General features: G+C 39.4%; 5 protein-coding genes, 1 long non-coding RNA gene and 1 pseudogene across 6 annotated transcripts; 3 read left to right on the forward strand and 4 right to left on the reverse strand.

Moving 5' to 3' along the window:
- The first annotated feature begins 8,970 nt into the window (after window positions 1-8,970).
- LOC141643059 (DNA-directed RNA polymerases IV and V subunit 2-like) lies at window positions 8,971-17,747 on the forward strand. The gene is made up of 8 exons (XM_074452080.1): window positions 8,971-9,345; window positions 10,489-10,998; window positions 11,539-11,751; window positions 12,341-13,224; window positions 13,648-13,951; window positions 14,635-15,585; window positions 16,154-16,425; window positions 17,050-17,747. The coding sequence occupies exons 2-8, from the start codon at window positions 10,489-10,491 to the stop codon at window positions 17,549-17,551; spliced, it is 3,636 nt and encodes a 1,211-aa protein (XP_074308181.1). The 5' UTR covers window positions 8,971-9,345; the 3' UTR covers window positions 17,552-17,747.
- A 610-nt stretch (window positions 17,748-18,357) lies between these two features.
- LOC141643060 (uncharacterized) lies at window positions 18,358-19,168 on the forward strand. The gene has a single exon (XM_074452081.1). The coding sequence runs from the start codon at window positions 18,470-18,472 to the stop codon at window positions 19,052-19,054; it is 585 nt and encodes a 194-aa protein (XP_074308182.1). The 5' UTR covers window positions 18,358-18,469; the 3' UTR covers window positions 19,055-19,168.
- A 4,184-nt stretch (window positions 19,169-23,352) lies between these two features.
- LOC141643061 (26S proteasome non-ATPase regulatory subunit 7 homolog A-like) lies at window positions 23,353-29,629 on the reverse strand. The gene is made up of 10 exons (XM_074452082.1): window positions 29,263-29,629; window positions 27,871-27,963; window positions 27,677-27,758; window positions 26,108-26,204; window positions 25,771-25,846; window positions 25,553-25,611; window positions 25,310-25,432; window positions 24,446-24,503; window positions 24,253-24,338; window positions 23,353-23,696 (listed from the first exon to the last, which is right to left on the reverse strand). The coding sequence occupies exons 1-10, from the start codon at window positions 29,447-29,449 to the stop codon at window positions 23,628-23,630; spliced, it is 930 nt and encodes a 309-aa protein (XP_074308183.1). The 5' UTR covers window positions 29,450-29,629; the 3' UTR covers window positions 23,353-23,627.
- A 2,951-nt stretch (window positions 29,630-32,580) lies between these two features.
- Window positions 32,581-35,856, reverse strand: LOC141641414 (uncharacterized; annotated as a pseudogene).
- A 1,237-nt stretch (window positions 35,857-37,093) lies between these two features.
- Window positions 37,094-40,508, reverse strand: LOC141630517 (uncharacterized). The gene is made up of 3 exons (XR_012537507.1): window positions 39,715-40,508; window positions 39,421-39,556; window positions 37,094-37,321 (listed from the first exon to the last, which is right to left on the reverse strand). It is a non-coding gene; the product is annotated as an uncharacterized LOC141630517 (long non-coding RNA).
- A 4,915-nt stretch (window positions 40,509-45,423) lies between these two features.
- LOC141643062 (UDP-glycosyltransferase 76B1-like) lies at window positions 45,424-48,447 on the forward strand. Its single transcript, XM_074452083.1, has 2 exons — window positions 45,424-46,103; window positions 47,435-48,447. The coding sequence occupies exons 1-2, from the start codon at window positions 45,617-45,619 to the stop codon at window positions 48,217-48,219; spliced, it is 1,272 nt and encodes a 423-aa protein (XP_074308184.1). The 5' UTR covers window positions 45,424-45,616; the 3' UTR covers window positions 48,220-48,447.
- Window positions 48,448-50,032: 1,585 nt separating this feature from the next.
- LOC141643063 (17.4 kDa class I heat shock protein-like) lies at window positions 50,033-50,847 on the reverse strand. The gene has a single exon (XM_074452084.1). It carries the CDS (start codon window positions 50,703-50,705, stop codon window positions 50,208-50,210), a length of 498 nt encoding a protein of 165 aa, XP_074308185.1. The 5' UTR covers window positions 50,706-50,847; the 3' UTR covers window positions 50,033-50,207.
- Window positions 50,848-71,642: the final 20,795 nt, after the last annotated feature.

Below are 71,642 nucleotides of genomic sequence, written 5' to 3' on the forward strand. Positions count from 1 at the left end.
TTTGTGGTCGGTATTACATGTTTTGAGAACTATTGCATCCTCCCCTTTCTCATTTTGCCCCATTAACTCCACTATAAGCCATATCTGCCAGTTGCCCTTAACTACATCACATACTTAGCCTACCATTGTGCCAAGCTAGGTAGTAGTAGAGGATTTTGTCGAATTATAGCAGTCTTGGTTCGTTTTTTAGTGTTGGAGTGAGCATTTATGAGAAGTGCAGGAGTTGCTATTTTGTCAGCCTGAAACAAAGAAACTCAGAAAAATGAAAAAAAGAGAAAGCTGATCTGGGCAGTGAGTTTAGTCCAGCAGAGGTGGTCGATCGACTGCTGTTTCTGGTCGATCGACTGCCCATTCCAGAAAAAGAAAATGAAAAAAAAAAAAAAGAGAAGAAAAAAACAGAAAAAAAAAGAAAAAAAAAAGTTTTTGAAAAAAAATAAGAAAAATTTCGGCTGAGTTGAGAACACACCTCATGTGCTTATTTTATGTTTTGGAGGTGTCGGTTTTGGGATAGTTGTTGCCTAGACATTTAGAGGCAATGGTTACACTTCGAGTTGGAGGATTGGGATGCGGTTTCTGATGGTTTGTTAGGTACTAGCTTGGCTCTTACCCTCACATTTCCATACTTGTTTTTGCCCTTTCTTTCCCATTTAGCCTTACATATCCAAAACTTGCAATAAGTTGGCATGTAATAGTCCTTGATGGTGGTTGTGCGTATGTACGGTAGCTAGAATCATTATTCATGCTAGTCAAGCATACATGTTTTGTCGGTCGCAGTCTAGGTGAGAGTCTGTATTTTCTTCCCTCTCTTCTACATATATTCTTACCATTTGCTTTGCTGAGAGAAGAGTGACCCGGGAGAGTCCAAATTTATGAGTCTTGCAAGGTCGAACACCCGATTTAATTCCATGATATGCATAAATTTGTTCACTTGCTTTGAGCTTTGCAATAGTTGGTTATGTGCATTAAACGGTTTGGCATTGACTTGTAGCTAGCTCTGAGGTATACTCCTTTCCATTAGAATTTTATTTGGGTCATAATGCTTGCTTGGGGACAAGCAAGGTTTGGTTTGGGGAGATTTGATACGTGCATATTCTATACACTTTATTTGCAGTTTGGCACGTATTTCCATGCATATTCGTTAGCTTAAAGCTACTATTTCTCCCGAAACGGTTTACTTTGCATTTTCTATGATTTATTGTAGGAATGAGTGGAAGTTAGCTAAATCAAGCCTAAATCGTCCTCCGGAGGCAACTTCAGGGAAGCTTGGAAGAAGGGAGTTCGGACTCACTCACCTTGGGATGCGTGCATTGGAGTGAAGAGGCTATTTTGAAGAGAAGAAGGTGTTTCTGCACAGTGTAGTTGGTCGATCGACCAACCTACTCAGTCGATCGACCGTGGGGTTTCAGCAGAGGCTACTGCAGTGCATTGGCTGGTCGATCGACCATGCTACTTAGTCGATCGACCAGGTTCCGCAGCTGTTTTGATTTTTCGTGTTAGACTTTTTAAAAGCCCAAATTGTAATTTACTTTTGGCATGGTTTATCAGTAGAACGCAGAATACTTTTAGGTTATGCTTTTCATTATTGAAGAACTGAGTTTTAGATCTAGTTGGGAGGAAGAAAGAGGGACGACGAATCCCGAATTCAATTGCTTTGTTCATCATTTAATTAGTAAGCTTTTATGCAATTTCCTTCTTCTTTAATTTCTTGTTAATTCAATCCTTTGGTTACCATTTTAATTTCAGCAATTCAGTTCCTGTATTTTGTCTTTAATTCAATTCAATCATGTCAAACTTATTCTATGTTGTCAATTTTGCAATTGTTATAGTTTTAATTATGCATAGCTAATTTTATTGATTGGGAACGAGGTGAGCCATGGCATAAATTAGGGTTGTTTTGTTAGTATGAATTCTTCCGTATCGATCTTATTACCTTTTGATAAACCCGTCTTGCTAGATTGAAAGATTAGTAGGTTAGGTTTTCATTGGGTTTGGAATTTCCTTTGAGCGAAGGCTTTGAGAAATTCTTGGGAATTAGAAGACCGTAAGGTTATTGAGCATTGATCGAAGGACTTGCTCATGTTCCCCGAAACCGTTTACAAGACCTCTATTACCTTTTTGACCCGACCTTAGCCATGATAAACCGAAGTTCCTAATCTCTCTTTTATCTTATTTGCGAGTTCTCTTATTTTGTCAATTACTTTTTAGAATCAAACAATTTCAAACGCCCCACTTAATTGTTACTTTTTATAGACTGGAAATAGCAAATAGAATTGACCTTGTCTCTCTGTGGTTCGACCCTTACTATCACTAGCTATAGTTTTAGTTTGGAATTATAAATTTGATACCGTCGTTTTGTATCAAAATTGACAACATAGAATAAGTTTGACATGATTGAATTGAATTAAAGACAAAATACAGGAACTGAATTGCTGAAATTAAATTGGTAACCAAAGGATTGAATTAACAAGAAATTAAAGAAGAAGGAAATTGTATAAAAGCTTACTAATTAAATGATGAACAAAGCAATTGAATTCGGGATTCGTCGTCCCTCTTTCTTCCTCCCAACTAGATCTAAAACTCAGTTTTTCAATAATGAAAAGCATAACCTAAAAGTATTCTGCGTTGTACTGATAAACCATGCCAAAAGTAAATTACAATTTGGGCTTTTAAAAAGTCTAACACGAAAAATCAAAACAGCTGCGGAACCTGGTCGATCGACTAAGTAGCATGGTCGATCGACCAGCCAATGCACTGCAGTAGCCTCTGCTGAAACCCCACGGTCGATCGACTGAGTAGGTTGGTCGATCGACCAACTACACTGTGCAGAAACACCTTCTTCTCTTCAAAACAGCCTCTTCACTCCAATGCACGCATCCCAAGGTGAGTGAGTCTGAACTCCCTTCTTCCAAGCTTCCCTGAAGTTGCCTTCGGAGGACGATTTAGGCTTGATTTAGCTCACTTCCACTCATTCCTACAATAAATCATAGAAAATGCAAAGTAAACCGTTTCGGGAGAAATAGTAGCTTTAAGCTAACGAATATGCATGGAAATACGTGCCAAAACTGCAAATAAAGTGTATAGAATATGCACGTATCAAATCTCCCCAAACCAAACCTTGTTTGTCCCCAAGCAAGCACTATGACCCAAATAAAAACGTAATGGAAAGGAGTATACCTCAGAGCTAGCTACAAGTCAATGCCAAACCGTTTAATGCACATAACCAACTATTGCAAAGCTCAAAGCAAGTGAACAAATTTATGCATATCATGGAATTAAATCGGGTGTTCGACCTTGCAAGACTCATAAATTTGGACTCTCCCAGGTCACTCTTCTCTCAGCAAAGCAAATGGTAAGAATATATGTAGAAGAGAGGGAAGAAAATACAGACTCTCACCTAGACTTCGACCGACAAAACATGTATGCTTGACTAGCATGAATAATGATTCTAGCTACCGTACATACGCACAACCACCATCAAGGACTATTACATGCCGAACTTATTGCAAGTTTTGGATATATAAGGCTAAATGGGAAAGAAAGGGCAAAAACAAGTATGGAAATGTGAGGGTAAGAGCCAAGCTAGTACCTAACAAACCATCAGAAACCGCATCCCAATCCTCCAACTCGAAGTGTAACCATTGCCTCTAAATGTCTAGGCAACAACTATCCCAAAACCGACACCTCCAAAACATAAAATAAGCACATGAGGTGTGTTCTCAACTCAGCCGAAATTTTTCTTATTTTTTTTCAAAAACTTTTTTTTTTCTTCTTTCTTTCTGTTTTTTTTCTTCTCTTTTTTTTTCATTTTCTTTTTCTGGAATGGGCAGTCGATCGACCAGAAACAGCAGTCGATCGACCACCTCTGCTGGACTAAACTCACTACCCAGATCAGCTTTCTCTTTTTTTTTTTTCATTTTTCTGAGTTTCTTTGTTTCAGGCTGACAAAATAGCAACTCCTTCACTTCTCATAAATGCTCACTCCAACACTAAAAAACGAACCAAAACTGCTATAATTCGACAAAATCCTCTACTACCTAGCTTGGCACAATGGTAGGCTAAGTATGGGATGTAGTTAAGGGCAACTGGCAGATATGGCTAATAGTGGAGTTAATGGGGCAAAATGAGAAAGGGGAGGATGCAATAGTTCTCAAAACATGTAATACCGACCACAAACCGATGCGTATAGGCAATAAGCAATCAAAACTCATACACGTGCAAAACATGAAATGACGGGAGTACTACTCTCAATTCTCAATTAACCGGTCATGAATGTCACCAGTTATAGGCTCTATATCTCAGAAAGTATAAGTAGTTTGCCAAAAGTAATGAGTCAAGTCTAATAACCCGAAGTAAATTCCACAACAAAATTTGAGAAATCACTTTTAATTCTCGCTAAGCAGTTGTGAAAAGGCAAGGAATGGCATATATTTGACTGCTCGAACACCCGTCGTGAGGTGTCAAAAACTGAAAAAATTTCAAAAAAATCAAAAATATCACGTTTACTTTTGCTGCGCTTAAAGTCTTGTGAATTTCTAAGCCTTACTTCATGTCCTTTATAGTTTTTCTCGCAATTCCCGTTTTCCTTTTCTTCATTACATGATTTTGCACAATGGGGACATTGTGCTATTTGGTTTGGGGAAGGGTTTTGCGTTGCACTTTATTTGCTTGCATTCACGTCTACATGTTGTCTTGCATTGTCGTTTACCTTCTCATATATACAGAAAATTCAAAAAAAATTGAAAATTTCAAAAAAAATTCAAAAAATTGCACGTTTATTTTAGCATATAGTTTGAGTCGGAACGGTAGTATTTCAATGATGACATTGCATTTGTATCCGTTTTTGCCTAAGCCTTGCTAATTGACATGTTATTAGTAGAATCATAAATGCATATCTACGAGTTTTCGTTAACTTATTTGCTGGACCTTAGACTTGACTTTGATTTTTGGCAAGCTACATCATATTTCTAAGATTTAGAGCCTATAACTGGTGACATCTATGACCGGTTTATCTAGGATTGTGAGTAGTACTCCTTATGAGACATGTTTCATTAATATGCATTCGGTTTGTGGTTAGTTGACACATGTGGAAGAGGTTTCCCTTTTCTCATTTTACCCATAAGCCCCACACTGCCAAAAACAGCCTTTTTGTCCCATTACTACATCCTACATTTAGCCTGCCCTTGTCAAGCTAGTAGTTTACGTTTTGGGATTGTTACTTCGTTTTGGTGGCCTATGTTCATTTTGAGATGAAGTTGGAAAGATGGAAAAAGGGAAGAAAGAAGGAAAAATAATAAAGAAAAAAAAGAAAGAAAAAAAAATGATTCGAAAAAGAAAAGAAGAGTGTTGTACTGTATAGACAGTCGATCGACTGGCATCATCGGTCGATCGACTGGGACCCGAGAAGAGAAAGAGAAAAATCAATTCGCATGATTCAAGTCTTTATTCAAATGGCGATTTTTGCTCTCATGTTTCATTTGTACCTTATGGGGAGTTTATTATTTCGGAAATTGTGAGTTTTGTGCTTGCTATAGCACCGGTCAATTGAAGTTTGAGCAAGAAGTGGATATTGTCATATGGTTTTGTTACGGTACTAGCTTGATCACCTGTACCCCCACATTCCCATAAATGTTTTGCCTTTCCTGCCCATTACCTCACATATCCTATATATACCTCGGCATGTGTCATGGTCATTTGTTCGGTTGGAATGCATATGTACGGTTGTAGAGATTGCTTTCATATTATATTGCAGGCATGTTCTTATAGGTCGTAGTTAGGTGAGTGTCACCAACAAAATAAATTCTTTCTATCTTATACTTATATTCACCTGTATTTATTGAGTGATTTGAGCGACCCGTGAGAGTCCAATTTGATAAGTCTCTATAGTCAACGCTTCAGCAGTTTTTAACGACTCTATAACTCGTTTGCATGATTCACATCTCTAATTGATTGTTGGTTGTGCATTAAATCGGTTTAGGCTATTCAATTGCTTTTCTCGAGATCGAACTCGTTCCTTTAGATCGAGTCTAGTTCTTGCTTGGGGACAAGCAAGGGTTTGGTTTGGGGAAGTTTGATGCGTGTCTTTTATATGATGTTTTACACCTCATTTTACACGCATTTCGATCAGAGCTCATTTATGTAGTTTAAGGCTACTTTTTGCCCCATTTCGTCTACTTTCGTATTTTTATGTAATATTGCAGATTTATGCGGAAATGGGTAGAAATCAAGCTAAATCCGTCCCGAGTATCTTGATCGCATTTGACATGAAGTATTTACTTAAGGAACGAGCTTGGTGCGCGTTTCGAGGCCCGAAAGACAAATCCACGAGAAGTTAGAAGTCAAGTACCAGCTAAAGCAGTCGATCGACTGGCCCCCTTAGTCGATCGACCAATGCACGACTTACGAAGCTATCAGACATCGCAGAGCGGTCGATCGACGTCACAATGGTCGATCGACCACACCGCTAATTCAGACGTGAATTAAAAGATCGAGAAACTCAAAGCCCATTGTATTTTAGGTTTTGGAAATAAGTGTTACGTATACTTCTATATAACGTAACTGACATTAAGCATTAATCATCAAGTCTTTTATCAGAAACTTTAGGGAAATAATTAGGGTTCTAAGTTTGTTCGGTATTTTACACAATTTATCTTCGTTCGGTTTTTGATCCTTCCTCTGCGATTTCTTTCACACGGTATTCTGCTGTTCTTATTTCAGTTTCGTTGTTTATTTCTTTCGTAGTATAGGATTTGTTAGATTAGTTTCCCATAGCCAATTTATCGCCTTATGTTCATTGTTTATTTCGTCGCTTCAATCATGAATTCCTATGTTTCATTAGCAAATTTTATTGTTGTTATCCCTAGCATGAGTAGCTAAATTCATTGTGCTAGGATGTAGGGGAATTATAGTGTAGGCGGCATTATAATTAGGGAGCCCTGAATCGCGTGTTGGTCGATCGGCCGTCTTACCTGGTCGATCGACTGACCCCGTGAGTTTTATTACGTTTTAATTGCTTTAATGTTATATTTGACGAATCGAATGCATGCGACTAGTTGAATGCTTAGTATATGATTGATCCATTAGATCGAAAGATAAGGAAAGTTGTTAGACTACCAATTAAAATGACTAAACTATGCTAAGATCGAAAGATAGGTAAAGTTTAGACCTTTTAGTCACTTTTCAGGACGAAAGTTAGTATTAGTGATATTAGGGACCTGTAGCGAGATCGAAAGATGCTACCTGTGAGAGTGGACCGAGAGGACCTCTTATTTTCCCGTCTCACGTGTTTGATTTAGACCTTTCTAGTTTGCTGCCGCCGAAACTATAGTGAACCGACCATCCTAGTACCCTTCTTTATATTTGATTTAATACAATTCTTTAGTTTAATTTATATTTCTTTGCCTTTAGCTATAGATTAAATCGATTCAAACCCCCACATCATTGTTACCTTAGACCAGAATTGGACAACTAGAAATTACATCTGCCTCTCTGTGGTTCGACCCTGTTACCACTAGCTTTTGTTAGTTTTAATAGGTTTTATAAATATTATTTTTGACACCTCACGACGGGTATCATTGTTGTTTGGTTATATCTGTCTGTGATCTTCGGGGCGCGTCCCTGGCTGAGTGGAGTCACTTGCGGGAGTGGCTTTACGCCCTTGGTTCGCCCTATGTGGAACCTGCCACAGGAGGGGATATGCACATTAAGGAAAGTTGGGTTTATCGCTCGGTGTTGATAAGCGGGGATTTGGTGGGTATGGCTGCGGTCCCCCACTGGCGGTGTGGATTACCTATTGCGATGCGTACTCTGGCAGGACTACACACTTTAGTGTGTAGTCAGTTGTGTGGAGATTGATTATGGAGACTGGGGTTTGTTCTGTGTTGAGCTGTTTTGGCATTTGATTTGTTATGGCTTATTTTTATGTAAATAGTACTGACCCCGTTTAAATGTTTTAAAACTGTGGTGATCCATTCGGGGGTGGTGAGCAGTTATTGAGCAAGTATGAGACGATGCGTATGGGATAGCTGGGATGAGTCACCACGTTGCAATTTAGAAGTCTTCCGCTGTGTCTGACGCTTGATAGTATTTTGATAGTAGACAGTTTTGAGAACTTGTATTTCTTTTTAACAGTTTTGGTATTGGCATGTAATCACGTTAAACACTATTTACTTTTAAATATATTTCATTATTGTCTTATGATTATCATTGCCTCGGGAAACCGAGATGGTAGCACTTTCATGCCTTAAGTGGTCCTGGTAAGGCACTTGGAGTATGGGGGTGTTACATACTTGATGCAGTTGGGGAGACGTCCTCAAGGGCATCACGTCTTCTTGGCCTCAATTCGGTCACCATGTGGCGAGATTGAGAGTGAGTAGCTAGAGTGGATGTTATGTGATGAATTATAGTGGAATAGTTGTGTAGTGAGCTTACTTGCATGTGCCAATGCCAATGAAGGGGCATATGATGAAAGTTATTACTTGATGTGTAGAGGACATAAAAATGAGAACATGAGTCGTGCTATGACTAGAATAAATATGCGTCCCATGATTGTGAACATCGGACCGTTATACTATCAATTGTGGGTAGGAACCCATGAAATAGGAGTATTTGATGTTCAAATCGTGTTTGGATGAGTGTTGGGGGCTGGATCCCGCTTACCCGGTCGAGTAAGGGTGGGCACTCGACTGAATGGAGCCCACTCAACCGAATAGCTCATGGACTCGACCGAGTGGGCATTCTGGGGAAATCCTTGTATGGTGGTTGCTCGACTGAGTAAGGAAGGGACTCGACTGAGTGGACCTACCTCATTCGATCGAGTGAGTATTACTGGGCCGAGTACTGTTCCCAAACTCATACTACTCGGAAATTATTCATAATTCCAACACACGAAACAAACACCCACCTAAGTTGGATTAATCACACTCTTATCCACCCAAAAAAAAATATAATAGGGAGTAACTTTTTCATTTTTAAGTATATTATTGAAAACAGAATCGAAAAGGAGTCAAATATGCTCTCCATTTTTTGTCCATTATTTCTATTTGTGATAATTAGATCGTGTTAAGAAATAATTCAAACCGTTTAAAAGAACCCAAATTGATCGGGAAGAACCAATTGATCGGAAAGACCCAAGTGTGATAAAATGGGTGTTTAATGCATGTATTTGACCCCTCCAACAACTTTGTCCTTCACCCTAGACTCTACTCTCCAACTCTCTACCCACGCAGAATCAGCATCTTTTCACTCTCTCACTGTAAAATTTGGAGAGGGTTTCGAAATTGAGGAACATATCCTTGTTTACACATCAAAGTTTCAATCTTTTCCGCTTGTCATTTCTGGGATTTCTAGGTATCTCACTAACATTTGTATTTCCTTCACATTTCTTCCCCTTTGAAATATGATCTTAGTACTTATGTCAGTCTAGGGTTTTTGGTTTGAGTTCATGAGATTATGCCTATATGGGCATGCTTTGTATTTTTGTTGCAATGTTTGCTAGTTTCTGTTGTTGAATCGTTCTTTGCATTTTATTGTTTGCTGGAATTAAAAAAAAAAAGACATGAACTTTAATCTGTGTTTAATTTTGTTATAATTTGTGTTTTGGAAAACAAGTCATCATTTTTATCTGCGTTTAGTGTTGTTACAATGTAGTAATTTGTGTTCTTGTGTTGCTCATTTAAGTTTTTGCAAATTTCAACAAATTTTCTAGGGATTTTTTTTTTTTTTTTTGTTATTCCACTATGCATGTCAGTAACTCCAAACAAATTTGATAGCAAGTCAGTTCTCAGTAGTGCGTGGAATTTCCTGGAGTGAATAACCAAATATATATCTCTCGTTTCTCATGTTAGGGTTTGGTGGAAGGTGAAATCAAATCAATCGATCTTTTTGCTTATCTCTGAAGTTTATAATTCTTCGCCGGTTATCTCATCTCTTTGCTACACAAATTAGATAATATAGATTTTTGCGGTGTATTGAAATGAGTATTATATTGTTTATAGTGCGTGATTTCTACAAGGGTTTAATTGGAAATGAGAGTCTGGTTCATTTGGTACGAAATTTTATTTGCTGATTGACATTGTGACGCGGTTACTAATTTCTGGATTTGAGTGATAATTTTATGTCACATGTGCTCATTTCCGAGTTTGAATTCTTTTCTTGTGCTGAAATTTCCCCTTTGAATTTCGATAAGTAGTTGCAATCCTTTCACAGGGCAGATAGAAAATATAGAACAAAACCACCTTCCTCAACTTAAGAAATAATATAACAGAACAAAGGTGTTACATTCCAAAATTTCCAATTTCCCATTCCTCTTTTATATAGCTCAGTTGTGTTAGCTTTATGCTCGTAAGGACACTAGATTATAAAAAGATTTCATAGACGGTCTTGTGTTGTATTTTTTGCAAATAAGTCTGTTTAGTTTTGCTATTTTAGATAGTTCACTGTGTTATATATATGCCGGTCTAATTGCTATGTATTGCATGTTTATTGTTCTAGATGGGACTTGAAGGAAAAGATGGTTTGGGGACTAGTAGCAATGGCAAAGCAGCATTTGACGACATAGATATTGATATGTTGTTTGACGATGATGAAATCGAATCTGAAGATGATGCTGATGTCATGGATATAGACCTCCATGACGTCGGGGAGCTTTCTTTGATGAACTTCTGTAAAAAAGCATCATCGGCTTTCTTCAAACAATATGGACTTATAAGCCACCAGATTAACTCCTATAACAACTTTGTGATGTATGGGATCCAAAAAGTCTTTGATGCCATTGGGGAGATAAAAATCGAGCCAGGGTATGATCCCTCAAAGAAAGGGGATGGAGAGTGGAGATATGCCTGGGTAAGATTTGGGAAAGTTGAGCTCGAGCAACCTATGTTCTGGACGGGTGAGAAGTTTCTTGCTGATGGCGGCAAAGACTTCATTAAATTGCTCCCTCGACATGCTCGGCTTCAAAATATGACTTACTCTGCTCGACTGAAAGTTGAAACTCACCTTCAGGTTGGTCTCATAACATTTAACTTTATTATTTATTGATTAGTATGTAATTTGCTTATCAGTTTATTATTTAGTTTGAGCTTTGATTAGCTCTTTTGGGTACTGCGATGCTATATAAAGCATCAACTGACATGACTTAAGAAGTTAATGTTCTTTTGAGCTAAGACCTTATGTATTTCATCTTATTTATTTTATTTTCTGATTTTGTCTTAACATATATCATCTTATATAAATCCATATTTCCAATGGAGCCAAAGATTCATTACTCTTTGGTTCTGGATTATTATGGAATAAAGCAAAATGGCTCACTAAAGTGGCTACACTTCTTTCTCTTGTGAAGTAGTGGTCCTTCGATGCAGTTCTCGACGCAATTTTCATCTTGGGTCATTCGGAAACAGCCTCTTTGTGTTGCTAACACAAGGGTAAGGCTGCGTACATCCGACCCCCCTTACCCCGCAATTTGCGGGAGCCATTGAGGCACTGGGGTAATGTTGTTGTTGTTGTATATATCGTCTTATATGTTCATTGCCTTGTGTATCTCAGGTATATACTCAGGAAAAGGTCAGAAGTGACAAGTTCAAAACTGGCAAGTCTGAGTATGTTGAGAAAAAGATATTGAAAGACGACAAGACTGATGTAATTATTGGAAGAATACCTGTGATGGTGAAGTCTGATATATGTTGGATGAGTGAAGCTGAGAAAGGCGACTGTGAATTCGATAATGGTGGTTATTTTATTGTCAAAGGTGCTGAGAAGGTAGGTTTATCATATTCCCTATTATTGATGGTGGGGTGGTGTATGTAGCTTTTCTTTGTTAAGGCTGGCAGGGCGTTTAAGTGGATCTTAGTAACCATTTTTCAGTGGAACTGACCCTCTTGTAATACTTAATCTAAGAGGACTGCTTGTCCTCTTATGTTTTCTGTGTACAATATCGATTTTGCTATTGCAGACACAGCTCTTCCCTTGTTATCTTCTCAATGGTCCCCATTTTGTATTATGTTTTTGGCTTGCACATAGAGTCTGTTTTTCTCTTTTGTGCAAGCATGCCAACACCTTATAGACTTGATATTTTTTATCGATTGTTGGAAGAGTCCTTGCCCACTGCTTCTTATCTAGGTCTTGAGGGTGAGTGTTACCGTGTTGGTGTTGGTGAGTCAACATTCAATGGTATTCATTCTTGTAAGGAAACAACTACGCTGTGTGTCTTTCTGTGTTGAAGCGCCGACTTTTATTCGTATACATATGGAGGACAATCATTCACTATCTTGTGTTGTCTTTCACTTGGGTAATTTTTTATATTACTTTTTAAGAAAATCCCTTTGATATTAGATGATGTCAACTGCAGGCTTTCATTGCACAAGAGCAGATTTGCTTAAGGAGGCTTTGGGTAACTAGTGATCCTTTTTGGAAAGTTGCATACCGATCTGACAATAAGAGGAGAAGGGTGCATGTTAAGCTTGTGGAAAATCCAAAAGCTGATAATATACAAGGAGGGGAGAAAGTTCTCAGTGTTTACTGCTTATCCACTGTGGAGGTTCCAGTATGGATATTGTTCTTTGCCCTCGGTGTGGAGAATGATAAGGAGGTAGTTGACTTAATTGACTACAACATTGACGATGGTCGCATCACAAATATTTTATTTGCATCCATTCATGATGCTGATGAGAAGTGTGACTTTCGCAAGGGTAGTAGTGCTTTTGATTATATTGATAGCGCTATAAAAGAAAGCAAATTTCCTCCATCTGAATCAACCAAAGAGTTCATTGACAAGAACCTTTTCCCCAGTCTGTCAACCGCCAAGCAAAAGGCCCGCTTCCTTGGGTACATGGTCAAATGTCTATTGCAAGGATTTTCAGGTAGGAGAAAGCCTGATAATAGAGACGATTTTAGAAATAAACGTCTAGAGTTGGCTTCAGAGCTTTTAGAGCGGGAGCTTAGGGTCCATATGAGACATGCTGAGAAGAGGATGGTGAAAGCAATGCAACGGGACCTTTATGGTGATCGTGAATTGTACCCTATCGACCATTATTTCGATGCGTCGATTGTCACCAATGGTCTAACCAGAGCATTCTCCACCGGGAACTGGGCGCACCCTTATATAAGGTCTGACAGGGTTTCTGGGGTGGTTGCGAACCTTAGGCGAACTAATCCTTTGCAAACAGTTTGTGATATGAGGAAAAGCCGTCAGCAGGTTTCATACACTGGGAAGGTTGGAGATGCTAGATACCCGTAAGTCATTCATTACCGTGTCTTGATTTCTGTAGTGTTTGAAAATACTCAAGAGCAGGTTTTTTTTTTTTTTTTTAACTTTCCATAGTATGTGTTTTCTTCCATAGTTCTCTGTGAAAACACACATCTCTTACTCTAGAATGTCCTTATCAAGGGAAGAAAAAGGTGTGTAAAAGAGACAATTGCTATACGTACTCTTAGACTTTTATTTGTGCTTCATAGGACACAATTAACAGATATTTTTGAGGAACCATTTTATTGCTTCTGTAACCTTGTGAGCATTATCCTTTTCTGATTGTGAATTTGATTTAAATAGAAAGGGTTGCGCTCCTAGTACTTAGAAGTAACTTGCTAACTATGACATACTCATTATCTTGTTATTCTTTTTTTCTAATTGTAGTGGTTTTCTTTGTTCGGTTTCAGACACCCTTCACACTGGGGTAAACTTTGCTTTCTATCTACACCGGATGGTGAGAATTGTGGGCTTGTGAAGAATCTGGCTGCTACTGGGCTTGTCAGCAGTAACCTTGTAGAGGAAGATCGTATAAGACTGCATAAGAAGATGGTTAACTGTGGAATGGAGACACTAATAGATGATACTTGTAGCTCATTGACTGGGAAAGCTAAAGTGCTCATGGATGGTGAGTGGGTTGGAATATGTGGCAATTCCTCGACATTCGTTGAGGAGCTAAGAAGACAGCGGCGCAGGAACCAGTTCTTAAACCAGGTACTCTCCCGACACATTCAGTCTTTTTTTCAGTAGAAGTTAAATATCTTAGTTCGAATACCTCATATGCTCTTTCTCCTGATACTTCTAATGTTGCTGTCTCATCTTCTCACTTACATGTTGATGTAGTTTGTTTCAGTTTGCTATCGCATATGCTTATAATTGTTCCTCTGTGTGTCTCAATTTCTCTCACCCATTTGTTATCTGCTCCTTGGTTGTCTCGGTAATTTGACTCTTTTAGCCTCATTTTCCGGGTTGTACTCATGTGACTGGTGCACCCATCTGTTATTTTACAGTAACTTACGTGCATATGCTTGCGTAAAAAGCCGATAGACACATGGATTATGGATGAGACAGAGGGAGTCATTGGTTTCGGAAGCTAATATCCCTTTAGATTTGTGAGTCTGTTGCTCGTAATTTTGCTTTAGCTTTTTATGTGTTGTTTATATTTTAAACTTTGCATGCACTGTTTATCTTGTCTAAACTATTTATGCAAAGCTGTTTGAAGTTCATCTTGTAGCCGTGTCACTTGTGTTACCTAACTAGTAATGCTTGTTTGGATGAAACTTTAGCCACATATTTGCTCTCTTGCTATGTTTTAAATACATTGCCACGTGAATTTCACCATATAATGTGCAGTTTCTGGCACAAGGAATTCACTTCTTTTTATTTTACTTGTTAAGGTTGAAATCAAACAAGACAGAGAAAATACAGAAGTGCGCATATTTTGTGATGCTGGAAGAATTCTTCGACCCCTTCTAGTTGTTGAAAATCTAAGGAAGATTAAGTTATTGAAAGGGGATGAATTTTCTTTTCAAACCCTTCTGGACAAGGGAATACTTGAATTAATTGGGGTTGAGGAGGAAGAGGACTGTCACACTGCATGGGAGATCAAGTATCTCTTCATGGGTGATAAAGGAAAAGGCCTTGAGAAGTACACTCACTGTGAGCTTGACATGTCGTTTTTATTAGGTGTAAGCTGTGGAATCATTCCATTTGCTAACCACGATCATGCTCGAAGGGTTCTTTACCAATCCGAGAAACATTCTGGACAAGCTATTGGATATGCTTCCACAAACCCTAATATCAGAATAGACACTTTGTCCCACCAAATGTATTATCCTCAGAGGCCTCTTTTCCGGTCAGTGATTGCTGATGCTCTTGGAAAACCCGATTCCACATTGGGCAGAAACCAGAGACTCCCAAAATCTGAATTTTTTAATGGGCAAAATGCTATTGTGGCCGTAAATGTGCACCTTGGGTATAACCAAGAAGATTCCATTGTCATGAATCGGGCTTCATTGGAGCGAGGCATGTTTAGAACAGAACATACAAGGAGTTACAAGGCTGAAGTAGATAATAAGGACTCGGTTGAAAAAAGGCGGAAATTTGATGATGCTGTCAGTTTCGGAAAAATTCAAAGCAAATTGGGACGAGTTGATAGTCTCGATGATGATGGGTTTCCTCATATTGGAGCTAACCTTCAAAGTGGAGATATTATCATTGGGAGGTGTTCAGAGTCGGGAACTGACCACAGCATCAAACTGAAGCATACTGAAAAAGGAATGGTTCAGAAAGTACTTCTTTCAGCTAATGATGATGGCAAGAATTTTGCTGTTGTATCCCTCAGACAGGTATCCTAGTTCTTACTAACTCTCGATTAAATGTTAAATTAGCTACCAGTCACACTGGTTCAGATATATATATTGTGGTCTACTGGTCTTACACTCTTACTGTACCACCCAGTACAGTCTAGTCAATTCAGAGTCTTCCACACTTTGATTTGATAGACTATACATGCAACTATGCGGTAAGAACACTAAAATTTGAACTGCCCTGGAAAAAACAATCTTAGCTAGACCCAACCCAAATTTGACCTACACTGAAATAGTGAAATGGCCAGCCCCAAAACAAGGTGAAAGGACTAATTTCGAACGTAAAGCTTAATTGCTATGACCCGGAATAACGAAAATTAAAATCAGACCAAGTCGTACCCGAACTAACCCGTACCCAAACTGACCCTATAACAGTGCAACCGGAGCGACAGAAACCTGTAATGGCCCATCCAAATGACCCATTTGCATGGTCTACTTGTAAGCTTGAAAATGCGATTCTCTTTTGATACATAGCACTTGTGAAAAACTGAAAACTTCTTTGTGGAACTTGGTCTATGAATCTGCTACCAATCGACTTTTTTTGCAGGTTCGTTCACCATGTCTTGGGGACAAGTTCTCTAGTATGCATGGTCAGAAGGGTGTGCTCGGATACTTGGAGTCGCAAGAGAATTTTCCTTTCACAAAACAAGGCATAGTTCCAGATATCGTAATCAATCCTCATGCATTTCCCTCGAGGCAAACTCCTGCCCAGTTACTAGAGGCTGCTCTTGGAAAAGGCATTGCATGTGGTGGTACTTTGAGATATGCTACTCCATTCTCCACCCCCTCTGTTGAATCCATTACAGAGCAACTTCATAGGTCGGTATCCCATTTAAAACTTGAAGGAAACCTTGGTGTTTTTTTTTTTTTGGTCAGTGATTATCTGTCCTTAGCAAATGCCTCCCTCCAGTAAGGTAGAAAACATAAATGTGTTCATGATCTATTGCGCCACTAAAACTATTATTGATTTTGATTCGTTTATAGTGCTTAAACAGCAGACTTCTTTGCTCTCACAAGAGTCAAAAACTGTACTCACCCATTTGTATACGTTCACTTTTGGTTCGGTTTCTTTTAAAGCACATGGAGTTGAGAGATGAAAGAGAGCAAAAGAGTCTTTTATTACAGAAAAACTTACCTATGGTGGAAAATGTAGGTGAATGGCTAAGATGGATAAATAAACGATGACAAACAAATGAGTTGTCTTGGTATTTTCATCTTTGGCACGTTCTGAAGCAAATTCAAATTTTCATTTTTGTTTTCCCTCTTGCACCTCATATTTCTGCTCTTTATCTTCTAAGATTCTCTTTTTATTTCGGAGTGCCTAATTTTGTCTTTGTTTTGTTGCCTCTGAAATCACAAGAACATTCCATAGGGCTATTCATTATAGCTGTCCCTAACAATTATTGGGACTAATGCCGTCACTCACTCAATTATTGATTACAGGGCTGGATTCTGTCGATGGGGGAGTGAAAGAGTCTACAATGGTAGAACCGGTGAGATGGTCCGCTCCCTGATATTCATGGGTCCCACTTTCTATCAAAGGCTAATTCACATGGCTGAGGACAAAGTCAAGTTCCGCAACACTGGCCCTGTTCACCCACTCACCCGACAACCAGTAGCAGACAGGAAACGGTTTGGCGGAATCAAATTCGGGGAAATGGAGCGTGACTGTCTTATCGCTCATGGTGCTTCCGCCAATCTGCATGAGCGTCTCTTCACGCTTAGCGATCATTCCCAAATGCACGTGTGCCGCAAATGCAAGAACATCGCCAACGTCATCCAGAGATCCGTAGCGGGCGGCAAAAAGATTCGAGGGCCTTACTGTAGGTTCTGTGAGTCTATTGATGAAATAGTCAAGGTGAATGTTCCATATGGAGCCAAGCTATTGTCTCAGGAACTCTTCAGTATGGGCATCTCGCTTCAGTTCGAGACCCAACCTTGTTAATTCAAGACAGCTCATGGGCAGCGTGTGTACTCCCCTGAGTAGTAACTTATTAACACACGCTTGTACTCCCTATGAGTAGTAAATTTATTGCAAGACTACTTAATTATCCCTTGTCTTTTCGTACCTCTTTTAACGACTTGTGACATCTTTAAGTTAACCCATCTTCATAATGTAAGTACGTACCTATTTTATCGTATCTCGTTGTCTTTCTTGGTACCTCATTGTGCATTTGTTTTCACCTATTTTATACTCCTTCTGTCTCGGTCAATTGTTCACCTTTGATTTTGGCACAAAGACCAAGAAAAGGGAGGGGACCATTTGTGGACAATGTTATTAGGTGGCCGGTGACGGGTTGACAATAGGTTTTTTTTTGGTACTCAAAAATGGCTAAACCCTGAATAATAGGTTATGTGGATGAACAAATTTCCTTTCAAAAATTTCCCTCGTATAAAATGGTAACAAATGAATGCTGACACCTAAAAAAGAAATAGGTCTCGTATTTATTAACTTGAACGTCCTATAAGAGAGCTAGTCGTATGATTGAGGTTTGAAGCGCCCATAATGCTACTGTTGTACTCTCATCCAAACCAAAAGTAATACTTTTTCAATATTATGCTCTCATATTTATGACATTTTGTGCGGCGCATACAAGGAGGAAAAACGTGCTTCAGCATTTCATTCCTCAAGATCTCATTATTAGATTCAAAATCTCAGTTCTCAACATTAAAGTTTAGGAAAAACAATCAAATATTTCCCCCTTTTGCTGCTTATTTTTCTGTTCATGTTACAGGTATACTTGATCTAATCCCAATTTTCACAATTAATACTCTTGACATTTTTTTGTATGCTTTAATTTTGCTCATTTTTACAAACCCAATTTGGTAAATGTGTTTAACAAGTTTAATCAATTGAAAAAACATGAGGGTAGTTAGGTTGTTTAGTCATTCAATTGCTGTGATTCTTCTGCTTGTGTCCTTATGCTGTATGATTGTGTTGATTACTTCAATGTTCAAATTACCTGAAATACCAACTGGGTACACTCAAATTCATTCTCAACATTCTTCAGTATTCAAGGGGGTCAATTCAATTGATGAAAAATTGGGCAAATTTGGGAAAATGATGGTTGAGATGTTACCTAATGATCTTGCATTTACAGTGTTTGTGCCCTCTGAATTGGCCTTTGAAAGGGATTTGAGGTTAAGGGTTAATCATAGTCTTGCACCTGAACAACTGAATAACACGTATGCAACCGTTTCTCTCATACTAGGTTTTTCGTCTGTGCCTCGAAAGATTTACGCAGATTTAGTGGGTTTTGGAAAGGAGGTGTCTTTTGATTCAATCTCGGGGTTCACGTTATATATTTCAAAAGATTCAGACGGGTCATTGATTGTTAATGGGGTTCGATCAGTGCAAGTTGATATTGAGAAAGACGAGATGGTAGTACATGTAATCGATGGAGTTATTATGGATGCTCAGTTTGAGCAATCAGTTGAGAATGATTAAACTGAATAACAGTTAAAACTGGTTTTGATCTGCTGTTATTACAAATTTGTTCATATATTTTCCATGTGTCATCGTCTTCAAGAGTTTCATTGACTGGAATTGAGCATTGTGAAATGCTGGACATATGTCGGCTACTTCATAGCGTTCTTGATGAGTTTGAAGAGTTTTGAATGTTCAAGATGAAAGACTCGTAGTAGACATTTTTGGTGCACATTAATGATTGAATTATGTTTGGAATAGGATATGGAAAGCTCAATTCTTGCCGTGAGTGAAGGTATTTTTTTGGCAGTTTTTGTAATGATGTGATGGCCACTAGACGGAACTTGGCTGCTTGTTTAAAGTCGATGGATGCAAAATGTCCAATTTGCAGCAGCGAGATGGAGACTTGTCTTCATCTCGTTAGGGGTTGTGGGTGGGTGTGTGATGGGTATGGGATGGGTTGGAGGTGAAATCAGAAATGGGGTTGAGCGGTGAGGGAGTTAGTGGGAAGATGTGTGGAAGGAGTTGAAGGAGGGGTACGAGAGTTATTTATACTGGGATGATGGACAATATGGGAGGCGTGGAATAAGCGATCTTTGACGATAAGCGGGAGACAATCTTTGACGATAAGCAGGTGCGGGTGGAGAACTTGGTTAAGTGTGTTCATGGACTGATGAGGGAGATGCGGGAGAATACAGAGGCTATGGGAGTTGGTGTGGGTGGGAGCGTGGCTGTGGTCGGATACTCGGATGGAAAAAAGCCAATGAAGGTGTAATGAAGTTAAATGTAGAAGCAAGGGTAGGGGTGAAAGGGGGATGTGATGTAGGGATTGGAATGATTTGCGGGGATAGTGAGGTAACGGTAAGGCGGGATTTGCAGAAAGAAGGATGGGAGAGGTCGAATCAAGGGTTGTTGAAGCTGAAGTGGTGCTAGAGGGCTACGTGAAGCGAGGAGGGGACATATTGAGTTCATCATAGAAAGTGATTGTAAGACGATGATTAAAGCGCTGCAGCAGAGGAAGCAAGGCCAAAGCGATTTCCACCTGCTGTCAGATGAAATCCATTTGATTTTCAATGTAGTTTGACCTTTTGTTGGTAGAAAGTCGAATAGAGTCGCACACTAGTTAGCTCATATCAAGTTTGGTTTCCAAATTTTCGTCATTATATTGTAGACATTGCTATATCCAATTTGAATGATATGAATTGATCCCGCTGTGGATTTTTCTCAACCCTAAAAAAAATCTGAAATTGAACCTGCAGGCTTCCAGGTTTAATCTTCTTTCCGATGGTTATCTATTATGGGATACATTACTCAATTTCCCCGCGAGTCTTTTGAAGAGCATGATCTTATACTCTTTGTCTAGGTCATTTATTTCCCTATTAAATTTATGGGTCTCTCATCATTTGTCTACTTTTGAATATTTTTGGAGCGTAATTTTATCATCCATATAACATATTGTCCACTTGTCACTCTGTAGGGATTTTTGGTATGACCACACACACAATAATAAATATAAGAATCGAAAAATAACAAGAACACAATATTTACGAAGGTCACCAACCTAGCTACTTCCTCACTATAGTCGCACTAGGAATTTTATTGATCACTCAATAGATATACAATGAGGAATGGGTACGATAAAACTACGTAGCTTGCATCTTCTTTTATAAATAAGCTAGAACTCCTAGACTAAATAAGTGTCTGCTTGAAACTCCTCTCATTTATGTTAGTGAGCAATGTAGCAAATTTCATTGAGTTAGAAATGCACTCATGCATGTTTCTTATGAAACATAATCTCCATAATGGAGGGAATAAATTCCTAACAATCTCCCACCTCCCGACAATTATGGAGGCAACACAAACTTTACTTCTCCACCTAATACGACCATGTCTTTGCTCATGCTAAATGTAAGAGCCCAGCCCCATCCTTGACCATTTACCATTCAACTTTGTTCCCAAAGACAACCATACTTGTCAAGCTTCACTCATCGTTTTCCGGGGCTTGCACTCCCACCTAAACGAAACACCCTTTCTTGCCTTATTAGAACTACTTGAATTTCCGCACACATTTGAGTGTGCCAGTTTCACCTTATGCATTCTCGGACCACCTTCTGCCTTCAAGCCACCTACTTTACTTCCACAGTACTTAGTGTAAGGCCCAATATGCATAGTTTTCGGATCCCGAAACAAATCTCTTGAACAATTTCATTCTTCATCCCTCCAGCAGTTACACTACTCATGTCACTACACCTGCAGTGGTGTACAAAGTTCCACTTTTAGTCCCACGAGCTAAAATCATAGCTTCCTTGACTATTTTCCAGGAACTTTTCTCAAAGACAACCTTGTAGCCTGCTTCATCGAGCTTTCCAACAAATATCAATTTCTTTTTCAAGTTCGGGATGAACATGACATCTGTTAGCTCCCACCTACCACTAGTTGGGGAATGTATCTCAACATCACCTTTTCCCATAATCGGCACCGCTTTACCATTTGCCAAGTAAGCAGTACCACACCTTCCACTAATAAATGAAAGGAATTTTTATCTGGAGAAGCGTGAAATGATACACTAAAGCCCAATACCCAAGACTCAATCGGATCATCGACACTCACTGCCAAAAGATCACCTTCATCCTCCACAGCAATAGCTGCATTACCATCCTTTATGATTACGTTGTCCATTTTTCTTAGGGTTTGGACAATTCCATTTTACATGTCCACTCTCGCCACAATTCCAAGATGTAGCACCTCCTCTAGTTGTTGACTTTGATTTCCCGCGATAACCACCTCTATAATTTTTATTTCCTCTATTATCAGCAATTAATCCGCTCCCATTGATTCCCGACGTCTCACCTAATTCATTTTGGCGAATGCTCTCACTTAGAATTAGATCACCTACATTTTCAAACTTGAGCTTCTCTTGACCTTGCGAACTACTAATTCCAGTCATTGTAGTATCCCAACTACTAGGTAACAAGGATAATAAAATTAATGCTTTTATCTCATCATCAAAATCAATTTTTACGGAGCTAAGTTGTCTTGTGATCACATTAAAATCATTAATATGATCCGCCATTGTGGTGCCTTCTTGCATTTGTAAACCAAACAACCTACGCATAAGGAAAACCTTATTTGTGGCTGATGGTTTCTCATACATATTTTCTAGGACATTCATTAGGTCCAATGTCGTCTTTGCACTCATCACATTGAATGCAACATTTCGTGCCAGTATTAATCTCACCACACCTAGCATTTGTCTGTCCAATTTTTCCCACTCATCCTTTTCCATGGAATCCAGCTTAGTGTCTTCCAAAGGAAGATGTAGATTCTTTGAATACAAATAATCTGTTATTTGCATTTTCCAGAAAGGAAAATCATTCCATCGAATTTATCGAACAAAATTTTACCTCCTTCCATTATTGTGAATTTTAGTGGATCACTCTTCCCTCACCCGCCCAACCGGGCTCTGATACCAGTTTGTAGGGATTTTTGGTATGGCCACACACAATAATAAATAAATAAATAAATATAAGAATCGAAAATAACAAGGACACAATATTTACGAGGTTCACCGACTTGACTACGTCCTCACTATAGTCGCACTAGGAATTCTGTTATCACTCAATAGATATACAATGAGGATGATAAAACTACGTAGCTTGCATCTTCTTTTATAGCTAATAATAAGCTATAACTCCTAGACTACGTAAGTGCTTGAAACAACTCTCATTTATGTTAGTGATCATAGTGACTTCAATGAAGCAAGTTTCATTGAATTAGAAATGCATTCACGCATGTTTCTTATGAAACATAAACTCCATAATGGAGGGAATAAATTCCTAACACACTCAATACCATTTACACATGGTATCCTCCCCTTTCCGTGATTTTTGTGCTAAAATCAAAGGTAAACAAATGACCAACGAGGGAGTACTTGGTACCATATTTTCATTATTTGTTCCTAAATATTCAGTTACTACGGTAAAAGATAGCTTCAAATCACATGAACATGAATGAAACTTAAAGCCTCGTTTGGTTGTCCACCAAATTCATGGGAATTCTAAAATCTCATGAATTGTGGTTTTTGGAGCTTGTTTTGTTAGTCGGTTACCCCATTTTTTGTAAAATGGAGGAGTTTCAAACTCCAAGGAATCATGATGGGGATATTTAACTGCCTACCCCCTCATGGTCATTAGAACTTCAACATGGCAACCAAACGGATTCTTGTTATTCATGTGAATTTTGATGTTGGAATTAAACTACCGTGCATTGCAAATTAACAAGTGCATTTGATTCCCATGTGAACCAAACGAGGCCTTATATCATGGAACAGCTTCCGACTTTGAAGTTTAATGGCACAAACAAATGTCGATGCAGAATTTAGTACATAGATCATCTTCTCAATGGCCTTCTCAAGCTAGAGAAAGCGAACGAGACAACGTTGGATTACAAAAGCAAATTTCCATTAGGAAAAGGCTAATATTTCTAGGAGTTAAACATTGACAAAACTTTCGCCTTAATTCTCAAACAAGTCGTACGAATTTGAACGCTCCTGAATCCCTTAACGAACTTCTAATGCCTGCCCAAGATACTGCATTTAGCTTGCTGCAGCAGGTACAACAACTGGTTTTGAGTCTTCTGCCTTCTCATGTTCCTTGTTAAGCATCTGGAAGTCGAAACATTTACAACAATCAGTGTCATGAACCAGACGGCCAGCCTCATATAAATAAACATACACCAAAGTTTCTAATTTCTAAACATTAGTGAGCTGTCTGAAAAGGTTGTTTTTTCCTCGAGGAATACTTTTCTCTATAAAGCCATGACCAATCCATTAACATGTAAAAGATAACTTCATTTTTTTCGCAAGCTACTAATAATAAAAATTTGGCGCCCAATGTGTAGAAGACACATAGGCCAAAATATTTGTGAGTACCTGGATTTCAATAAAAGTCTCTCAATTCTGAGCCTAAGATGAGAGAAAAAATATTCAAACAATAAACAAAGGAGCATGGGCAGAGAGAATCTGGTTATGCCACTAGGCATTATGGTCTAAGCAGATACAAACCATAGTACTACTTGGTCATTATAAACGCAGTAATATCCTGATAAGAATAGTCACTTCAAAACTCAAAACGTGAGTCCTCCATACAATCTTAACCAAATACTCGAAACAACTAGGCAATCTTTTGCATCTCACTCTAAAGTTCAGCACAGGAACTTACCTTGTTGTTAATCAAGTTGTGAAGAGCAATCACACTACGGATGAGAGAAGAAAGATAGATAACCAGCATCATGTCATTTGTTTTGACTGCAAAAAGAAAAACCCGGCTCAAGATCAACGAAGGAATGAACAGGAACACAAAATAACTAAAGTGAAATTTTGTGAGAAGTAAATTCCAATCAATATCTTAATACCAGCAAAAGCCTTAATTAATTCTGGAACGCTTAGATTGGGGAGAAGATTGAACACATCCTGCAAGAAATCCCACAAACAAATAAGATATAGGCCTATAGGGTTTAGAGTAATATTAAAACCAAACAAAGAAAGAAGTTTTCATGAATAAGATTAGAGAAACTTCAAATTTCCAAATGTCACGATACATGACACAGGCAATGAAGATTGAAGACCATCAACAAAGGTTTCCATGAAACGAGGGGGATATATTTAAATAGTAAAAAGTAATACATTTGTTTCCTGCAAAGGAAATAAGTTTTTTCCCCCAGAAGTGAACTAATTTTCAAGTAAAACTTCAGACTAGTGTAACATGAAATTTAATTCAGACTTTCCTACTTCCAATATTGCTAAACTGTTTTAGTTACCAAGTTCCAAGGGAACCAAATACAGGACTCGTACACCCGATTATTCATAATTATTGAAACAAAGACACAACATCAACCATAATCTTCATTGAACTCACAAGGGGATTACGCTAAGAAAAATAAAAGGTGAACCTATTCTATGGCTTTTCAAGATTAGGAACATTACAAATTTTTAAGCTATAAAGTTGAAGTGTTTTGACTTTTGAGGCACTAGTTAATCTTATTGTTTACTAATCATATACTTATATAAACCAGCAACATGAATTTTAGACAGAAGCAAGAACCATAATTGATGAAACTGCTCTACAGTTTTCAGCACATTTAAATATGACCAAAACAAGACATGTTTTTTTGTTTTAAATAAAGTGGATGTGAGATCTATCATAGGGTCACAATGCACAATGCCACCAGGAAGCAAGATCTATCATAGCCTAAATAATAAAAGTATGGATGACAAACCTGCAAATGGTATAATATTTCATGGTTAAGAGGGAGCTTTCCATCAATAACAAGATCTAAATAACCACGAATCTCCCGTAGACGCGCATCTAGTCCCTTGAGAGCTGCAAGTTTCCCAGTCACCTGAACATTGCGCATAAAGAATGAGAGTTCAGCCCAATCAGAACTTGAAAGAAAGCCTTACACAAAGCCAGGTCCTGTTTTCTGAAAGCATCATAAACTAGACAAGTATAGAAGAATTGCCTCTGTTGCCAAAGTGCTGATAGTTGTGTCCTTCACATCTCTGAGTAAGTGCTCTACTCCTGCAAGTATTGAACAAGTCTCAAAGTTAATTGAGCAGTCAAGAACTTCATGGTCTAATGACAAGCATACTCTTTCACCATTGTAAGAACAGCAGAATGGGCAAATAACTACAAATGACAGCACTCACTGAGAAAAAAAATGGAATACAGCAATCATACCAATTTCCTCCACTTCATGTGCAGCAATTTCTGAAACAACATGGGCAAAGACCTTCTGGCTCTTTTGTGTTGCATTCTGTGAGCACAGATGTAATACATGGAACAAATTATATTTTCAAAACAAAATGATACACTGGACTCTGCCCGAATCCAGAAAGGAGAAAAAGTTAAACTTGACCAATATGAAAGGAGAAAAAACTTAGACTCAGCCATATGTGACATAAGGCTCGCTTATGGTCAGCCGAAAACATAATTGTTTAGTTTTAAAGCTTAATGTCAATTGTAAGGTCGAGAAACTACTCTGAAATTAGAAATGGACAACTCTCCATATATATACCTCTTTGACCTCCTCAATAGCATAATATGCTTTTGTAGGAATTCCAAGCTCTTCTGGTTGAACATCAATTATAACCAAGACTGGATTTGGAACATAGCTGCCAAACCGCAAACCGATGTAAAGCAAGGGAAACAATTATGTACCAGCAAAAATAAGCTAACAGTAAAACATGTCCAGAGTCAAAGCGCTGTGCTCCTAAAATAAGAAAAAAGTATTCAGAATAATGTTCCATCATTTGGTTCATGTAGATATGACACAACGTAAGAACCAACTAAACAGCTAAAACTTCAAAGAAGAATACAAGGTATAGAAAACACTTGAGTGTAGGTTGGAAAGGCTACTACTCTTCTACTCTCCACACAGCTAACTCAATAAAATTAGTTATCTAGTCACATGAAGCCAATACAAATATTCTACACCACATTCTCAGGTCTCAGAGTTCATAAGTTATCAATCACGCTCTTTTAGCATGTCAAGTTACGTCTGCAAGAGATTCTTCCAACGAGATGAGAAATATCTACGATTCACTAATGACAAGCCCTAATTTTATGTGCAATCAATGTTTTAATAAGACTCTGAGGATTAGACCCATTTCAGCAAATGTCAATGCCGGTCCATTTATAGTTATAGGAAAGATTTTTCCTTTATAGTGAAGTAAGATTAATATCGTTAACACACTCGCAAAGGACTTAAGGTTCCCCTAGTCGTAAACCAGAAAAAATAGGTCTTTTTAACTTTAACACGAGGGCGAGTGAAATCTATGAAACGAGCCTATAGTAGATGCAAAAGTCACACTGTCGAATTGAGATTATGAGTGGAAATCAGAGAACAACCGAAAATACGGGGTTTAAGCAAAAGTCACATTTTCAAAAGTGAATTTAGATCTACTAGTCAAATCTCATTCTTGTCGTTTTTTCCCGGGTTTATTAAAAATGAGCATTTTAGAATTTCGATTATGAATGGAAATGGGAGAACAAGCCAAAAACACGGGGTTGATGAAAAAATAAAATTTTATTTTTCCTCTTAGGAAGGGAAATTCCCTTCTTCCATAAAATACGGGGTTGATGCAGCCCTTTATTGGCGCAAAAATACCGCAGCAGGGCTGGGGTTCTGTGTAAAAGTATAGAAGTAAAAAGCAAGGCACAGTTTCCCAATCAAGTGAAGACAGGACATCTGGTTGGACTTATTGATTTAAATGGAATCCTAATTGAATGAAATGAGCATGTGCATTTTAGGTTGAAGGTTAAGTGGAGAAATTGGAATATCTCAGTAGTCTTAATCCCCAATTTTACTCAAAACTAGCATTTCTAATGAATGATGCTTGGGCTTAAGGCACAAGGTGAGTCCTAATATTACTTTAGCAACCATGTTAACAGAAGATCTCCGGCTACTAGGATTCATACTTTAGGGCATCGTTTGTGGATACCCACTTACAATTTATAATGAGATGCGAAATAAAATAAGTTATTTACAGATCAGAAGACTGAGCATAGCAACACACAGAAAGCATCAAGCCAACCTCATTACATATTTACATACTCAGACCTCAAGTGAGAAAAGGTAACCTACTCATTAAATAATCGGTGGATATCCAAGTCGTTCTCCCGTAGCTTGGGACCAGTGCTATACCATCCGACCACATGCTCCTTAGCTGAATTGAGGAGAGCATCACATCATGATATCATCTTAAGTAGTATATATCTCAACACTCACAAGTCATAAGCAATGTATTTATAGCATTTTGTAAATTAATTAAGACTAACCATTTATTCTCCTGAACATGGAGAACATAGACTCATGGTAATTATGATCAAGAAACCATATGCTCAAGTCCTTCTCATCTTCTTCAAATGATACTGCATCGTTCAGATTCAGAAAATTCATCAGCAAACAGTTCATGTATATAAAAAAAAATTATCAATGCACATTGTAACTAAAGTTTGAAGCAAGAATATTTATAAATGAAATATGAAAAGAGCCACTAGAACATAAAACATAAAAATACAGATAACGAGAGACGAAGTATATTCACAGCAATGCTCTCCTGAATGTTCGAAACAATATAACAATATTATGATGCCTTAAGTGTTATACAGACACTAATACCAGTCACACAGGTTCAGCAAAACTTTTTCCAAAGGCAATATTGCAAATACAATTTGTTCAAGCCTCATGAAGAGGTAAATAAAAGTGTGGAAAAGATCCCTCTATGCACACTTTCCGGCAGGCGCTCTTCGACTTCACTGAACCTAAAAGATTTGGAAACTCGGTAAATTTGATTCAGGCGTCCACCTAAACAGAACACCGCCTGTTACTGTGTTAAGAAACTTGCTGCCAAACCTAAGCTCGGATAAAGGAGCAGAGTTGCAACAGGTTTGTGGCAACTAGTGTAAAAACTCATGTCACACTTTATGGACATGAATCGGAATTTGAAACTCAATCAAGTGACCCCAAATCATTTTGCAATTAAGTCTCTATTCTTGCTGTTGTTGCTGTTGCTTCCACCTAAAACTAATCACTGCATTTATTTCCGCAAAGTCAACTAATCTCTTGTGGATGACATTATATCCATGTATCTTATTTTTTCCCCCAATAATTGCCTCATGCATCTAAATCATATCAAATCTCTGGATAATAATTCGTGATGCCCCAAACACAACCACATAAACGCTAGACTCAAACCTCAAAACTAGCCACCTCCAACAAAGAACCAAACAACATGTCTACAAATAAGATCAACAACCTTTCCATGTAGAATGCATTGCACAAAAGCATTATCCCAAAGGGTAAAATTGAACTGTAGCTCCACCAAAATAGTAACCCTCCGTCCCATTCATTTGTTTATCTTTGATTAAAATACCCTTACAAAGAATAAAAAAAACGTAAGCAAATGAATGAGACAAAGGGAGTACTACCTAAATATCCAACTCCCAATTAGCAATTCTGTAGCGAATCCAGCAACTTAAGAGTAGTAGCCAGCAAGTATGAGCTAATTCTAGAATTGCAAACCCTAAACATCATGCTAATTGCTAACGCATCTTTAACAGATTGAAAAAAACCCTAATTCGAAAACATTGAACACAATACCCTAATTCTGAAACCCTAATTAGAAAATGCAGATTAAATAATAAAATTAGAAAAGAGAAAAAGGATACCGGCATAGCTGTTAGTGATATCGACGGTGCCTTTAAAAGTGCTACCAAGCAAAACACCAACGACGCGCTTCTTGGTATCACGCGCGACACGGTTGTAGTGATCTACTATGCTGAGTAATACCAATGGATGTACGACTACCTTCTCAATCGGTCTAGATGAAATTTGCTGCGTTTTTATGACATCCATTTTTTTCAAGATTGTTGATTCTTCAAATTTATTGTCTTTCTCCAAACCAACTTCTGTGTTTCTTACTTGCTTGTTAGACAATCTTCTTCCTTTTTGCTTTCTCTACTACGGAGTATCTCTCTATATACTTTAGTCAGTTTAGGAGACTCGGATTTCCAGTCCGTTTGCATTATTTAGCCCATTATGTTTATCAGCTACCGGCCCACTATATACCAATTTTATCGAGAAAAAGGAATGTACATCAGATGTACTAGCTCACACTAAATGAGTTTTTGAGTTTTTGTGTATTTTTTTTTTTTTTTGAGTTCTATAGATTTTATAAATTACATTTTAGTTTTATGACAACAAAAATCAAATTTTTCTGAGTTTTAAATTAAAATTCAAAAACTTTATCTTAATGCTCAAAAACTATATCATATGATGTACTACATCAGATGTATAATCCACTTACTGAATTTTATCGGGTGCTGCTATTCGGCATTTCGCCTTCGACATATATATATATACTCCGGCGACGGAACTTGCAATCGTCAACAATTCGTTTTGCATCGATTAGTTTCGGTTTGTGGATCAAATCTAAGGTTCTTCAATTATTTGTTATTCGATTCGATATTAGTTGTTAGTTTCGATTGGTCGATTAAATTGTTTGTCGATAGTTTGATTGAAATGTTTGGGTTATGAGGGGCAATTTGGGAAGTTCATTAAATATTGTCGACGATTCAGAGCAATGTATCGACGATGAATAGAGATTGAGATTTTTATAAGACCATTTTATGTATAGGTCTAGACGAATCACTAGAAGTTCCCATAATTAGTTAATAATTTCTGAAAAAATATTTGATTTTGATAACTAAATATATATTTTTTGGTGAAATGTTATTTCACATATTAAGATAAAACTTTGAAGTACATCACCATCCTTTTCATCTAATTAATATATCAGCTTTACAATTTAAGTTATCAAAGGCGGATCTCCATATACCTGTGCAGGCGTCATGCCAGTTAATGTATTATACAACTGGTTGTATATACAACTTATTCAATGTAGTTGAGCTTTATTATAAAGTTATCGAGCTCTATTAACAAAACTATCGAGCTATGATACAAAGTTATTGAGTTTAACAGAATAATTATTAAGCTCAATAATTTCGTAAAATAGCTCAACAACTTCGGGTAAGAACTCAACAACTTTGAGGCGGTTGTATAATACTACTTTTGGGCCAAATACACTATGCAAGTAGCTTGACCCCTGTCAACTTTAGCGTAAATTTTACAATAACTCTCATATAAGACCGTCTTATAACATAGAACGGCCCAATAGAAGAAATTGACCCAATAAAAAGAGTTTAAGCAACAACAAAATTAAAAACTTCTTTCGTCCATTATCGTAACTATCTACTAGTTCTCCTTTACACACCCTCCATCAGCGGCGGATCTACTAAGACCATTCTGGGGTGCGCGGACACCGAAAATATATTTTTTTCTTTGCGTATTTTGTCTAATTTCCCGGCTAAAAAAATAAATTTATAACTTTTTTATGTGTATATAAATTTTAAATATTAATTCGGACCCCGGAAAGAAATTTTTATGGATTCGCTATTGCCCTCCATCACTACTATTCACCATCACCATCACCACCACCGTCCTTTTCCTAATCACCGCCAACTCTTCCCCCGCTTCCGAAATCTATATCCACACCCTCGCCACATATTCTACCGCCTATGCAATCCATATTCTTACCGCTTTCGAGGTTGCGTTTTTCTCATCACCATTGTTCGGTGAATTAAAACTAAAGACTAAGGATGCTGATGTACAATTACTATCAACAATTATCAAGGTTTGTAATTTGATGATGAATTTTTCATATTAACAACAGTAATTATGGTTTTTATTGAAAACTATGAATTTTTAGTTGAAAACTATGAATTTAGAAAAAACTAACACGTTTAAATAGATAGCTCACAAATTTAAACTTGTCCACATTCATCTAAAAGTTTTAACTTAAAACTCTTTTAACTTGAAAACTCCATATAATTATCTTCAAAAACTCAAGTTTCTACATTATCACTTCTTTTAGTTAAAAATTACAATATTACTTTATTTTTTGTCAAGCAGGATTTTTAGATTAATAACTATTAATTTTAGTTTGAGAACATAAGGTTTTAAGTAATAAATTCATTGCTTGGAATAAATATTTGCACAGAGGAATAATATAAGTCGTCGTATGATATTGAAGTTGAGGTTGTCATCCATGGCGGCGTCAATGGCTCAGGGGCAGAATCGAAGTTGACTCAAGCGAAGGTGTAAAGAACAACTAAAGTGGTTGAGACTTAGAGAACTGAAGCGTAGAGTGTAGTGTGGAAACTAGAAAGTTGGGCATATAGTTAATTTTTGTCTAATTCATTTTTAATGTATTGGGCTTTTAGTAGTTAATGGACTGGTCTAATACGATAAGACCGTCTCATTAAACAATTTGTATAAACCACAATACACAGAAGCCCAAGTAATTCGGTGATTGCAAGGAAAACCACAAATTAGCTCACGTGATTGTAACACGAGCGAAAAAGGTTGCCACATGGCAATCTATGATTGGCAGACTAATTTCTTTTAAAACCAAAGTTTATTGGTTTTGTTGGGCTTATTAGAGCAACTCCAGTGGATAGCTACATCACCTTGTAGCTTGGATTTCCACCTCGGCTTTTCAAGCAACCCTGCTTTTCGGCTACAAAGTCGTTTAGTGGTGAGCTACAACACCATGTAGCTTATATGGGTCCTACAAATTAAATTAATTTTTCAACTTTAATTATTATTCAACCTCAATATTTTATATCATCCAAAGTTTATAATTTTGCCATAAAATCACATAAATGATATATATATATATATATATATATATATATATATATATATATATATATATATATATATATATATATATATATTTGGTACGAATATATTAAATTCTTAAGATGCATAATTTTATCACATCGAGTATTTTAATTTTATTAAACATGAATTTAGAGCCTACAGTTATTTTTTAAAAAGAAATACGAGAAAACAGTGAGAAAAATACCTATATAAATAAACATGATCGAGTAGATATATTTAAAAAATATAACATATTTAAAATCTTAGTTCTGGTTGCCAAAACGTGTCCAAATGTGCTCCATGAGGCCGGCCTTCAATTGATGATGCATTAGCCTATCTCGGATTGTCGCATCCCTCGCAAGATATGTTTCAAAATCTATGTTATGCCCTTGTCGAACATCATTGACAGCATCTGAAGAAAAGTTGTCTTGAGAAAAGTTTCTGCTATATGTGTGACGCTCATCTTCGACGATCATATTGTGAAGTATAATGCAAGTATCCATGATATTATGGAGCCTCTTCTTATGCCAAGAACGCGCTGTGCCACGAACTATAGCAAAACGAGATTGTAGTACTCCAAAAGCTCGTTCCACGTTTTTTCTTGCACTCTCTTGTCTTTCTTTAAATAAAAGTCTTTTTGGGTCTCGGGTGTGTGGAAAGCTCTTAACAAAAGCAGCCCACTCAGGGTATATACCATCAACAAGATAATACCCCGTCTTATATTCAATGCCATTTACCGTGAATCGAACTTCTGGAGCTATACCTTGTAATTTATCTTGGAATAAATTCGATCTACTAAGCACATTGAGGTCATTGTTTGACCCAGCTACACCAAAGTATGATGCCATATCCATAGATCCACAGAGGCAACTGCTTCAAGCATGACTGTCGAATATCCATGATCACCTCTCGTATACTGTCCTTTCCACCCTGTTGGACAATTTTTCCATGCCCAATGCATACAATCTAGACTACCAAGCATACCGGGAAATCCATGACATTCCTCGTGCATTTTAAGCAATCGTTGGACATCATTAGCATTTGGTTTTCTCATGTACTGTTCTCCAAACACTTCAATAATAGCAGTACAGAATTTAAAAAAACACTCTATAGTCATGGTTTCGCCAATTTTAATATACTCGTCAATAACATCAGCCGGGGTATCATAAGCTAATAAGCTAATATACGTATAGCAGCAGTACATTTTTGAAGAGGGGACAAACCTTTTACTTTTGCTACGTCAACTCTTTGTTGAAAGTATGTAGTGTGGTTTCCAAGGGCATCTACGATCCGACAAAAGAGCTAATATGCGATGTTTGAAAATTTGACAATTGTTGTGATGAATTTTGATTTTCGATATTGGAAAAATTTCGTAAATAGTCAAAATATTCACTAAATGGAGAATCTGAATTTTCCATCTAACGTAATATTGTAGTACTTTTAAATAGAATATAAATGTAATATAGAAAATTTGTAGAAGAAAATAAAAGCAAAGTTTATCAAATTGTCTAATGTTATTATAAAAGGTTATTATACAAGTAGCTTTGACAAATTATGTAATTTTTTTAAATAAAAAGTAGCTGTTGCATGATATATGGAGTATCACTAGGGTCAAGGGTGTCGTTCAATATTGTAGCAACAAAAAATCAAATTTTTTGGAAGTAAATACAAACTCCTCCACAAATTTTGGTGGATTTGCTATTTTTTAGCAATTGAGTTACACGCACAAATGAAAAATGGTTGTGTACTTTACTTTCCAATGTTTTCTCTACATGTACATTTTTGTCTTTTAATTCTAGCATGTAGCTTGTGTAAGCAGGGGCTGCTTTCAAGCATATCATACTTTCTCTTTCCCAATGGTCATGTTGTAGCTAGACAATTTAGGTAAATTGCAAGCAGGTCCAAAAAGTATACCATTGGAGTTGCTCTTATTAATTTAATTTTACTTGTTTAAATAAATAAAATTTATTAGTTTATAATTTTCATTTTCTATTTATAGAGATCACATTTAGTATATTTTAAAGCTTATTTAAATTTTATTATTTTCTTTTAAATGCTTCTATATACTTCTAATTATTAATATCAATATTTTAAAGATTTATGAGGTATAGTAAAGAGTACGAAAGATATTGCTTTATAAAGTTAAAAATGAATTGCCGAGTAATCGAAGTAGTGGATACAAGACACCCTAAAATAAAATACGTAAAAAAATGACCGGGACGAAGTGAGTATACAATACTTCATTGAATTATCAAAGGTCTCAATATATTTTTAGGGAAATGATAATGACACTACACTTTTGTTTAATGTCACAAAAATACAAGGTAGTTTGAGGGTACCTTACTATTCATTATCTTGCAAATATGAGTGGCACTATTGATTTTAGTAGTGAAATTATGCCTTCCCTATTTTTAATTACTCAGATTAGTTTTTTAAAAATGAATTAAAAGTATAAATTTAAATAGACTAATCTCTTGTCAGTTACATCTATGTGACATTGAAAATATAGGATTGTCTAAAGGGGTTTGCTAAATGTCGCCCCTAGTTTTACTCATGTCACCCCTAACAAATTACTATTTTGCCCCTTGCTCCATTATACACTACCATCTTATTTATTTTCATTTCCGTATTCAAACTAATTCCGCTTCAAAAATTTAAAAACCCGCTTAAAAAATAACAAAAAACGTATATAAGAACAACAATAACAAAAAAATTCGTAAAAATAACAAAAAAATCGAAAAAAAACCACATATCACTTTTCGTTTTTTTACATATTTTAGTAACGTTGATTTTCATATATTAATAAACGATAATTAATAACAAAAACGATTAATTAAAAACATAACTTTTCAAACGGCCATAACTTTATGCTCGGATGTCCGATTTTGACGATTTTTTTTTTCAAATCGCGTAACTTTTCGAGACGAACACAATAGTAAAAAAAAAATTGGAAAGTGGCTCATTCGTGTGAAAAACACGAATTGGCCTGGGCCTGTTCATGTGATTTACACGAATCAGCCTAGGCCAGTTCATGTAAATTACACGAACTAGCCTATGTTCGTCTCGAAAAGTTATGCGATTTGAAAAAAAAATTCGTCAAAATCGGACATCCGAGCATAAAGTTATGGCCGATTAAAGTTTTTCGCTCTTAATAGTCAATTTTTATCCAATTTAAATCGTCATTATTTATCGTTTATGTTATCAATCATCGTCTAACATAGGCAAAAAGTTCATTAATTCATTAGTTCAATATTATTTTTTTGTTAATTCATCGGTAATTAATACTATAATTCATATCTAATTTCGATAATGTTGTTCGGCATTCCAAAACCGATTCCCTTTTCCATGTTACCCGTGTTGTTATCATCGTAACCATAACCGCTTCCCTCGCCTTGATCATAACTATCATACTCATTGTAATATCGGTAATGTTTTTCAGCATTCCAATCATTTTCGAATTGCTTTCCGTCGTAATTGTACGAATTTTCATTACTATACGATTCACACATGTATCGGAAAAATGGATTATCGTCACCCATTTTCGACTTATCGAAAAAAAAGGAAAGAATATTTTTAGAGAGAGAAGGGCAAAGTTGTCAAGTTGAAATAAAATTAGGGGCGACGTTTAGTAAAATAGGGGTGACGTTTAGTAATTTTGTTGTCTAAAAGACAAAAAAACACACTATATAATAGACACAAGAATTCAATATGAGTTTGTATTATCTATACTACTATAATGGTACAGGAAGTAGTAATATAGATACGTATATTATAAAGTGAGGTACCAATAAAAATGGTTACTATACAGTATATATGTGATAGAATAGGTACAATTGTAATGAGAACATGTAAATAAAAAATACATTTTGAGCCACAATCTATCTATCTATCTATCTATACTATATAGTTAAAAGGCTAGTAAAAATATTTAATTTTATTCCATGTCATTATTAATAATTGCTAAAACAATTACTTTTATTCCATGTCATCATCAATAATTGCTACTACACTTAACTAATTTAGCATATTTATATGGCATAATAAATATTCTAAGAGCAATAGCAATAGTAGCTCTTAGTATTGAGTTTGTCACCAAGAACTTTATTTCAAAAGTTCTTCTATTGCATTTAAAAGTTGGTTCTTATTTTTAAAAAACCAAGTTCTAAAATAAGAACCAAGTTCTAAAATATTGAAAAATGTACAACCAATAAATATAACTTTGTAAAATGTGAGAAACCATTTTACATTATTTATTTATAGTTTTTTTTCATCTAAGAACTTCATATAAAGTTCTTCTATTGTGAACAAAAATTCTTAAATATTGGGGTTGGTGCATTGTGACATGGCATGTGAAGAACTTTATATAAAGTTCTACTATTGCTATTGCTCTAATGGTTTCAACACTTAAGAATATAAGAAGATAAATATACAAAGGCATTGGCAAACAAAAAAAGAAGCAAGGTCATGAACTCTTTTGTAAACAAAGAGGCATAAATTAGTCTTTTATATACGACTAATTTTTTGTGTTCATCCTTGTAAATGCTACATTTTTTTTCAGTTTTTGTTTTCCAATTCTAATGTTTACTAATCTCTCAAAATAGTTTTGTATTATAATTATCTTTTGTCTTTAATTTATACTTAATTAATTTAGCATTTAACTTTGTTAGATTGTTAGTGCACCCTAATTAATTAAGATGGCACACTAAATATTTTAATGGTTTTTAACACCTAAGAATATGAGGAGATTAATATAAAAAGACATAGACAAAGAAAACAAAGAGGCAAGGTGTAACAACCCGGATTTTTAATGACTTAATTAAGGGATAAAAGCGGAATAAAACTAAGTCATTGCTAAAAAAATGAATCCAGATCGTCATGGATCACTTACACATGGCTAAATAATTTAGTCGGGAGATTTAATTACAAATTAAACCAACATTAAAAGTTCCTCTCTTAACCCAGAATGCCCTTTAAGGGTGCCTCCATCTAACTCGTTCTTGGTACCTGGAAAACATATAAACAAAAGTCGTTGAGCGACAGTAACCTAACCATTCTCCTATCATCGCCTTAATCATTCAAAAGCAGGAATGCGAATGGGAATGATATGCATAAATAAGAATCACATAAAGCATACATCACGTAAGTTCTCTTATCACCACATTCTTGATATACAAATGGTACAACAGTATTACTCAAAGATGTTAAGAAACCATTTTAGTAATACAACAACACTTAACAAAGTTAAGCACATGTGAGCACAACAAGTCCCAATCATCAAACATGTGACATTATTACCTTGATCTTCCTTTATCACGCAGTAACATTATTCATCATATAACAATTTCATCGATAAGTCTAACATGTATCATGTGAGTAAAAACTGTAGTCATTTCTTTTAAAAACCTTTGTTTTATTAACAAATAAGCACGGGACGTGACTACTAATGTCACACGCATACTCACTGCTTGCATCTCACCTTAAGTACGAATGCGAACATCAATCCCGCCAATCATACCGATTCTAGGAGGTTTACATCTCACCCCTAGTGCTCAGTAGGACCGGACAACTAAGTTGACTTGGTTTAACAACCAGAACCGTGGGGAAGAACAGACGGCTAATGAATGGACTCAGAGGTCCCATTTAAGTGACATGTCCCATACACTTCGAGGCACCAAGACAATCGCAACCGTCAAGGTCTGCACACGATCGCAACCGTGAATCAATAATTGCCAAGATATCTGAAAGGTAGTAAAGCTGATCAAGCTCCTGTCAATATATGCACATATACCCACTCCACAACTTCTTGGAACACGCAGCTCCTCAGTGGCAGCTGGTCGACTACTATCCTAACGACAATCCCTCCACACGCAGCTTCGGGATGTGCTGTCCGTACTTGTATAGCATAAGCTCTCTAAGCATTCTTCCATCACGTCGATCCCTAAACCTTACCAAGGTAGAGCCCAACATGTAGCATGGAAGACTCAAACATGTCTCATAGAGACGATGATACATCGATATGCGGACCATCTCAACATATCGACAATACAACAACACTTGGCTCAGAGGTCCCATTCAAGGGGAATACCCAAGTTACCGTTTACTGATATTCTGGTCTCAACGGTCCCATTTAAGGGACATGTCCCAGAGTGCTAGAAATTTTTGAATAAGAAACGTAAACATACATAAATTCGTCTTGCTTTATCTTTTCTGAAATCTTTAGGATTTGGCAAATCTTATTTGGAATTTATTATATCTAAATTCTTTATTTGAGGAAGGTATTTAGATTTTTACTATAGTAAGCTTAAGTTTAAGCTTCGTTTTTAAAGAGCTTATTCGATCTTCTTTTTAATAAAATTTGGTTATTTAATAAACATTTTATGTAAATCATTTGGAAGGACTACTAAATCATTTCAAATATTTTTAGAAACTAGGAGTTTAATACTTTTTTTTTAAAAGATATGAACTAAGTCACTTATTTATTAAGTAACTTTCCTTGTAATTTGGAGAAACGTTTAAATCCTGTAAACCATTTTAGATTTGAAAACATTATCGAAACTTTTGACTTTCAAACCTTTAAAAGAATTGTTATTAGACTTTAATATTTAATAAAATTTAAACTTATCTTCTCTATCTTTAGCTATATTTAAAGCGGAAAGATATGATCCCTTTAGGCTGGTGGTTACGAGCTAATCTATTATTACTCATTTAAAAGTTAACATCTCACTAGATTACGTACCACTTAAACAAGTAATGCAAAAATTATGAGATAACATGTCAGTCATACGTCACACAACCGTAAATAAATGTAACCAATCAAGATATGTTTTAATTATATTCCCTAATCATGTTTCTAGGTGAGAAAATAAATAACACAACGATAATCAATTGCTATCATGAAATTTTAACATGCAAGTCTAACTAAATTAAACATTTAAGGAGTACAAATGTATATTTCATGGCATTATTAAAAAAAAATAGTTTAGCGGTCTTAATCAAATTTTAATAGTCAAGCAAATTACGGAATTCATATTTAAACATATTCATTAACATTAGCATAACAAGTCTTGTAAAAATTAAGGTGGGATAGAAGAAGGTCGGGTTACCGAAGTTAGTGAAATAAAAGGATGTGTTTATTAATCCGATTTATTAATAAATAATCGTTATTAATAAAGTCACAAGTCCGTCTTAAATCCGTCATCATGGCCAAAGAAGTCCAAAACCGAATCCCGTCAGTCAAACCTCGCATAACGAAAGGTCAAGTTAGTAAATCGGGCCAAACATGTATCATATAAAAGAAGGAAAAGGGGGCGATATGAGTTACTGTATAACGTAACTCCAGTTGAATAAAAAAAATCCCAAATTGATTTAGGGATTTGGGTCACCAAATCGAAACCTACGGCGGCATCAACGGCATGGGACGGCAGCAAGCAAGGCGGCATCGGTGGTTTCGACGTCGGTTGACGGTGGTGGTGTTTCGCCAGCAACCAGGGTGACGGCGTGGGCATGGTTGATGGTGGCAGAGACGGAGGTGATGCGCGAGCAAGTGTGGGATACGATTTAAGAATCTGATGGTGTGATGAATAGTGGTCGTGGCAGAGCAGGGATGCGGCATTGGTATCGATTTAGGGTTGCAGGTTAAAGGTGGGTCGCGGTAACAATGGCGATAGGCCATAGTTTCCGTTTCCGAAACAAAGGAAAACAGAGGAGCAAAACAGAGGTAAAGGCGGTTTCGTCACAACGTTACCAAGGCTCGACCTGGTGATCGACGGTGGCGTATATGGAAGTGACTGGTTCTCTGGTGGGTGTCGAAAAGCTCAGAAACGTGGAGGTGTGAGGGGTAGCTTTAAAGGAAAAGGAGGGATGACGGCTGCATAGCAAAGGATAGAACAAGTGGAGGATGAGTGATGGTCCTGTGGTGGAGTTTATGGTGGTTAAACGAAGTTAAAATGCCGTTTGGTGGTTGTTTGATCGAAAAGGGATGATGGTGTTTGGGGTAGTATTGTGTGAGTTAGGCACGAGTGTTGGTTGGTAACGGGCTCGGTGTTGACTCGGATTAGGTAGCTGTCACGAAGGTAAGAAATGGTGAGGCTGATTATTACAAGGTTGTTGGTCAGAATGATTGTAAAAGTGTAATGGTAAAGACAAGATATAAGGAGGGGGAAGAGATACATGTGAAGTTATACGAGACATGTGAACTTGTGGACAAGGCCCTCGGGAACTGCGTCCGAGGGATCCACACCCGGCATAATCGACTCGAGGTTCTTTCGAATCGAATTAAGACAAATTAGAGTCGCCACCAAGTTTTTTGGGAACTTGGAACCGTTCAAGTCAACTTTACACCTTTCATCGAAAAGCATAAAGCCAATCGACTACGAGTGATTAAAGATAAAGACTTGTACCCTATATCACTCGATTTGAATGACTCTCGTAATCCAATGGTATTTAGACGGATCCACAAACCATAGATCTTGAGTAAGGGGTGAGGGTACGTGTTGGGAAGCCCATAAGGACACCCAACCCCGCCCGTCAATAACGGCCTCTACTAAGTCAAGTGTCGGATTTCAAACAAGGTCATAGCTACTGCGATGTATGATATGCAAACGTTGTTTTAACCCTATCATGTGACAACAATTTCTATGTCGTTTTAGATGCAACTAAACTAACTTTGTCAAAGTTGTAATTTAGCATGTGGGTTGATTGATCTAACAACATACAAAATAAAACAAGCAAGGCTTAAGGGGGAATGGGGGAGCCGTTGGGATCTACCTATTACAAACCAGGCATTTCATGCCGACACGACAACGAATTAAAGATACAACTCGATCTAAATACAATTTCTACATACAAAACAATACACGACAACGCACACGGCCGTTTGGCCTAGAAAACCGTGCACATGAGGGGTGGCCCACGGCTCACATGACCCACGGTCTTGGGTCACTCCTCGTAATGCGTGCTCACGCTTAATCTCATCGAATTAGACATAGGGCTACGCACCAAAGCATGCATTAGCATAAACCGGGCCATGTTGCTTTAGACAACACGCGGTTTACTACGCTTCTACAAGCATTGGGAACAACCGTCTAACCAAACAAGACCAAGGTTTTTTGAAGAGGTTTTGACTCAAAAAGAAGTAAAATAAACTCGAAAGTTACAACTCGATAAATAAACGATAAATTACAAGCTAACAAACGACAAAGAGCAAAAGGTAAGAAACAAGCGAGACAAAGAAAGACGTGGCCAACCCCACGGCCTAAAGCCACGGCCCAAACCAACGGCCAAGATAAGGTCAACCTAGTTCCTAAGTTAAATTCATTGGTTAGATCGAATGTTTGCGAAAAGGGATAGGAAACAAGTTAGAAAACGAGTTAGAAACAAAGTTGATTGATTGTCGCGCAAAGTGTGTTATTCTACACGGCCTAAGGGTCCAATTAGGTCAGATATCATAAGATTAACGCTTACTCGTCGAGTGTTAATAGGAAGGTGCTAATCACGCACTCCTATGCTAGCGAGAAATCAAGTGATAAGAAAGATGCGTTCAATTATTTACAGAATTGTTAGTTGATTTTTAAAGCTATGTCGATGCACCCTAATGTGTCTAATTAGGTTATTAAATTAATTTAATGTCATCTAAATACGTCATAGGTTAACAATCAGAGGTTAAACTAACATACAACGGGTCCTAGGGTATGTCGATTTGGCCGAAACAAAAGGGGGTCGAAAGCGAAGAACGAAGTTAGACAATTGTTTTATTTATGCCCTACCTTGAACACGAGGATATGTAAATGAGACGGGGGTGTACGACCGACAGAACTAGCGGTTTCTTTTCCCATCTCAAGTCAACGCGGGTGTTCATGGTGGTACTTTAACTCATACTCGGACTAACTAGTTTCATAGTTAAATTAAAACAAACGATAAACAAACGAAAAACAAACAAAAAACAAACTAAAAAAAAACATGAGAAAACGAAATAAAAAAAGGAGAGAAAAGGGGATTTGATGCACCCTCAACCTACATGTATCGTTGACACCGTCTTGGGTCGTAATCGATGGTAGATTTTATCTCGAGAGGCCGTCGTCGACGAAGAATAAAGCAAACACGCGTTTTGGAAAGTTTCTGGACAGCGATTTTAAAACAGTGATATCTCCCTCGTTTCACGACAAAAATTCGATTTAAAAGATGTTTTGGAAACTAGAAAGAGAGGAGAACAAGGATCTTAAAGCAACTCCTGCTCGTTTTGGGTTATTGGGCACGAAAAACGAGCACAAACAGAACTGGACAGACAAGAAGAAACCGCGAAAACAGAGTGTTATTTCACTCTGTTTTTCGAGGGATTTCGTGTACTCTCAAGGGCAATTTGGCTCGTAAATATTTGTCTAATGTGTAGATGGATGTTATGTGGTTAATTAGGAACAAGAAACTCGAGTTTTTATGGAGGTTTGATGGAGGAACGAAAGGGTTTTCGAAGAGGACACACAAACAGTTTCAGTTTGTGTGTCGGTTTTGTTTAGGGTTTTTGAAGGATGTTTAGGGTTTGTTTCTGAGGTTTGAAGCTTGTGGGTGACGGTTGGATGTATGTAGAACTTAGAGGCCTGAATGTATGGTGAAGGGGTGGTATTTATAAGGGTTTAAAATAGGTTAAAAGAGAGGAGGAGGCAGTCGGGCTCAATCCCGTATGGCTGCTGTCCATCGGTTTTTGTGAGGGTTTGAGGGGGGTTTTCTTGGTGATTAAGCTAGGATAATATGGGTAGGATACTAGGGTATGGGTTAGGGTTAATGGGTACGGGTTTTGGTGGTGTTTGGAGCGGGTTTTGGGCTCGAGATTGAGCTGCCAAAACAGGGCCGCTTCGGTTTGGTGCGGGCTGTTTGGGGCTTGTTTTGGACGAGAATTTGGGCCGTGGTTGGGGGGTTCGAACAAGGGTGGATGGGTATTGGCTTAGGTGGGTTAGTGTACTCGAGATTCGTGCCAATTCGCAAAAGAAACGGGCTCAAAAACCGAGCTAAAATCGAACTCAAAACACATGGTTGAAACGCGTTTTCTTCGCTTTTAAAATCGATTTTTCAAATCAATTAACCCATTAAAATAAATGACTTTTCAAATCAAATATACTCATAAAATGATTTTTCAAATCAAATATTTATTTTATTTTCAATAAAATAAACTTGGGAAAATAAATTCAAAATAAAATAAATTAAATTGAAATCACCTTGAAAAAAAGCTTTAATTTAAATATCATTTAAATTAATAAAATGAACTCACTGAAAAAACATTAATTTAAATATCATTTAAATTAATAAAATACTTCATCGACGACGCCCATTCTACATCGTAAAACGAGCTCCAAATAATGACAGTGACAACTAAAGAATACATGTGTCCTATCATCATTGGGTGTTTGTCGGGTTCTCTATAAATTCCAATATCGACGGATACGGGTATCTACAGAACTATAGAATGCATGTGAATGTGTATAGTGGAAATGACAAAATTACATGCAGGGAAAACAGGAGAAGCAAGGTTGGCATAGCCAAATGTTTGATACACTATAAATGAGTGTGATAGATGTTTGGGGTGATGTGAAGAAACATTATCGAATAGGGTAACGGTTGTCATCGTATTTTTATTTAAGACAAACTTTTGATTATAATTAAAATAAACGAAATCATTTATAAAAATTTAAATTGAGAACGAATTGCGATAAACGTAACTTAATATAATTAGGAAATTATAAAAGTAGTTTTAATGGTAATTAAATCAAATTAATTTGTAGCAGTTTAACGAGGGGCGTTACATTCTGTAAATCTTTAGATCAAAAGTAAAATTAACGAAATTGTTTGTATGATGTATGAATAATTTAAATTAAAATGGAAATGTGACGAAAACAATTTAAAATATGTGTGGAAAATTATAAAAGCAGATCTATATATAATTAAGTCAATTAATCAGTAGTGATTTAATACGGGGTGTTACACAAGATCATGAACTCATGGTAAACAAAGAGGCATAATTAGTCTATATATAAGACTAATTTTTCTATGTACATTCTTGTAAATGAAAGATTTTTTTTTTTCATTTTTTTTTTCTTTTTGCAATCCTAATGTTTTCTTATCTCTCAAAATAGTTTTGAATTATAATTATCTTTCGTCTCTAATTTTATTATTTAGTGTAGTTGCTCTTATCAAACTATTTTAACCGACTTATTTTGTGAACAATTTCAGATATGTTTATTTAGATCAAGGGCAATCACAATGAAAATAGACTTCCCGACCGATTCTTCCTAGTCCGTGGCGCGACAAATATAGACTTTTTACATTACTTACAAACGAGATTTTCATTGTTGGGTATGATAAACACAATGTAAGAGTAATTGTTTGACTAGATCTATATCTATTAATTTCTATCTTGACATAGTATGACTGTGCCTAAATAGTTGGATTCTCAGTATTATATATGCAACATGATCATTATAGTTACTCCCTCCATACTACACCAATGGTAACATGGACCTACTAAAGTGGGTCCATGTTACCATTGGTGTGGTATGGAGAGAGTATTAAAGAGGTTTTCGCTACTGAACATACACCTATTATTTCATTTGTTATGTTAATTGTGTCCAACTCTAAAATATACAAATATAACTACTCATAGTACATTATTTGAACTAGCTAGATAGTATAGATTATTTTTGATCCTTTCTTTGTTCCTAAAAACATAAAGACTAATTTTGAATATTAAAAGATTAATTGAAATACGAAATCTCACCTTAATATTTAATACTGCCCGTGCTAATGTACGGGTACAAAAACTAGTTAATAATTAAATGGGTACAAAAATTATATAAAAGAGTACAATAAAATGATCAATAACTTAGTGAGAGATATACGAAGTTTTTGTGTGCATAAAGAAATAGAGGGAGTAGAATAATGCAAAATTCTAGTGCAATGTTTGTGTGGATAAAGCACCATAGAAAGAAATCAAAGAATCACCAATAGAAGGAAAGTTGAGGCCAATATTTTAGGACATAAGATCCATTTTTTATGGAGATAAGAGTGGTGCACCTTACAAATACAATATTATAGCTGCACTGCACCTGTTTAGTCTTCGTTTGTTTTTTTTTTTTTTTTTGACAACAATCTTCGTTTGTTTCTGCGCACTTAGAACTAGCATGCGTACCTGCTGACGTTTTTGCATATCCAATTAAATTAAATTAAACTAAACTTTGCAAAAAGAAAAGTTGTAATCATTACATAAACCAATCGATTTGCATTACAAAATTGATTAAACCGAAAAAATAAAAAATGGATAGAGATGGTATGAAGAAGATGAAGAAGGTGATACTTTATCCGTTATCAGCAATAGGGCACATGAACCCAATGTTCCACGTAGCAGAAGCCCTTAATTCTAAGGGTATATCCATAACTTTCATTCTTACCAAATACAACTCTCCAAATCCCTCTAGTTTCTCAACCGATTACTCCTTCCATTTCATTGATGACGGCATTGCGGCCATGGAAACACCCCCTAGTAATCCCGTTGCGTTCCTGGCTGCCCTTAATTCTAATAGTCGACAGCCTTTTCGAGATTGCTTAGAGTCGATTTTGGGCAGTGAAAAAGGGGAGAAAAGTGTAGCTTGTTTGATCACAGATCCTTTGTGGGTGTTTACTAGAGCAATTTCTGAGGAGTTTGGGCTTCCTAGGATCATGCTTCATACGTCCACTGCGGCCGATTTGGTTATCTTGAGTTCGCCTGATGTGCTCCAACATGACGATTACCCTGTATTCCCAGGTTAGCATGACTTCCATTTAAGCTGATGGATACATAGACTTAGGAGATTGTTGTTCTCTTTGTTTAAATTTATCTGTTTCATGAGGATGTTTGTCTGTTCGCTAACATAGCCAATGTTACAGTAGCAGACTAGAAGACAACCATAAGTTGGGTAAGACCGTAAGACCACAAAATTTGAATCGATTTGGATGACAAAAAATTAAGTCTGATCTTAGACTCGAAATCAACCCAACTCGAGCATTCCTAATATGACTTAATCCAGATTACTCAATTTTATGGACCTAAAATTGACCCAACCCAACCCAACCCGGGGCGGACGCAGGAATTTATCGAAGGGGGCACAAAATTTTTTCCGATACATTATTTTTTATTTTACACCGCATTTTTTTATTACGGATTTTTTTTCCTCCAAAAAAATAGAAAAATAACTAATTTTAATAATTTTTTTAGTTTAAAAATTAGTATTTTATTTTGAACTTTCTTCTGAAGAAATATGTAAATTTGAAATAAACACTAGTTCAATGGTAGAGAAGTTATTTAATAAAAACCTAAGGCGCTAAGAATCGAACCAGTGACCTTTCAAGGGTCAACTAAAAAGCTTACCAACTAAACCACATAAACCTATTGATCATTTTTATTACTTAAAAAAGATTTATCCCGAAAAATTTATGGTGGGCACGTGCCCACCCGGGCCCCCTAGATCCGCCATGAACCCAACCCAAAGTAATGTCCGACACAAATTAACTAATTAGGTAGGGACAACGGAGTAACATATTTGAAAGATACATTTAAAATTAATAACAAAATTATTATAGTCATGACTTGCCAGTTGCCATGATCGAAAACAATATTTGTAGTAATGTACTCCGTAATAGTGGGTTCCAAAAATGACCAAACATGAAAATGACCCATCCAAAATAATACTACTACATAATTAAATAAATGTCCTGCTAACAACATACATAAACTTTGAATAGTTGAATCCGAATTAACATGGTTCAAACTGACCCAAAATAACTTAATTCAAATGTAAACTTCAATGATCTTGCTTCTTGCATGGTAGCTAGCAGTAGTTTTGTTTGAATGAATAATCTGAATACGTCAGTGAGTAAATTGTACATGTGTGAAAGTTAAGTTCTACATACATACATACATAAATAGCTATGTATTTATAGCAAACATAAACTGACTTATGAATAATCCTAACCAACTCTGTTCGTTCGTTTTTAACTAACTATTTTAACCAACTGCAATATACTTCAATAGCAAACAGACTCGAATCAAACGACTCATAATTAATCATATGTTTATTTTTCACTTTGATGGTCTAGAAATAATTGCAATGGTGGAAGAAGTTAAAGCGTCGTCCGGACTAATATGCAACTCTTACGAAGAACTAGAAGGTCCCTCACTCAATACTCTTCGGCAAAATATCAACATACCCGTCTTCCCAATCGGACCCTTACATAAATACTCGAAAACCTCAGCAACCAGCAGCTTCCTCCTCAAAGATAAAACTCCAATCATCAAATGGCTCGACAACCAACCACCAAAATCCGTTTTGTATGTAAGCTTTGGCAGCATAGCGACCATAAACAAGGCCGAATTTGAGGAGATTGCTTGTGGTTTAGCCAACAGCAACCAACCATTCCTGTGGGTTATCCGACCTGATCTCGTACACGGGTCTGAAAACTCGCAGCTACTTCTTGAGGACTTTGAAGAAAAAGTAGGAGAACGAGGCCGCATTGTGACATGGGCCCCACAACAGGAAGTATTAACGCACACGGCTGTTGGAGGAGCGTTTATACACGGCGGTTGGAATTCGGCAATGGAGAGCATTTCAGAAGGCGTGCCAGTCATTTGTATGCCGTGCCTTTTTCCTGATCAGAAGACCATTGCTAGGCATGTGACGGATGTTTGGAGGGTTGGATTGCGTGTCGATAGGGGGGGTATTGAGAGAGGACAAGTAGAGGAGGTTATAAAAAGATTGATGGGTGACCAAGAGATTAGAGAAAGGTTGGACGAGTTTAAAGGAACAGCTGATAAATGTGTTAGCCATGGCGGTTCTTCGTATGAATCGCTTGAGAAGCTCTGCAGCTTCATTTTATCACTTTGATCGATTGTATAGTGAATGAACTATCAATCTTAAAAGAGTACAGTATACAAGAGGTCGAGAACTCCATATTGTCTGTTTAATTCTAAGATGTTTGTTCAATTTTCATTTTGATTAGTGATAAGCGAGATGTCAACAAGGGCTACTGCGACTTCACTGATCCAAACATATGACCGATTACACTAATTTGGGCTTACCTTTTTATATACTCCTTATTATTGTTTATAGCAAGGTTCAATGTTAGAATTTTTAACCAAGTTTCATGAACCTAAACTACTAATTTATCTTGGAGAACAAATTGATCAAAACATACTCCGTACTATATTTCCTTTAAATTGGTGATTCAGAATAATCTCTCGTCGCCTAAGTGACGATGAGGTTCGAGACAAGGTGACGATGTTTGTGCACGGAGGGAGGTGGGGTGGACGGCACAAGGAAATTCTGCAATCAAATGAAAGGGGCATGATGCAGCCATGTCGCGAAGATGCTTCAAGTTTGCTATTTGGATTCGTCATTTTCGTTTTTTTTGTTCTTATTGTTTTTTTTTTGGTCCTGGTGAATTCAAGCAGCTGGAATTGAGGTCAATTCCTTTCGATGAGGGAGGGGATGATACGGTTGTTGATGCTGTTACGGTTGGCGATAATAATCTGTTGTTGGCAGTAGACAATTGCTCGGGTTTGATGCCTCGTTTCATGTGCCTGGTTTCATATGATGGTTCCGTCTAATATTGCAAGTCCTACAAGTTATTTTACGTTTAAGAGAATAAAGGAATGTTAATGTCCTATTTAGTTTGCTATTTCTTACTGCTTGTTTCCTAGTTTATTATTAGCAGTAATGAGGGTCATTGAATTACAAGTTAATGGTCATAATTAGCTAGATTAAAGTTATCATTAGTGTCTTTTGTAAGGCCAAAACGGCTGTTTTGATAGGCTACTTATAGTCATCATTTGCTTGCTAATGATTTATTCAGCAATCATAAGAAATTTCTTATTGCTCATCCGAGACCCTTTTCTGGGTCTTGTTGCAGGTATTTCTCTGAAGCTACATCAATCAAGACAAGTAAAGATGGATGTTTTCCTTTGGCCAGCGTTGCTCATCCATTAGAGATTGAGGTGGATTTTGAGTTTGAAGCGCGTGTTCCGACTTCCGTCGCACGCCATCAACACGATGTTGTTTACCGATGCAATTGTTACCATGCTTTAGTTTATGTTATTAGTAGTTCTATGGTGTTTTATGTTGTAGTTTATAGGTATGATTTAGTTAGCCGTACCACTATAATGTAAAACTCTCTTTTCACACCTGCCATAAAAAAAATAAATAAAAATAATAAAAAATAAAAAATAAAAAAAAATAAAATGCTGCAATTAGTGTCTTTTGTAAGGCCAAAACGGCTGTTTTGATAGGCTACTTATAGTCATCATTTGCTTGCTAATGATTTATTCAGCAATTATAAGAAATTCCCCTTTGAATATTAACTTCTCTCAATAGGTTTTGAGTTCGTTCACTATTGATAAGTTATAGGTCTAACTTGTCAAATATCGCTTCCGCATTTTTAATTCGTATCATATATATATATATATATATATATATATATATATATACATATATAGCTAATGGGGTTAATGAAGATACGCGTGCCCAATTTTTCTACTCCACCAACTTAACCCGTCAATGTTACAGTATTGTGAAAATACTAGTCCGTAGTTCTAGTTAAGTGTTATGAAACTAGATAATGATCTGTAGAAACAGAGCGAGTTTGGCAATTCATAGAGAAGTCCTATAATTCGTACCCTGATTTTGCCAACAAAACTGAGAATTATAACTAAAAATATTACTTTATTATTCCCACATCCAAGTTACATACATAGATGAAGCACATAACAGACAAAACAGAGAAGGAGTACTACAACACTAGTTAATATTTCGCACGACACATGAAACTAGACAATATTCAATAGACACCACTAATCGAATTCTCCGGTAGAGCGGACTCAGCCAGAAATGTCAATAGACTTAACCTCGGGTTTCTTCTCTTCAACCTTAGGAACAGTAACTGTCAACACACCGTCCTCCATCTTGGCCTTCACCTCTTCCATCTTTGCATATTCAGGCAGCCTAAACCTCCTCATAAACTTGCCTGAACTGCGCTCAACACGGTGCCAGGTGTCATTCTTCTCCTCGTTCTCCCTGCTTCTCTCCCCGCTTATCTGCAACACCTTTCCGTCCTCCACCTCGACTTTCACCTCCTCTTTCTTAAGACCTGGCAAATCAGCCTTGAACACGTGAGCCTCTGGTGTCTCCCTCCAGTCTATCTTCGCGTTCACGAACGCAGAAGTGTCGCGCGCTGCAGGGAAAGATAGGGAGGAGTTGTTGTTGGTGTTGGTGTTGTCAGAGAAGGGGAAACCTTGAAAGGGGTCCCAAATGTCCATGGAGAGTGGATCGAAAATGTTGCTTCGACGGTTTCCGAAGATGCTTGGAATCAGCGACATTCTTGATGTTGAAATTGTTTGTTGTTAATTTGAGAGAATTGTGAGAATTATTGTTTGTTGATGATTGTTTTCGTTGATGGGAAGAAAGGGGAATTTATAAAGGGCAGAATGAAATATCCAGTGAATTCGTGAAGGGTCTTTGTAGTTACGGAGTACTAGTTAGAGGCCGTAGCGGACTGTTGGAGATATTTCCCGTGTCATCTAGAACTTTCGTATAACTGCCTCCTCATTGCCACGTTTTCTAACGCATTCGCCACCAAATTGGTCATCTTTATGAGTTTCCCAAAGATACTACGGAGTATTGATTATCTATTTTTTTTTGGTTAAACAACGAGAAGTTTATCTAATCAGTAAACTTGTGAATATTTTCGGAAACGGAAACGGGTAAGTAGTAAATTCACCCCAAAATGTTTACATCTATGCATAATTTAGCCTCAAATTTTTTACAATGTGCAAATTGGCTCCACATGTGTGGGCAAAATTTTGCATATTGGCCTAGTGGAAAAATAAGTCCATCAAGACTTATTTAGCAAATTGGGCCGAGTAACTTAGTAATCATAAAAAGCCCGCGAACAGAGGAAGCCAGGGAGATCTCAGGGAGATTTTAGGGAGATCAGGGAGAATAGAACACAAGGCAACGTTTATGGAAAGAAGCACGGTAGGACCAAGATTCCTTACCGTCCAAGGAATAGGATTCGATTAGGGTTATACCCTATAAATAGCCAAGGAGATGGAGAAGAAAAGATCATTCAAGAACTACCATACCAACGCAATACATTGTGCTAGCTGTACTATCGTGTCACCCCCCTTGTACTCACTTTTATATTAAAAGCTAGTGCAATCATTGGAAGGGTACCGTCCCTTCCCGCGGTCGGGTTTTCCGCGTCACCAAATCTCTTGTGTCAACCTTTACTTACATATTTAACTTCCGTATTTAGCATTAACATAAATAACTCAATCAGCATATAACGAATAAGACCGCATTGGCCTTACTTAACCTAATTCGGTAGAAAAATACCAAAACAGTTTGGCGCCTACCGTGGGGCATTGTGGTCGTCATCGTTAGTTACTGCAGCAGGAGCCAGGGACCAAGGCAACACTGATCAGGCAGCAGGCAACAATCCCAGTCACACTACCCTGTTAACAACCCCTGTCAGGCCTGCTTTGGGAGGTCACAAGTACCAGTTCAAGTTCAACCACCAGTTGCCACCTTGGCCAGCTGAAACTTTGATCAACTAAGCTCAGGAAAGTCTTAAGGAGCCAGGCCAAATTCACACTGCAATCAAGAGAAAATCAAGCTGAAAGTCAAGCTGCTGAAAGGGACATAAAGCATAAAGCATATTGCCATTTCTGGCTAAACAAGGAAGGAGTTGTTGCTGGGATGCTTTTGCTTGTCGCTCCATAATTCAGATATCACCTAAGAGCCAAAGTCAAGGCCCTACTGCACCCATTTCGTCCTTATACTCGTAGCCAAATCAACACAGCAGCCTAGGAAGCAGCATGTCACTATCAGTGCAGACTTTCTGTTGTTTTATTGCAGTTTTCTTTAAATCATTTTGTCATCATTGTAAAATATTTCCAGTACTTTATTTATGTCCTAAGAACTAATCCTGGCCCTTGGATGAGATTTCTAGGTTAACATTTGTAACTGATTTCCAAGAGGAAGGCCTATATAAGGACCTCTCTTCCAACTGCATTCAGGCAGTTTTTGATGAATATTAAACCTGAGTTTTCTCTCAATTTTAAATCTCTATAACTTGTGCTTAGTCTGTAGTTAAGAGTCAGGCCTGTTAACATCTTGTGCTTAGACTGTAGGTATTGAACAAAGTCTGTTAGTGAGGTTCATTCAATCATGTGCTTAGACTGTGGATTGTTTGGTCTTGCTGTTAACTTGAGTTGGTTTTTATCTGTGCTTGGCTGTGATAATTTCCAGTTTGAGTTGTCCAAATTGTTAGCTTGCTTCCCTGTGAGTATTCTGTGGGATTTGAGTTGATAATTATATCCCTTGTTCCTTGTTCAGTCTCAACATCAATCCTGTGTCAATTTGTCTGATTTTCTTCTGTCAGGCAACATTAATTAATTTATCAAAATTATTTAGAGTGCTTCAAATTTCCTGAAATTTTAATCAGAGTTAGTTTACTCATTTAGTTACCTTGTCTCCAAATATCATGATTTTAGCAGGCCATTTGATATTTTTAACCTAATTCTGAAGTCTGTTGCATTTCCTGAAAGAATTCAGGGAACTCTTGTTTAAGTAAAGATTGAGTTTTTGTGTAAGACCTGGGGTTTGACACTGCAATTTGCTATCAGAGCAAGGTTTAACACAATTCCACCTTTGTGTTAGTCTTGGGTTGAGAGAAACTGTGAGTTAATTATCCCTACCTACAACAAAAACACAAAAACAACCATGAGTGAAGAGAGACTTGCTGGTATTGAAACCAGAATAGAAACTCTTGCAGGAAATGTAGACACACTACTCAATACTGTTCATGTAGTGATGGAGAGGTTCCCAAACCATGATCCAAGAAGACAACCACCTCCCAGAGGAAGAGGGAGAGGCAGAGGCTTCTTTATGGGAGCAGGGAGAGGACATCCACCACCTGGATATGAATCAGAATCTGAGGAGAGCATCAGAACACAAGAGGAGGTTCCCGAGCACACAGACAAGCATCTAAAGGTAGAAATCCCTGAATTTTCTGGTAGCCTAAATCCCGATGAATTATTAGAATGGATTAGGGATATTGAGAAATTTTTTGAGTATAAAGGTGATGGGGCATATTCTGCACCCGCTGACCGAGTCAACATATTGAGCAAGGTCAAAGATATCCACAGCAAGTCAACGACTTAGACTGATTTAACCGACGCACTGTCTGTCACTGTCTCTTGTGCCTCGGCTAGGACAACTAGCCAGCCGAGGCACATATCCGCGTACTCATATCCAAGACCCCTCGGCATGGAGTCAACAGGGCCCGCCGGCCTGCCATGGGTCCCTCGGCCGAGGGTACATCAGTCTTTCCACCTGCTAGCCACTTGGCCACTTGGCCACTACGTGACAAAAGGTGAAAGTCTATAAATACTCCTCAACTCTCATTGAGGAAAGGATCCACAATCTAACCTAAACACCTCATAATCTGGTAATATCTTCCTTATCTCTCTACAATATATACTTCGCCAAGTAACACATAACTTAATCCCCTTTAAGTTCACTGACTTGAGCGTCGGAGTGAGTACGCTCGGTGCAAAGCCGAGCCCTCAGTTTGTTCATCGTTTCAGGAGAGACCGAGAGGAAGAACCAAGGCAAGGAAGGACATCCATTCACCAAGCTTGCGTGGTAAACAAACACTGCTCTGGAATTACACCCGGAACAATTGGCGCCGTCTGTGGGGAAAGATACTAGAAGCTAGTCAAATCCCTTACACAAAAAAAAAAACACCCAAAACCCACCCAACAAGCTAAGAGGATGTCAAAACAGCCAGAAGCAATTGTGACCGACGAAACCGAATTCTGCCAAGATGATACCGTCCACAATTATTGGGATTGGGCGATCCCCACCGCCGAGTAATTCAACCGGCGTTCGGGATGCCAATAATACAAGATACACTGCTGCCCGCCGACCAAGTCACTGTCATGGGACATGTGGTTGATGCAGCTAAACTGAAACTACTCCTGGAACTAATGGGTAGCACGCCGACTCACACTGTCACAACGACAAGAGCGGCGACACCCCCACAGGAGATCAGGGTCCCAAAAGTGACTCCGAGAAACTTAAACGAAGCATTGGAGGAAGCTGACCATGTCAAGACGCCGGGGGAGCCCAGAGTGCAAGTGGTAGACCTGAGTCCTTCCCGCACTCGCGGGAGGGACGATGTCGCCGCAAAGACCGACGAGGCCCGCCCGGCAGGAGTGAAAGAAGTCCGACTCACCAGAGTCGGAGAAGAAGCCCGACTCACCAGAGTCGGAGAAGAAGCCCTTCCCGCCACGGGGAAATGAGCCGAACTAAGGATGCGAGGAGCCGATCGCCGCGTGTCATTCGACACGTGGTCAGACAGCCCCTCGATGCCTATGTCCTAGAGGTCCCGGTGTCGACTAAGCTAAAGCTGCCACCCATATCATACAAAGGATAAGGCGACCCAACCGACCACGCCGAGGCTTTCGAGTCTTACATGTCGGTATGGGAGCAACCTGATGAGGTTTGGTGCCGAGTCTTCCCAACGACTCTGCATGGGATGGCGCAAAGTTGGTACAAGGGACTACCCGATGGGTCGGTATACTGTTATGCCGACCTAAGGGACACATTTTTGGCCCAGTATTTTTGCAATAAGAGGAGGGCCGTCGAGACATTGGATCTCCTGACTATCAGACAGGAGGGAGGCGAGTCTCTCCGGAGTTATGTGAAGAGGTTCGACGCCAAGGTTCAGCAGATTCGTGAGTGAAGCAATGAACCGGCGGCCTTCGCATCGATGAAAGGCCTCCCGAGAGGAGACTTAAAAAACGATCTCATCAAGTGCGGAGGCCTGAACCTAGACTCCGCCAGGAAGATGGCCGACCAAGCCATAAAGGTGGAGGACTACCACAAAACCTGGGTAGGCCCCAACGAGGCCGGGCACTCAGAAAGAAAGAGCCGCCGGGAGGACAACCCGGATGAAGGACGCCGTGACAATAATAGGTCACGGTCTGACAAGTCCGCCAGGAAACAGAGCTCGGCGGGCGCCGGGGGGAGTTCAGGACCGTACTACCAAAAGCGGTTCAATGGTCACACCCCCTTGGTCGTATCTGCTGCCGAGGTCTTTGCCCTGAGCAAGAACGAGGGTCAGAAGTGGGAAAGGCCTCCCAAGGCGAGGGGGGACGGTGACACGAGCCAGTACTGTGAGTACCACGGCCACACCGGCCACTTAACTGACAACTGCCGGCATCTGAAGAATGCCATTGAAGAGCTGATCCGGAAGGGGAGCCTCAGCAAATATGTTGCCGGAGGCCAAAAGACTAATACCGGCGGCTCAAATAAAAAATCCGTCTTTGAACGGATAGGAGTAATCCATGTTGTCATCGGGGGCAACGAGAACGGTGGGTCCGCTCATGGGCACAAACGGCACCTGAACGAGCTATATCAGGCCATCAACTTTGTGCCCAAAACAGCGATCCCCGCTTCCAACATCCCCGATATAACTATTGGGAAGAAGGACTACGAGGGAGTCATCGCCCCACACAGCGACCCACTTGTAGTCCACTTGGACATAGCCAACCACCTGGTCAAGAGGTGCCGATTGACACAGCGCCTACACAAACATTATGTTCGGGGAGTGCTTTCTCAATATCGGTCTCGAAGATTGAAGACTTGAGCCCCGCACCAATCCATTGTACGTTTTTCCGGCCGGCCTGGTACCCCAGGGTCAATCGGGATCACGGGTGATGTTCGGCGAGGGGAATGCGTTAAGAATGTCCTATCGAGTTCGTGGTCATTGACGGCTCGTCCGCCTACAACGTTCTCATAGGCCGAGTCACTCGAGCGAGGCCAATGCGTAATGTCCATCCGGGCCCCGACACGATGTATGTCTCGGACCGGGGAAGCGCATAAGCTCGTCTCAAAGGACGAAAAAAGACGAAGTAGTCAACGTCCGGATATCGCGGAGGGTGCAACATGCAATCCCTCAAAGTGGCGAAGAAGTCGAAGAAGGGGAAAAGCCCATCCTTACAACAGGAGGGCGACCTCATGGATGCCCTTTGTCGGCATGGTCGAAGGAGCGGAGACCGAAGAAGTGGAAATTGACCCGGGCGCACCGTGAATCGCTGTCGGTGTCAACCTGGAGCCAAAATTCAGGGCCGCTCTCCTGGACTGCGAGGAAGAACAAAGACGTCTTCGCTTACTCGGCGGCCGAGATGCCGGGCGTGAGGCGGGAGGTAATTGTTCACAAGTGAACGTACTCTCCACCGTCGCCCGTCAAGCGAAGATGAGGAACTCCTCGGCCGAGAAGGATGAGGCCATCAAAGCCGAGGTAGATAAATTACTAGCGGCGGGCTTTATCATGCCTTGTACTTATCCTGAGTGGTTAGCTAATGTTGTAATGGTGAAGAAATCATCGGGGGCGTGGAGGATGTGTGTAGATTTTATCAATCTTAATAAAGCGTGCCCCAAAGATTGCTATCCCTTGCCTCGAATAGATAGTTTAATCGACGCCACGGCAGCTACACTATCTTGAGCCTGCTTTGGACGCCTTCTCGAGGGTATCATCGGTATTCATGGCCGAAGAAGACATGCCTAAATGTGCATTCATCACCGGTAACGGCACATACATGTATAAAATGATGCCGTTCGGTTTGAAGAACGCCGGCGCAACTTACACAAGACTGGTGGACAAAGTGTTCCAAAATCAAAAAGGGCAAAACATTAAGGCTTACGTCGACGATGCTATTGTAAAAAGCAAGTCCGACAGCGAGCACTTAGCCGATTTACACGAGACATTTTGTTCACTGAGGAAATACAAGATGAAACTTAACCCAATGAAATGCAACTTCGGTGTCCGGTCAGGTAAGTTCCTCGGCGTGCTTGTCAGCGCCAGGGGAATTGATGCCAATTCAGGGAAAGTCCAAGCAATCCTAGACCTGCCGGAGCCGAGGAATCGAAAAGAGGTTATGATGTTGACCGGGAGGATGGCGGCTCTAGCCCGTTTTATCTCTCGGTCAGCCGACAAGAGCACCCCATTCTTCAAAGTGTTGAAGGGAAATAAGGACTTGGTGGGGGGAGGAACAGAGCACGGCTTTCAAAATCGAAAGCTCATCTTCAAACTCTCCCAACCCTGTCCAGGCCGATCTTTGGGGAGACGCTATATCTATACATAGCGATTACCTCGGCCACGGTCGATCCGTGATCATCGAGAGAAGAAGACAAACAAAGCAACACCCAATCTACTTTGTCACCATACATTGTTGCCCGCCGAAAGAAATTACCCACCGATTGAAAAAGCGAGCCTTTTCTTTGTCGTCGTTGCAAGGAAAGCGAAGCCTTACTTGACGCACATCCGTGACGGTCTTAACCGACCAACCATTGGAGAAAGCATTGGAAAAATTTGAGCAATCCGCCAGGCTCATCAAATGGGCAGTAGAACTATCCGGCTTCGGCATTCAATACAAGCCGAGGCCCTCGATAAAGGGGAGGCACTCGCAGATTTCTGGCCGAGTGCACGTATCAAGAAGAGCAAACCCCGGAGTATGGGAAGTATACACCGACGGGTCCTCCACGGCGAACAGCTCAGGAGCCGACATACTTATCATCAGCCCAAACGGGGACGAGTTTGAGTACGCCTTGAAATTTACCTTCTCGGCCTCAAACAACGAATCCGAATACGAGGCGGTGATAATCGGAGTCGAGCCGCTAGAGAGTGGGGCGGAGCATATCATTTTGAAAACAGATTCACTTTTAGTGGCAAATCAAATCAGAGGAGAGTACGAGACTCGAGACGACGGGATGGTAAGATACCCGGAAAGGGTAAAAGCTGACACTTCAAAATTGAAATCTTTCCGGATACAATGCATTCCTGGTGCGAGAACAACCGAGCCGACGCTCTCTCAAAGCTTGCCGTTCAACCATCAAGAATGTCGGTCGAACCGTCTTTGGTGGACATCGGGAATGCCAAAAGCATTCGAGACCGTCGGCATGGTGGGCGACATAGAGGCCGAGACGACGTGGATGACTCCGATAATGAAGTACAAACTGATGAATGAATTACCGGAGGACCGCAGTCTCTCACAGAAGATAAAAAGGATCGCAGCAAGGTACTTGGTGTTTGAAGGAGAATTATACAGGAGGTCCGTAATAAGGCCACTCTTGAAATGTGTCACTACCACCGACGCGGAGCTATCTTGACGAGAAATTCACGAAGGCATTTGTGGTCATCACATGGAGGCAAGAACACTAGCCCACAAAGCTCTGCGAGCCGGCTACTTCTGGCCCACCATGCTTGAGGATTCCAGAGCCAAAACCAAAAAGTGCAACAACTGTCAAATGCATGCTCCGCTGATACATGCACCTTCCCAAGACCTGCAGCCGGTACTTAGTCTCCTTCCTTTTGCACAGTGGGGGATGGATCTACTAGGGCCATTTCCAACGGCATCCGGAGGAAGAAAGTACTTGATTGTCGCCGTTGACTACTTCACCAAATGGGTTGAAGCCGTCGCAGTGCCAGCCAAGACGACGGCGGCCGTAAGAAAGGTAATCTGGGAAAATGTCATAACTCGTTTTGGGTTACCCCAAGTCATGGTATTTGACCACGGCCGAGAGTTTTGGAGTGACACAATAATGAACTGGTTGGAAGAACTTGGTATCAAATTTGCATACTCCTCCGTCTGCCACCCACAGAGCAACGGACAAGGCGGAGGCACCAATAAAACAATCCTCAACGGTTTGAAGAAGACAATTGAAGACCTAAAGGGAAGATGGGCCGATGAACTACCCGGCGTCCTGTGGTCCCTTCGAACCACGGAGAAAGAAGCAACGGAGTACAGTCCATTCCACTTAGTCTACGGGTCCGGCGATCCCCGCCAATTAAAGCAACGGTGCCGACATTGAACGACCACCTTTAACCCGGTTGAAAATGAGGAAGGTCCGAAAGCCTCCTAGACCTGGTCGAAGAAAGCCGAGATACAAAGACGCCTCAACTTGGCAAAGTATACCAAAACCGAATGAGAAGAGCCTACAACCGAAGAGTCCACAAAAGGGACTTAAAAGTAGGAGATCTAGTCCTAAGAAAGTCGGCCGCCACCAACAAAGGGAACATTCATGGTAAATTGACGGCTAACTGGGAAGGTCCCTACAAAGTGGTTGAAGAAATGAGGCCGGGTACATACCGGCTGACAGACATGGAGGGTGTGCCTTTGATGAGCCATTGGAACACTGACAATCTCAGGAAATACTTTGCATAGCGGCGAAGGTGTCCAAGACAATTGTTGGCACCCCGACGCGTGTTTATATCTAATAAAGAATCATCCAAGTTTTCCATCAAAGTGTTTATCCCCTCCGTAGTCATATCGAGGTAGACGCCACGGCCCAAGCCGAGCAGTCACCCCAAGAAGTAGACGCCACGGCAGTCACTATCAGCGCAGTTGATACTCGCGAAAGCGACCAACATGCCTTAGGAACGTATAAGTACAGTTGAGTCGCAATTCTAGCCGCCTCGGCCAACCGAAGGCCTGGCAGAGGAAGCGATCAATATGTCTACAGATACGAACGCTGTCGAGCCGTAACCTCTAGCCGCCTCGGCCAATCGAAGGCCTGGCAGGGGACACAACGGTTGATACGCTAACATGTTCACAGCGGCGGTTGGAAAACGCAAATCGGACGCCTCGGCCAGACCGAGAGTGAAAGAGGAAGCGACCAACATGCCAACATGTTTAAAAAACGTTAAACACAGTTGAGATACGCATTCTAACTGCCTCGGCCAGGCCGAAGGTAAAAACGAAAAAGTGCTCAATTAATAACGTAAGAAGACAAGTGAAGGATTGTGATCAAACTTTACTGAAAATGATTACAAGGAGAATACAGACGACGGCCGTCCCCATGGGGATAAGCCAAAACACAACCTACCAAAGTTTTAAAAAATACAAGGAAAAGAAGAACAAAAGGTTACAGACATATCATTTGAAGCGCCAAAAGATGGCAGGGAGGAAAGGCTTAATAGTTGGCCCCCGAACAGCTGAAACTATCCGAGATGCCGGGTGAACCTGGTGACAACCCCCCGTCTCCCTATGCCTGTTGCTGCTTGCCATCAGCGACGTTAGCAGCATCGTCCTTGGTAGGCGACCCAGAAGCTGTCTTGGCAGCTTCAGCCTCAGCAGCCTCAGCTGCTCTCATTCTCTCAGCTTCCTCCTTGGTCGCCTTAGCCTTCTCAGCAAGGGCCGCCTTCTCCACGGCCTCCTCTTCCTCCTTCTTTACCCTCGCCTCCTCAGCGGCCTTCACCTCCACGGCCTTCTCCTTAGCTTCGAGCTTGTCATCAAGCAGCTCGTCAAATTTTTTCCACGGAAAGGAGCCATCAAGAGGAAAGAGCTCCCCAATCACTTCCCTGGCAGCTTCTTCGGCCAGGTCCCGGTATTGGGCGCACATGTTAGGGAGGATAACGGTTTGGAGCGTCTCAATGTCCTCCTCCCTCTGGGCGATGATAGCATCCTTATTCCGAACCACCTTCCCCTGGGCCTGAAACATGGCCTTCCATTCGTCCCTCTTCTTAGCATTAAAGTCGGCGACTTTCTGAAGGTGGTCACGCCCCTCCAGCAGCTTAGCGGCATCAGCCTCCGCAACCTCAGCCTTGGCTCTCTCGGCGAGGAGGATCGCCTTTTCGGCGTCCTCCCTAAGTTTTCTCTCAGCACGGACCGCTTCTTCAGCCTCAGCCTTGGCCCTCTCAGCTTCCTTCTTCGCAGCGTCGAGTTCAATCCTGAGCCGCTCGAGTTGTGGAGCAGCTTCAGCCATGGACTTCTCTTGCTCCACAATAAGAGCACCAGCCACATCAGCCCACTTCGACAGCAGCCTGGCCAAACTTAGGCCCTCCGACCTAATCTGGACGGGGGTAGGTTTCGGGAAGGAGGACACGACGGTGGCATCTTGACCACCCGTCTGCGCAGGTCTCTTCTCAGCACGCCGATCAACAGTATGTCCGGCAGACGAAGGCGGTTGATCTACAAAAAATTCAATCAAATCATCCATGTCAACATTCATGGACATACCAGAGAGCCTGTCATCAGGAACGCCTAATGAACCGGCTAAGTCTGAGCCACAAGTTAGATCTGTGCCAGTCTTGGCCTTCTTGGCCGGAGGACGCATTTCTTTGCCGGCCTCGGAAAGCAGCAGCAGCAGAGTGACAAAGCAAAGATGGCGGGGGCAGATAGGGCGCAGACTTTGTCTCCTTTCTCTTACGAAAGAGAGGAGATTCCACTGCCAAGGTGACCACCTCCTCGGCGGTAATATCAATGATCTCCACCGTCTCCTTTTGGACTGAAGGGATGGGAGGTGGAACTGATGTCGAGGCCGTCGCCGCCAAAGACTTTGTTCTCCGCGTTCGGCGCGGCATGTTACCAAAGAACCTTCGCCGGGCCGCCTTCACATCTAGGGCCTTCAATTTGCTGATCCATGAGATCATTTGGCGGTCTGCGATCACGGGTCCGAGCCTTAGGATGCAAATTAACAAGCTGTCTTGTCCTTGGCAAGTCCCATTCTCCTAAGGATATCTTCGCATGCATCCGGGCCGAAATGGTCGCAAAGGAAACGAAGCAAGGGTTAAGTAGAAGAAATAAATCAAAGTTCAAATAATAGAAACATTAAAAGCAGAGATGGGCCTCACACCGACCCCACTCACCCCGTTCGAGGGCCGGTATGAGGCCGACGTGTGAGCGACTCATCCCGAAGAATGATCTGCGTGGGGCATCCATCCCTTCGGCATCCCATTCTTCTCGGCCTCAAAATGCCTCATCGCCCGCTTCTCATCCGCATTAAGAGAGACCTGCTGGCGTCCATCTTAAGCTTACTCCGGGAGACCCATTTGTCATGCTCCACCTTACTCTCGCACCGCAAATTGACTTGGTGCTTTGGAAGACCGGGGCGATGGATAATCCTCCGGAACCTCAACGTACACCCACCGCACCTTCCGGTCCTTACAGAAGAAAGCTTATCAACGGAGACGTAAGCGGCTCCCGTCGCACGCTGTACCACCCAACGACCGACTGTGGGCCGACGGCCGAAGGTGATGAAGCCGGCGGAATAAGTTAACCGTTGGGACCTCCCCTTGAAAAGGCAGAGCCACACAAAGCCGACTATAGTCCTAATGGCCAACGGGTGCAGTTGGGCCACGGCGACGTTCATGGCTTTAATTATGGCCATAACGTGTTCATTCAGAGGAAACCGGAGCCCATACTCCAGGTGTCTGATGTACACGCCGATACTGACCGGAGGAGAGGGCAACAGACCGCCTGACCTTCCCCGGGAATAACAATACTATACTCCCCTGCCGAAGGAGAAGTGACGTTCGAAAAAGTCGGACCGAACAACGGCAAACTTGTGGGTCCAAGCACGGTCGGCAGACCTTACAGGCGTCGCCGTGATCCATGATGTACGGCCTCTCCTCATTAGGACGAGTCCTTTCAACATCATCACCGTCATCATCAACATCATCATCATCATCCTCCCAATCCTCCAGAGCTTTTGGATCAACTTCAGGAGAAGGAGACCTAGGGCCCCTAGACCTTATCGGGATGGCGGCGTGCCTCCTCCTCCTCATCAAGGCGCGACGGGGAACCCCCCGGCGCAAGGTTACTAGGTCCGGCATTAGCAGAAGACATGTTCACAACAAAAACTTAACAATTAAAAGTTGGAAAATTTGTTTGTTTACCTTGAAGAAAAAGTGCTACACCGAAGTAACGATTCTGAAGGTTAGAAGAGAAAGAAACCCTTGAAAATCCAAGAAAGAAATTTTTTTTGAGAAGCTGAACTTTGTGCGAAAATTAAGGGGCATACTGCTCTATTTATAGAGCAAAGCCCACGAAGACGGACCAATCAGGGCAAAGCCCATGAAGCGTCAACCAATCAACAACGAGACACATGTCAAGCATGCAGCCATGGGATGTCAATCGACAAACAGTTACAAAACTTCTTCAACACGCTCCTTGACAGAATGCTAATCGACGTATCTTCTTCAACACGCCCCTTGGTATCTACTTGCCAAACGGCCCGCTGATTCAACCAAGCTTGACAGCACCGGTTGGGGGCAATCAAAAGCACACGGCACTCACAACCTCGGTCTCGGCCAGCGCCACTTTCTTTTCCACATCTGATGTCCATTACACATCCATGTCGAGGGGGGATATGATACGGCCTAAGCAGAACCAAGCCGAGGTAGAAGAAGCCGGGGCAGAAAATTTCAACTTGCGCAGAATACGCTCAACACTCATCGAAGGTCCATACCACGGCATAGACTACGCTGGGGGCAAATTGATGGGGCATATTCTGCACCCGCTGACCGAGTCAACATATTGAGCAAGGTCAAAGATATCCACAGCAAGTCAACGACTTAGACAGCCTAACCGACGCAGCCTGTCGGCCTGTCTCTTGTGCCTCGGCTAGGACAACTAGCCAGCCGGGGCACATATCCGCGTACTCATATCCAAGACCCCTCGGCATGGAGTCAACAGGGCCCGCCGGCCTGCCATGGGTCCCTTGGCCGAGGGTACATCAGTCTTTCCACCTGCTAGCCACTTGGCCACTTGGCCACTACGTGACAAAAGGTGAAAGTCTATAAATACTCCTCAACTCTCATTGAGGAAAGGATCCACAATCTAACCTAAACACCTCATAATCTGGTAATATCTTCCTTATCTCTATACAATATATACTTCGCCAAGTAACACATAACTTAATCCCCTTTAAGTTCACTAACTTGAGCGTCGGAGTGAGTACGCTCGGTGCAAAGCCGAGCCCTCATTTTGTTCATCGTTTCAGGAGAGACCGAGAGGAAGAACCAAGGCAAGGAAGGACATCCATTCACCAAGCTTGCGTGGTAAACAAACACTGCTCTGGAATTACACCCGGAACAAAAGGTTACACTAATGTTAAGGCCTTTAAAGTTGTTGTTTTGAAACTAAAGGGATATGCTTCTCTTTGGTATGATAACCTGAAAAACAAAGGATTAGGGAAGGAAAAGAACCACTTAGGTCTTGGTCTAAGCTTAAGAAAAAGATGTTGAGTAAATTTGTCACCAAGGATTATACTCAAGATCTCTTTATTAAACTTTCCAAACTTAGGCAAGATGAGAGACCAGTTGAGACCTACCCGAGGGAGTTTGAGCAGTTAACCTTACAATGTGAGATTAATGAAAAACCTGAGCAAAGGATTGCTAGGTTTCTGGAAGGTCTTGATAAGAATATTGCTACAAAGGTTAGAATGCAACCCCTGTGGTCTTATGATGTTGTGGTTAACCTGTCTTTGAGAGTTGAAAAAATAGGGAAGGCTAAGCCTGCAGTGTCTAAAACCACCACTAGACCTGCATTCAGGCCACTAGACCTGCATTCAGACCATTTATTGGTGTCGGGATTGGTAATACACCCAAACCAGCTACACCAGCTACACTAGATAAAGGAAAAGCCCCCATGAACTAGAAAACCAACCCACATGTGACTGAGGGAAAGATCAAATGCTTTCAGTGTCAAGGATATGGCCACTTCAGGAAGGATTGTCCTTCTAAGAGAGCACTGACAACAATGGAAGTAGAAGAGTGGGAAAGGGAAGGATTGGTTGAGTATCAGGCCAAGATCAGGTTGTAGCTCACCCTGACACAGGGCATAACTTGGTCTTATGGAGAGTTATTCATTCACAACAAGCACCCTTAGAAGCTGACCAAAGATCCCTGATCTTCAGGAGTAGATGCACAGTTCAGGGAAGGGTTTGTAACTTGATCATAGTGTAATACTACGGTTTTATGAGTCTCTGGGTACTCTATCGAGTGGGGCTTACTTTGTCGAGTAAGCATGTTTTGATTTACGAAACAGTGTTCTGCCTGTAGGGTACTCGATCGAGTAGCCTTGGTACTCGATCGAGTAAGTGGCACTCGATCGAGTAAGTGACACTCGATCGAGTATGTTAGTTACTCGATCGAGTAAGTCGGTTAACGGGTTATATCTCGACAAGTTTTGTTAATAGTGCAAATTAGTATTTATATTACGCCGTCATCTTTCATAAACACTTTTTATAAACCTAATACACTCAAAAGATATTGCAAACTACGTTGTTCTTCCTATTCGCATTATTGGCAAATCCCGGAGCTAGAGAGGTCGGATTTCATCGTTCTTTGTATCATTGTGATCCTTGCGTCAAGGGTAAGTCCTACGTACCTTTTTTATAGCATTTGGTTAAGGTTGTTTAAACCCTAATTTTGGGATTGGGGGTTTTCTATGTTTATGTTGATGTGGTAGTGATTCTATGATTATGTGTATAAGAGGAGGGTTCATAGAGGAAATGTTTTGAGACAGCTGCTAGATCGTCTGCTATTTGTGTTGCATTCCAGGTAGGGTTTCCCTGCTCAGTATTAGTTACATGGTTGTGTGGTGATTGTTATTGTTATTGAGTAATTATCGTACTGGAATTGGTTGTTGGTAATTGTTGGTGTTGTGACGGTTGTTGTTTATTGTCGTTGACTGTTGTTGTATCTGTCTGTGTTCTTCGGGGTGCGTCCCTGGCTGAGTGGAGTCACTTGCGGGAGTGGCTTCACGCCCTTGATTCGCCTCCTGTGGAACCCGCCACAGGTGGGATGTGCACATTAATGAACATGGGTTTATCGCTCGATGGAGATGAGCGGGGCTTAGGTGGGAATGATTGCGGTCCCCCACTGGCGGCAAGGAGTATCTGTTGTGATGGGTACTCTGGCAGAGCTACACACTTTAGTGTGTAGTCAGCTATGAGGTGATTGGAGATGGAGACTGGGATTGTGTGTGAGCTGTTTGTATGATTGTTTCAGTGTGACTTTGATTGTGTAATTATTACTGACCCCGTTTAATGTTTTAAAACGTGGTGATCCATTCGGGGTGGTGAGCGATTATTGAGCGGTATGATATGACGCGTATGGGATAGCTAGGATGAGTCATCACGTGGCAGTTAGAAGTCTTCGTGTCGACGATGTTTTACGATTTTGTGAGTTTTTATCGATGAAGACCGTCCGAGAACCTTGTATTTCAGTTTAACAGTTTTGGTTTTGATCATGTAATCACTTTAAACTATATTGTTATTTAAATTATGTTTCTTCATTGTCATTTTATTATCATTGCCTCGGGTAACCGAGATGGTGACGTTCTTATTCCTTAAGTGGTCCTGGTAAGGCACTTGGAGTATGGGGGTGTCACAAAGTGGTATCAGAGCGACGATCCTTAAACCTGTAACCAATGAATCTAATGAACATAGAGAGTCAATTAAAATGAACCCGGGGTAGAAGTTGTAGGAGCTAATGCAAAGGCTTGGGAAACGTCCTAAAGTCGTGAACTCGCCCTACAATTTTGAACCGGTCACCATGGGATATGAGTCGGGATCGCTATGTGTTTATCTTGTGAATTGTGCATTTTTGTGGCAAAGTGTGGTATGAATCGGTGGATGTATGTATGTGGAGAATGGGGAATGTGTAGAGAAAGATGATAATGAAGTGATTTTATATATTATTGATTGAAAGCATGATAAGTTGTTTTACGATATGGCATTATAGAAATATGAAAAAGAAGTTTGTTTCGTTTTAGTTATACGTAGAGTTATGTATATATATATATATATGTTGTTGGTAGTGTTGTACGAGTTTATATAGCTGAAAGTTTGAGTAAGAGCATGAATAATTGGTGGAAAAAGATGAATAATTCTTGCATGATAATATGATTTATGATTAAGCATGTTATGTAATGGAACTTATTTCATAATATTGTTATGCTAGTAACATGTGAATAGGGGACTTGATGTCATATATTTGTGATTTTGTTTACGTAAAGTTATATAATAAAAACATGCGGGTAATATGTGATTGGTAAGTTGAATGATATATGTGGATTGAGTTATTTGTTGCTTGGCTTTTGAAGATAGTAACATGTGGTTAGGGATAGAGGCTTTATGAGTATTTAGTTGTTTTTGTTTACCTTGTTGTTGTTTAAGTTGTTTGGAAGTAAAAGTCAAATAGTTATGTCGCCTGATTTCAACAAAGTTGTCTTTAAACTGTTATAACTTGAGATTCATAAATGATTTTGAGATTATTCCAATTGGAGGTGATAGCTTGTTCTTTTACGATTCTAACGATAGGTCACACGCCTAAAACGACCAAGAAACGAGTGAGTTATGACCGTTTTACGAAAATTGGACAGTGCTGAGAAATGCATGGTGTACTCGATCGAGTAGCCCCCACTCGATCGAGGGAACCTCTTGTTACTTGATCGAGTAGTCCTGGTAATTTGTTTTACGTGCTTCTGACCTTCACCCACTCGATCGAGTAAGTCACTCACTCAATCGAGTGGCCTGTACTCGATCTAGTGACCCCTGTTTTGGGTCATATGCTTATCTTTTGACTTCGTTGCATATTATGTTTGATTCAAATGTGTTATTTTACTTCGTTATGCATTGTTTTACGTATGTAATGGTCCTGATGCGTAAGTTACCCAATCTTATGATGTAAATAGTGGTACTTGTGGCGAGTGCGAGTTCGGTGGGGAGGACATGAGTGATACGCGGTTGTGATAGGCAGTGGAAAAGAAAAGAAAGATTGGTAAGGCTTATTAAGGCATGGAGCAGGTTTTGTGAGAAGAGATGAGTGATATGATTTTGTGTTGAGTAATGTAAAAGTAAGTGAATATGGACAAGGGATGATGGGAGTCTAAGGAACGCGAGAATGAAAAGATTGAAAGGAAGCAGGTGGATGGTGGCAACTTGAGATGTGTAAGGAATTATGGAGGGAGATGGTTAGGAAATCGTGTGGGTTAAGAATATATGTAGTGAAAGGTCGTTTTAGAGGAATTGAGAAGAGTGGTATATAGTGAACTTAATGGAGACATGTCGCGACGTGGATTTGCAGATAGTGAGTGAGTTTGGGAATTTGTGTTATCAAGAGGTGAAACTAATGTGTAATTTCCTTGGGCAATTAACTGTATAAAATGAATTTTGATTTCTAGAGATGTAAAAAGGGAGATGCAATTGTTTGAACAAGTAAACGTTGATTCTATGGATGGATTAGTGGCAAAGGTGAGTGATAGCATAATAAGAGAATATCTATGGTAAGAAAGAGTGAGATGATATCGATATGAAATAGTGAGATGTGAGTTTTGGAGCAATGAGAAGGTAATAGGAGCACTAAAGAGTTAGGTAGAAGTGATAAGGAGTTGAATGGTTAATTGCGTTTGTCGAGTGTAAAAAGAAAAGACTGAGGGGAGTAAAACTAGGAAAATGTTCACCGGAGTTATGTGATATAAAAGTAAGGAATCGTCGAGATGTATGATACTATCATGAGGATTTGAGTTAACAGTTATATAGGAGTTCCAAGACGACATGATAATCATGAGTTTCGAGGAATTAAGTAAAGTAAAAGTTGGGTAATTGCACGATATGAGATCTTGGTGGTGAGTCGGGTGACGATACAATTAAGGATGGCATTGGAAATAGTGTTGAGGTGATTTTTGTTGATGTATTTGATGTTCGTTATTTGGGATGATAACCAAAGATAGGAAAGAAACCGTGATGTTTAGAGATGAGTGTAAGAGGTTTGATGTATGAACGGTGGTAGTGTGGAGGTGTTGTCACTAGTGGTTAAAGGTGATGATAAATAGGAAAGATGGACAATCTAAAAAGGTTGATTTTGTAGAGACCGGATTGATATGTATGGTTGTGAGGAAGTATAAGACGTAGTCTTAGGAGGCGGTTCCTGGTAGTGAGTGTTAGCTGTATGGTTATGTATGGCAGAAGGTGCTGGTTATGTGAATGAAAGAATGTGTTATGAGGGGCATACGAGTTAAGCTCAAGCAAGAGGTAACCTTTATCAGGTGGTAACTTACATGATCAGGATTGACTAGTTGGATGTGATTACGGGTCTATGATGTGTATAAATGTTTGTGTGAGGTTCTGACCTCACAAGAAGTAGTATGGTGTGATAATTATAAAGTTGTTATCTGAATTTTCTATATGTTGAGTACGGTAACCTAATTGAATAAAAAAAATGGTAATAATTTGATTGATCTGGCATGGCTAGTTATAATTGTATGTGTATTTATAATACATGTGTATTCCGTGAAATGGTAAGGATGATGTTCATGAGATTCTTGTATGTTTATTCCGCATAATATGTTGTGTTGTGATTTAGTAAAGCAGTTTTGAGTAAGTTTTCTTGTCCGGAATGTTATCCTGAATCAATGTTTGTGGGAATTGTATGTGGTTGTGATGTCTATCGATGTGGTTGTTGTGCCCCGGGTGGTGATCCGGGCACGGTACTTCGTGTTGTGATGCGGGTATTTTCGTGCTACGGTGCGGCTGTTGGTGGCGGTGTTGCGATGCCGTCACCGGTTGTGGTGGAGTAGGCGGGATGATTACGATACGAGTTTTCGAAAGTACATACCAGTTATACATAGATTTTTGTTTATTTACTGTTGTTCCTTGTGAGTTTCGGTTAGACATATAGACTGTTGTTTTGTTTGTTGATGTTTCTTGCTAGTTTCAGCTTGGGAGTGAGGGTAGAATATGGTATGAAAGAGAGTTTTATATGTTTTCGTTGTTGTCATAGTATAGTGATATTCTGTTGATGGGACACAGTTGACAGAAGTTGTTACAGTACAGTTGATCTTGTTGTAGATGCGGCATTGGTGCACATAGTCATGACAAGTGATTCGTAGAACATGTGTGGTAATGATCTGAAAGCTGCAGGTGGTTCATAATCTTTCGTTGAGACAGTGAGTGTAGGGTGTTGGGAATTAGTGTCATGTTAAGTTATGTATGCGTTTTGCGGTAATGAAAGAAAAGAATTTGAGGATCTAGTGTGAGTGCATGTAATAATTGTGGATCGTGAGTTATGAGTATGGAGATAGGTGCAGGTATAGAGGATTATGTCGTTTTGGCAATAATAGGGAACAATTGAAGTTTTGATTAAGCTAAAGATTTTGAGGTATAGGTTAGGTGGTGTGACGAGTGAATTGAAGTATGAGAATTGTTTAAGTAAGAGAGCCTTAGATATATGCATGACGAGTGTTTAGATTATAGGTGGCTATCTTTGACATGCGGTGGTGATGGGGATAATGAGAAGAAATAGCTAGGATTTAGTATTAGTGAGTTACGAGGACGTAACATTTGTTTTAAGAGGAGTAGGATGCGATAAAAGAGATTTTGATGGTTGTGTATATGGTAGTATAATTGGAAGTAGAGTGTTGGTGTAGCATAAATGATGGATATTTGTTTTGATTGATTTTATTAAAGGTCATGACCGTGCTTGTAGTAGTTCGATGTTTAGGAATGGGAGAATATTTCAATAGTGTTGACAGTTGGATGATGATGTTATGAGTGTGAGTAAACTTCGAGGATGAAGTTCCTTTTAAGGGTGGTAGAATGTAACATTCCGTTTGATGTTTATGGGTGTCTTGGTTTTGGATTTGCTGGTAGATAATATGTTAGTGAAACGGAGCTAGCAGCGTTTGTGGATGGTAGTTGCTAGTGTATGGAGTTAGTGTCGAGAGAGGCTATAATGTGGTGGATACGATATCGTGAGTCATGTTGTGGAGGTAGACGTAGTTGGTGGAGTTGGTGTTGAGAGTTAATGTTTTATAGGTTGGGTTTTCGTTTGAGTTCTTAGCTATGTTGTTGTGTCTTGGTCGAGTTTGTGTGTTTGTTTTGAGTATGGGTTGAACTTCGGGGACGAAGTTCTTTTTAAGGAGAGAAGACTGTAATACTACGGTTTTATGAGTCTCTGGGTACTCTATCGAGTGGGGCTTACTCTGTCGAGTAAGCATGTTTTGATTTACGAAACAAAGTTGTTCTCGTCAGAGGGTACTCGATCGAGTAGCCTTGGTACTCGATCGAGTAAGTGGCACTCGATCGAGTATGTTAGTTACTCGATCGAGTAATTCGGTTAACGGGTAATATCTCGACGGGTTTTGTTAATAATTGAAATTAGTATTCATATTACACCGTCATCTTTCATAAACACTTTTTATAAACCTAATACACTCAAAAGAGATTTCAAACTATGTTGTTCTTCCTATTCGCATTATTGGCAAATCCCGGAGCTAGAGAGGTCGGATTTCATCGTTCTTTGTATCATTGTGATCCTTGCGTCAAGGGTAAGTCCTACGTACCTTTTTTTATAGCATTTGGTTAAGGTTGTTTAAACCCTAATTTTGGGTTTGGGGGTTTTCTATGTTTATGTTGATGTGGTAGTGATTCTATGATTATGTGTATATGAGGAGGGTTCG

This window comes from Silene latifolia, chromosome 2 (genome assembly GCF_048544455.1).
Source record: "Silene latifolia isolate original U9 population chromosome 2, ASM4854445v1, whole genome shotgun sequence".
In the NCBI taxonomy this organism is placed as follows: Eukaryota; Viridiplantae; Streptophyta; class Magnoliopsida; order Caryophyllales; family Caryophyllaceae; genus Silene; species Silene latifolia.

What these genes read in the sequence shown, in the direction of transcription:
- LOC141643062 (XM_074452083.1), top strand. Translation starts at nt 45,617, where the DNA reads ATGGATAGAGATGGTATGAAGAAGATGAAGAAGGTGATACTTTATCCG. An exon ending in CGATTACCCTGTATTCCCAG is followed by an intron (nt 46,104 to 47,434) that starts GTTAGCATGACT and finishes TTGATGGTCTAG; the next exon opens with AAATAATTGCAATGGTGGAA.
- LOC141643059 (XM_074452080.1), top strand. Translation starts at nt 10,489, where the DNA reads ATGGGACTTGAAGGAAAAGATGGTTTGGGGACTAGTAGCAATGGCAAA. An exon ending in GTTGGAGATGCTAGATACCC is followed by an intron (nt 13,225 to 13,647) that starts GTAAGTCATTCA and finishes GTTCGGTTTCAG; the next exon opens with ACACCCTTCACACTGGGGTA. An exon ending in CTGTTGTATCCCTCAGACAG is followed by an intron (nt 15,586 to 16,153) that starts GTATCCTAGTTC and finishes CTTTTTTTGCAG; the next exon opens with GTTCGTTCACCATGTCTTGG.
- LOC141643063 (XM_074452084.1), bottom strand. Translation starts at nt 50,705, where the DNA reads ATGTCGCTGATTCCAAGCATCTTCGGAAACCGTCGAAGCAACATTTTC.
- LOC141643061 (XM_074452082.1), bottom strand. Translation starts at nt 29,449, where the DNA reads ATGGATGTCATAAAAACGCAGCAAATTTCATCTAGACCGATTGAGAAG. An exon ending in CTATTGAGGAGGTCAAAGAG is followed by an intron (nt 25,847 to 26,107) that starts GTATATATATGG and finishes CTGTGCTCACAG; the next exon opens with AATGCAACACAAAAGAGCCA. An exon ending in ACATGAAGTGGAGGAAATTG is followed by an intron (nt 25,612 to 25,770) that starts GTATGATTGCTG and finishes CAATACTTGCAG; the next exon opens with GAGTAGAGCACTTACTCAGA.
- LOC141643060 (XM_074452081.1), top strand. Translation starts at nt 18,470, where the DNA reads ATGAGGGTAGTTAGGTTGTTTAGTCATTCAATTGCTGTGATTCTTCTG.